We start from the raw sequence: 71,637 nt of genomic DNA on the forward strand, positions 1-71,637 counted from the left end.
AGAAATATGTTTAGTAATTCCAGCTCGAGCCATTTCTGTCAGATTTTTTAAAAGTGTATATATATATATGTTACATAGCATCCATATATATGTGTACATTTCTGCTGTTTCTACTTAAATCTCCCACTAAAAATAGTAGTACCAGAGGCCCCAGTTACCAGTCCACAGGGACAGCTGCATTCCAGGCTATAGGGACTTAGAAACTCCAATAATGTTGTTGCTGGTGACCCACAGAGCTCTTGGGGTCCTCTGATACTTGCTTGGAGTTAGATATACTGACCCCTCTCACCATCAAAGTCCTGGAGAATCTGTGATGTTCAAGCTTCTGATTTCAATGCCCTGCCCAGTGCCTCATTGCTGGGTTTCTTTTCAGTGATGCCAATGGATTTGGGTTTTTTCACCCTCTGAACTAGACTTTAAAAATACCGGGAATTGGGCCAGTATTGATAAATGGCAGTTCCTTCACTTGGAATATGAGGCATCTCCCCACCTCACTGAGTCGAGTTCCTTGCAGGAGGGGAAAAAGGGAAAACGTGGTTCTCCTTTTTTCTTCCCAGCCTGTTGTGGCTCGGTGCTGGTTTGTGTTAGATTTGAAATGCTCTATGGATCGATTGGTTTTAGACACTGCTCCACAGGATGTATTGGCAGGCTTTGCTCTGTCTTCTTTCCCAAAGCCCTCCATGGTGGTATCTGTCAGGGCATTCAGAACTGGTCCTGCACGGAACACGTCATCGCCGCCCTCCACATTTAGATGCTGGAACTAATGCAAAGAGGGAAACATATTGACGTCGTGGGATGCACTTGATTAATCAATTGGTCAAGGTGGTAGCGCGAAGGCTTTGTTGCCCTTTAAAAGGTTGTTCCTTCCCCTTCCTTGTGTCACAACAAAGACGTTGTTGTGTTTTGCTGAATCCTTCCTTCCTTGAGGCCAGTCATTTATCAAAGGAGATTTCCATCTTGGACTAATAATTCATCTCTTATTGCAGCCCTCACTGCTCCGAGGGCCCATTTGTTTCCTCTTATCACAGTCTAATTATTTGGTGAAGGAAAATTTCTGACTATCTTGGGGACGGTGGCTGAGAGTTCAAGAGAACCTGGTTCCCAGGTGGGGACGTGCTTGTGAGCGTGGGAGAGGGATGTCCGGGGGTCGGACCCCGTCTATGGGACAGCTCCTGCGGAAGGGAGGATGGTGCGGGAATCCGGTGGGTTCAACATGAAACGCCGAGTCTTTTTCTTTGACTTAACTTTCCTTTTGTGCCTTTTTCACAGCCAAATGCTCCCACATGCATCTCACCCACTCATCTCCCACCACCCACTCGCTCACTTTCTCACACACAGGCACACTCACACTCTCACATGCACTAATAAGAAAGCCTGTAAATGAAGACTTTTGGTCCTTTTCTTTTTTCTCCCCTGGAAAACTGGGAACAAAAAGGGAGCAAGAATTTGTATTCATACACGCTTGGCCAATGCTGGGATTATGGAAGGGAGGATGGGTGGATAGATGAACAGATAGTAATCACAGCAGCATAATTAATAATAATGACAGAACAGCACCCTGCTCCTATTAATAGTGCATGCACAGCTTTAATCAGCTCTATCCACCATCCGATGGGAGACTTTAACTGAATCAGTTGCTAGTTCCTATCAGAAAGATTGTTCTGAACAGATTGACAGAGGGATCCCCTTGGTTATTTATTTTGAAAAAGGAGAAATGATTGTTTTATTATTAATTTCTGCATCTTTTTCTGACCCAGGCTGATTTCTTTGTTTTATTCAGTGGCCCTGGTGCAGCTCTGCGGCTGTGGGATGTGTCAGGGGGTTCCCTAGTTCCCCCTCCCCTGGCTGAGCATCCTCTGCTCCTCAGTCTGCTGCCTCTTGCTCTGCAGTGGCCCTGGACCACCAAGTCAGGCAGAGAACTGTGAATAAGGGCAGCAGGGCTGTCTGTGGCCACCGCCACCTTCTTACCACCCTCATTGCTTTAGAAGCATTTTGGAATCACCTGGAGCATGGGAGATGCTCTGTAAAATCAAACCCCATCTCAGTTTGTCTAGCAGCCATTCCCCTACTCTGAAAGCAGCAATAAATTCAGTAACATCCAGTTGTACCACTTCAGAAATTGTCTTTAAACAGAACTTCTAAAATCTCATTGGTTTATTAAGCATATCATATGTATGAATTGTCAATTGATGTATCGCATGCAAAAGATACAGCAAATACAATAATAACCTTTACCAACGTTTCATTTTGAAGCCCCATTTACCTGAACCGAGCTGCTTCCAATAAATATTTCACAACATCTTTCTCCTCCACAAGTGCGCTTACAACTTATGAAGCAAACACGAATGTTTTACTTCTGACAAAATGAGCATCTTTCATGCACCAGCCTCTATTTAGCACATAGTTTTGTGGCTAAATGACTTTCTGATTATCATGTCCCAGGATATTACTTCAACTGAAGTGATATGAAATGTCATTAAAAAGTAATGTTCCTCTGCTTTGACAATCATATTAGTAAACATTGGAGGCTCTGCAGGTTATATGTCAGGCGGGCCGACACTAATGGGTTTATTAACATATACAGTAGCACTTTGTCAAACCTCCTTGTTAATCTAAATTTGCAGGTGACAAAAAGAGAGGGAGGGGGGAGCAGGAAGATGATATTTAAATACTGTTTATGTTGGGCTACAAGTGGAAGAAGCCAGAAAACCCTGAGCAAGGTTGATTCTCTCCCAGGTGGAGGGAGGTGTTCCCTGAAGTGGTGGGGAACAGAGACACCCATCCTGGAGAAGAACAAGAGCGATGGAGAGGAAAGGGCACAAGTGGATTTGTTTCAGAGTTGGGAGTAAAGAACTGCATCCCCATCCCAGCCAGGGTTTTCCCAGCAGCAAGGTGGGAGCGTTATGGACCCCACCAGGGGGCATTTGAGGTTTTAAGTTGTAGAAAACCCTCCTCTCTCTCTTCAAATATCCTGGATTGGAGAACCATAGCGGTTTAAGATCATCTCTTGAGGTAGTGGAGAAGAAGGGAAGTTGGATGCTGAAATGTGGGTGTGTGGCCAGACTTCAGGCCCCAGGGACACGTAGAGCCTGGAGGGACCTGCTGGCACCTCTTAGCCCCGCAACACATGCTGAGTCTTGGCAATTGGGATCCATCGTGTATTTTTTCCCTGCAGAGTGGGATGTATATGTGGCAGCATTGTCAGGCATGTTTGTAAGGATGCTCTGAAGCAGTAATTCCCCTTCCCCATCTGAAAAAATAACGGGGCTTGTTAAGGCTGCTCAAAGGGACTGTTGACCATGGTCCCAGAGCTGTGTTCATCTTTTGGTTCTGCTTTTGGAAGGGATAACAGCTGAATCAGATGTTTCCTCACACCAGCTCTGTGCTCACTACGGGGTAAGTGAAGTCAATGATTTGCCGTGGTTTTTATTTTGGGAGCTGGGAAGTGTAAGTACAGCGGGACCTATTCTTGTCCGAATGATGAAGCCTCTGCCAGCCCGGAGCTCTTCATCTTGGCAAACAGATGGTGCGTGGAGGAAAAGCAATGCTATTCACTGCGCTGAAAGGCCTTTTCTTTCTGGAGCAGCGCCTTAAAGCTACAATGGTTTGGTTTATCAGGCTGAGCATTGCTGTGCATTCAGGCGCCTTTCAGGGAGTGACACAAAGTGGGGCAGAGTTGCAACTGCAGCTGCAGACGGGTTGTGCATCGAGGGGCTGTGAGGGACCCGTCCTCACGTATCTAGAGTCATAGAATCATTTCGGTTGGAAGAGCCCGTCAAGATTACCCAGTCCAACCATTACCCCACCCCTAGCACTGCCCCATGTCCCTGAGAACCTCATCTCTGTCTGTTCAACCCCTCCAGGGATGGTGACTCCAGCACTGCCCTGGGCAGCCTGTTCCAACGCCCCACAGCCCTTTGGGGAAGAAATTGTTCCTAATATTCAATCTGTATATGCAGAGAGCTTGGCTGTGGGGTGGAGCAGCGAGGTTTCGGGATCCTTTGGAACGTGCTCAGGAACATAATTTCTTGTTCCAAGAGGGAGCCTCCATTCCTAGAGCCACTCGAAGCCCTGTGTGCCCTGGAGCTCTGCAAGATGCACATTCCTGGTGAGCAGATGCACCAGCCACAGTTGCTGTCTCTCACCAGCTCTCATCATTTTGTGGATGGAAGGCTGAGGTTGAATTGCCAAGCCGAGACCGCAGCACGAGCGCCCTTTGCAGACAGGCACAGGGCTGCTAATGTTCGTGCAGCCACATACAGCAATTCCCAGCCGGGCTGCCAGACCCCCCCCTTATTCCTTTCCCTGCCCTGCAGCAGCACTTCTGGCTCTGCAGCCACTGTCTTCACCCTTCGAGCCAGTTCAGCAGCAGCCTCTGCTGCTGGGGATAGCACAGAGAGATTTGGGAGTGGAGTTGGGAATATCACCCCAGAGAGCATCTCGTTCCCTGCTCCTCCTCCTCCAGCCTGCAAGCTCCCCCTGTGGTCATCTTTCCTCCTCTCAGGACTCCAAAAATAGGCTGGTTGTGCCACTGTGACACATGTACCTGCGAGCAAGGAACGAGCGTTATAAGCCCTAGGAGTAAATCCTGTCAATCTGGTGGTTTCTGCTTCGTTGGCAAATAATTACAGTGTGGAAAGAAAAAGTATTTGCTAAAAGCAGGCACTTAATGGGGTTTATAAAGGATGCTTTGTCCAAGCAGCCACTGGAGTTAATAAAACTCAGCTTGGGCTCCATAAAGGTCTGTAGAGCTTAAAGTCTGAGTTGTGCTGAGTGTTGCCAGGCTGGGGATTGGGGGCTGGCATTCGTCATTCCTGTCCGGTATTCCATGGAGAGCTAGGGGCGCAAAGGGTAACGAGGACTTGGGGTTGTGTGGGAACAACTGAGCATCCTGGTGCGTGTGAAAGTCGGAGCCGAACAGGCGCAACCCTTTTTGAGTGCCAGCCAAGGGGTTGGCTGCTCGCAAGCCACAGGATTTCACACCGATGGGATCCGTGTTTTGCGACAGTGCCGCAAACTGTTGTCTGGTTCAGAGGCTCGTTATAGTTAAGTGCTTGTTGCGTTTTTCTTCATTTGATTTCTTCTAGCTTTAGAGGTCAGCAGGACTCCGTAAAGGGCCTGGAGGTGACAGGTCAGAAAACAAATATCAGGAAAATGAGAAATGGAGTTATTTGAAAAGCAGAGTTATTTGCTTTCTTTTTTTTTTTCTTTTCTGATTTTTTTTAATGGATAAAAAAATCATTTTCTCAAAATATCCCCCCTTTTTTTTTGCTTAAAACTCTTTAAACAAACTTTTCGTGTCGCTTTGCTCAGGATAGAGTTTGCAATTTAATAACCTTGTTATGTTACAAATCCTGAGACTTCACGACTCCTGCACTAGTCCATCTGCCAAGCAGAGAGCATTTCTTGACCTTTTAAAGAAAGCTGGAGATAATGAACCATTTGGACTGTAGGATGCCCTAGCTGCTTGGAATAAAATCAGCGTGGCTGTGAATTTTGGAGAGGAACAAACGTGCAGCTCTGAGCCAGCAGCGCGGGCTGAGAGTTCACAGTGATCTTCTGACTGCAGCAACAGCCATAAACTCCTTTAAAACAGCTAATAAATCAGAGGACATGGCCAGAGTGAGATCTGGGCTTCACAGGGGCTTTAGAAAGTGTCTGAAAAGGTCTAGAGAAGGAGGATCCTTCAAAAATCTCATTGTCTCTTGAGAAATGCAAATACTGAAGAGGCTGATGCCTGTTGGGGCAGAAGCTGCTGTCCCTGTTATTGATGGCACTGGAAATGTGCAGTGCGTGCCACACATTTTGCATTAGACACATTGGAGGTCCAATGGTGAAAGGATGTTCCTTTCATTACTGTTTTCTGTGGTGAGTTTTAGTTCTTCTCTGAAAACAGAAATCTGAAATACAGGTGTTGTCCCAGGCCAGGTGTCCCGTCTCAGGTCAGAAATGTCCCCCGGGAAGCAGCACTGACCCTTGTCAGTGAAAGGGTCCTTATGCATCCCAGGTGATGTGGTTGGGGAGTGGAGATGGAGTACCCAAATTGCCCTTCCTGTGGGTCCACCACAGCGGTGCTTCAGATGGGCATCTCCTGACCCAGCCCTGAAACCGCTGGGTCCAGCTCCGCAGGCTCAGTGCTGAGCAGCAGGCGGGGCTCCTGTGGAGAACGAGAGGACCGTGGTGCTCTGGTCCTTTCTGGAGACCAGCAGATGTTCATGGGTGATCCTTTCTGCCTTTGGCCATCAGGTCTCTCTGCTGCCTGGGGGATTGCAGCAGGGCTGTGATTTTCCCTCCTCCTGCATGTGGTTGCATATGTCAATGCTCTCTGCTCAGACCAAGTGGTTTTGCTTTTCAGCCACTGGCTGAGTTACTCTGTCCCTTTTCCTTGCATTTTCCATGGTATTTCCATTTTTACAGCCAGCTTAGCACACGAGCACCAAGCTCCTGCCCGCTGCAGCTGAGTGGTGCTCCCAGGACCTGATTTGGCACACATGGACATGAACAGGGACACATGGGAGCACACACAGGTGTGCAAACATGGCACAGGACAGGGCTGGCATGGGCTTTGCTTCCACAACCTCCATTCCATTGCATGCAACTCCCTCCGTGGTTCCAGCAGAAAGGACGTAGAAAACTCTTTGGGTGGAGCAGGGCAAGGGATGGCTAGCACGCTCCAGCCCTCGCCTGGCTGGTGCCATGGAGAAATGGGTGATTAATTTGCTGAATACATCACTGAGGATATACGTGTTCTTCCTGTGCCATGAAAACAGGGCCAGAGCCTTGGTCTATAAGTCTTTTATGGAACGATTACATAATTGGTCACGATTAAACCATAAATATAATGTTGATTAAACAATGGTTAAATTATTCATGTATGTAGCTATTCATACAATACATAAGGAATTTATTGCAATGGGTTGCCATGCTTGATGTTAAAAACTTGCTGTTGTGCTGACTAGCAACTAGAATGGCAAAAATACATAAGATGGTAGGGGAAGAACTTTCTACATTACGACTATAGTATAAATGGAGCTGTCATTTAAACTGAAATAGCATTAGGTTTATGGTGATTTTTAGCCACAGGTCTCATGTCATAGCCTGCTTTCCTGCCAAGGGAACATGGGCAGGCTTGCTCTCCTCTAACAGGGGAACCCGAAACGTTGCAGAATGTGGCCACCGCCGTGGTGGTGGCGAAGAGCCAGGTAGTACAGTCGCTTAGTGCCATAATAAGCAATCGTTTAGCTAAGGGAAACCTCCAAAGTCAACACTCCTAAGGAAAATCCCAGGACTGTTTTGGTGTCTGGCAGAGCAGATGAAACACCAGGCTGAAGGGATTTCTCCAAGTGGTCTTCTTCTCTCCATACAGCATTTGCTTTTTGCCTTCAAAGCTGAAAAGCTTGGGGCATGGATAGTGCACCCCATGCTACAGGGGTTTATACTGGTTGCTGGAGGGTCTTTTTGCTGCCATCATCTCCAGAAATAAAACATGGATGTTAGAAATGGATGAGCGTGAGTCTGCCCTCATGCCCAGACTGGTTTCAGATGCAAGATCAAGGGTGGTTGGGTCAGAGCAACATCCTCGGTGCGGGTGACCTGCAGAGGAGCACATTGGTGAGGCTCTGCATTCACCTGCATCTCCCTCCTTTGCCCTGTAAAGCTGAGGGTGAGGAAGGAAGGAGCATGAACTCAGCTCCCGGGTGGATGTCCATAATAGGATCAGTGCCTGGGGAGGCATTTGGTCCTCATTAGCAGACGCTCGGTAGCTGTTTTGTCATTTTTCTTGTTTGTCATAAAAAATAAATACATTTTAATAGATGATCTTGCAGAGCAAGTTTTGGCAACAAAATAGACCGTGTCCCATTATAAACTTGGTGTGTATAATTTGAAGCAAGATGAAATATAAAACCATTTCAAGCTCAGATGAGAGAGAGGGAAACACAGATTTAGGTCTTGATTGCACTGAAATGAAAAACAGCACATTCTCAGATAGTGTATTAAATCAAGCATTCTGTTTTATGGAGTCCGAAGTGTAAGCAGCCTTTTTCAGAATAATTAATCACATTATTTATTTTTTCATTTGAAAAGTTTGGGGAGGGGATTTCTTTTAGAGATATTTGATGCAGAAGAGCAGCCCTAAACACTATAGAAGAGTATTTGGAGGCCAAGGAGGACTTGAAGGGAACGTTCCTGTCAAAATCCCATCTGTTAGCAGAGATGTGATGAATGCCGTGACGAACCCTTGGGAATGCCATGTCTGATGGGGAAACCTGGGCTCTGGAGCTGAGGTGAGAAGGTGAGCAGAAGAGGCGATGATACAGCTGGTGACGTGGTGGCCACCTCTGCTTTCCCAGACCAGTCTTGAGAACAGGTTAATGGGGCATGGGGGCTGGTGGGGTGTCCTTCAGCAGAGAATGCTCCTTGTCTGACCCCCAGGCCCGCGGTGTGCTCACCTTCCAGCCAGTTTGGAAAAAGCTGCCCCTTGCTCTTGCTAAATCATAGAATAGTTTAGGTTGGGAGGGACCTTTAAAAGTTAACTAGTCCAACCCCCCTTAACCTGGACAGTTAATTCTTACTGGTATTAGAAATGGAACAGGTCTCCACTCTCAGCACTGACTCCACCATCCTGCAGAGCCATAAGCAGAGGACCTGATCCCCCACCACCATAAACCAGCACAGCTCGACCAGGGCTGGAAGAGGGATGCGGATTTCTGCCAAGGAAAGAGATCTGAAGTGTTTTTCCTCCATCCTACCATTGCATGAAGCAAAACGGCTCCTCTGGTTTTGGAGCTGTGGGGCTGGTTTGCCCCAATCTGCTCTGGCTGTTCAATTCTGATTTCAGCAGAGCCAGTGTAAATCCAAACCAGCTTGAGGGAAGTCGGTCAAGTTCCTGGAGACTCGAGGCTAGAGGAGATAGGAAACTATTCACAGCTTGTATGTAGCTGTCAACATTATATATAAAAAGCTGGCTGAATACAGCAACAATGTGCTATAGGCAGGGCGCTAATCTCTCTTGTTATTAAGTTTCTTGACATTTCCCATTATCTGAACTTCTTTACAGTTCTTTACAGGACTGTAAAACTTTAATCTTGTAGGTTGAAATGCATCACCTATGTGCCATCCATGACACAGGCAGTGCCACCAGGTGAGATCCTGCTTTTTCTTGATTTTCTGAAGAGCTGGGAAGCTGCACAAACCTCAACTGTGTTAAAAACAGCAATTGATTAAGCTGCAAAGTCTTGCGCACTGGAGGAGTTCAAGCCAGCATTCCTCCTACCTGGTTGTTCAACCTGGAGAAGAGAAGCTCCAGAGAGACCTTGTTGTGGCCTTTCCGGACTTAAAAGGAGCTGATAAGAAAGATGGGGACAGACTTTTGAGCAGGGCCTGTTGTGATAGGACAAGGGGTGATGGTTTTAAACTAAAGGAGGGAGATTCAGGCTGGACATGAGGAGGAAATTGTTGGCCCTGAGGGTGGTGAGAGCCTGGCCCAGGTTGGCCAGAGAGGTGGTGGATGAACCATCCCTGGAGACATCCCAGGCCAGGCTGGACGGGGCTCTGAGCAACCTGAGCTGGTGCAGATGTCCCTGCTCATGGCAGGGGTGGCTCTGGGGGAGCTGAGAAGGTCCCTTCAACCCAAACCATTTTGTGATTCTATGATTCTAATGTGCACAAGAAGGTAAAACAACCTTTTTTTTTGAGCTGGAAAGTGGCATGTTTTACTGGAAAACCCAACCAGTTTGCTTTGGCTGTGCTGCCACCCCTCCTCATGGCAACCGTACTCCTGCTGCCGTTCCCTGGTTGGGGTACTTAATGCCAGAGGTGTTGTGGCAATATGTTGGAGCTGAAACATATCAGCTTTGTGCAAAAATAATTCAGTTATGGTTGTTTAGCTTTTTGGGTTTTTTTACGATGAAAAATCAAAATTTCCTCTGCAAGATGAGACGTGATTTCAGTGGGTGGGGGAGGATTGAGTGCTGGTGGTGCGGGAAAAGGAAATAACTTTCTTTAAAAAAGAAGAAACAACAAACCTAAAGATGACTTTTCCTTTGCAAAATAAATTTTATGACACATTTTTCTACCAGCCCTAATTTTAAACAGTATTAGCAATTTGGTGCCAGCTCGATGAGTGCTGGAGCGGCTCGTATTCCTGTAGGAAGTGGTATAAATCCCAGCACCAAATCTGGGGCTGGCACTGAGCCTTTCTTGCTGGGATCCTGCAGATCAAGGCACCCCCCAGGAGATCCCATCTCAGTGGGATCAGTGCACAAAGCCGTGGTACTCTCACAGCTGTATTAGAAATACAAACCCTGCAATGAACCATTCAAGCATAGAAATGTGTTTTGGCTATCAGATGGTTGATAAAATTGTTGTGTTGACTAGACAGCTGGGTTAGTGATGCAATTAGATATCAATCTCATTTGGAGCGAAATTGTTCCTAAAGGGTCTGCTTTGGGATTCCCACACGTTGCATTGCAAAGGCCCATGATGTTGTGTTGCATCTGCTCGGGACTGGCCACCTCCTGTCACCGAAGATGCACGTGGGGTTGCAGGGCAACGACTTATGGGGAAGGGTGAGCTGCATTTTGGAGTTTTTGATTTCACGTTCAGTTCCTGGCTCTACACTGCAGTTTCTCTTGCCCACGTGTTGGCCTCCTTGTGCCACCAGCAAGGCTTGGAGACACCGTGGTGTCCAGAGGTGTGAGCTCCCTGGACCCAGTTGTGTTTTATTAATAAGCCAAAAGAGCTGCAGGCTCTGGCTGACAGATGGGGTCAGGGTGCGTGTGTGTGTTCTGAGCCTCCGGGAGCTCTGGCTGTTTGTCATCCCCAAACCCAAAGAGGAAAAAACACAGTTTTCAGGACATAAAGAGCAGAAAGGGCTGCACTACTCGCTGGTTTGCTTGAAGCAAACGGATCAATAACACTTGATATAATACATAACGAAATAAAACCAAACCAGACCTCAGCTTGTTGGATCTCGAGGGATATATTTTGTGGCTGAAAAGGTGACTTTTCTCCTTGAAAATGACACCATGTTCCCTGTTTTGTGAGTATTAAGGTAAAGAAATGGGAACTTTTCTCTTATGTTCTTCTTTCTGGTTTGATTTGGCTTCTGTTGAATGACACCCTGAATGCTGCCCCTGTTTGCCAGGCTGGTGCCATTTCACTGTAGTTGCTTGTCCATTCTTGTCGGCTAAGAGAGGTCAACAGGGAGCTGAGCACTCCATGGTGATCATAGAGTCATAGAATAGTTTGGGTTGAAGGCACCGTCCCAGCTCCCCCAGTGCCACCCCTGCCATGAGCAGGGACATCTTCACCAGCTCAGGTTGCTCAGAGCCCCGTCCAGCCTGGCCTGGGATGTCTCCAGGGATGGTTCATCCACCACCTCTCTGGCCAACCTGGGCCAGTATTATTGTATTATTATGATGGAGACCTCATGTTTGTTTTCCCTTCTCACTGGCGAGCTGTGTGTCTCCTGGGGAGCAGCACAGGAGCAAACACCTGGTGGGAATGGAATGGTTGTGCTGAAGTAAGGACAATCCCTGGTGTAGGAGCTCTGAGGAATTCCTCTGTGATGTGCTCTGCCCCCAGAATGAGTAAATAAAAGCCTCCTCATTTATTTATGATGCAAATAGCAACTGTGCATTCAGCTCTAGGATTTGTTGATTATTTATTTAGAGCCTCTTGTCTCGGGGGTACTGGCTGTTTGCGTGCAGGAGGCATCTGTCTGGGTTTATTACCCACAAACAGAGATTTTGCTTCTTGGGCTGTGGCTGCTAATGTTTTTGAAAGCCTGTTGTGGAAACAGAAATCCTTCCAGGGAGCCACAGATTTCTCTGGTCCTTCCTCTTCAGAGCCAACAGCAGCAGCTCATGGTGCCCCCAGCCCCTCTGAAAATCCCTCCTGCTCCATGTCCTGCACCAATGGAGCAGCTGAACACTGAGCTGCTCTGAGCATGAAGGTTTCTGCTGTGATAGCACCAAGAAGTGATGGCTAAAATCCAGTTGCTCTAGGTCCTTAACCTCAAGAAACTAAAGGGAAGATAGGTAGGAGATGGATACAGGCAGATGTGAAAACAGTGGGACAGTATTTGGCATAATACACTAGTGATGGTTGCTTGGGACCCCTTCCTCTTCCCCCATGATGGGAGACAGCGTCGCTGTGTACCAGAAGTGTTGTATTTGTCTTGTTCCACAACCAGACACAAAAAGAAGCTTTGTTGTGTTCCCAGGGACCTGAGGAGTGAATTAGTGTTGCCTTGTGACTATTATAGCAAGATGCCTTTAAATACGTCTGGTTCTTCTCAGGTTGGTGGCTGATAAAGTTTTCGCACCTGGCTTTAGGAAGTTAATGACACTTACGTGACACATCCTTCTCAGGTTGTCCCCTTGGCTTTGGCAGCTGATGGAGCACAAGTCTTTCTGCAGAGAGACCCTCGTTAGTGATCCATGGCTTGGACCAGACCTCGTCTCCAAAACTTTGGTGAAAGGTTGTCCCAGCAGATGGATGAGCCCAAGAGGGTGAGATTATGACCTGCTGCCGCTATCTCATTATGCACCATGTTATCTTGGCTGAAATGTCTATAATTATCCAGTGCAGGAGTCTCTTCTTTATAAAATGATGTGACAGTCAGTTTTAGGGGCAATTGTGGATTTTTTGAGATTTCTTTTCAAAAAGCTGTATTTACCCTTTTACTTGAATGTCTGACTAACAGTCTTAGGGCCCATGGGTAGGAACTGTTTTCCTGGTACCCCCATGCTGTGTTTTTTTCAGGGTAAAATCATTTACGTTCATTAAGTCTCAGAACTGTGAGGTAGAAATAGAAGAATTAATTAATCCTCCATAGAACAGCTGGCCAACCTGCAACAGGGGGTGATTCAATTCAGACTTAGATGATCAAACTCAGACACCTAAAGGAGTGTCCAAAGGCTCTGGTCCAAGCTCAGATCACTGTAGATCTCGGATCTCTTCTTTTGCAGGCTGAGAAAAGTTTGCTGTTAAGCCAGATAGATTTTGCTTGGCTCCTTCACTCGTGGCAGGATTTCTACAGCTTTCCAGGACTTCAGCCGTTCTTATGGGTCTTCTCTGAATCATCCTCCAGCTTTTCAGCCAGCATCTCAAGATGTGGAGCTGCCTAGGACCTTACAGACAGGATCGAACCTGAATTCTGGATACCTTGTGCAGGAGGCCACCTCAGTGGTTAGTGGTGAAAACCACTGCTAGCTAGTGTCAGAAAGTCTTTTAGAGCTGGCAAAGATGAGAAAAAAAGGGGGATACCTGGGAGCCCCTGGGCTTTGGGAAGGCATTTAGGGTTTGAAGTGGTGCAGCGTTCTTGTACACATCAGTGTGTGTGCTGAAGGGACAAAAGGGGCCAGATATAGATAAAGAGCAGAGTGGTAAATGTTGTGCCTGCTCTGTGTGTGCATCCCCAGGAGTGAATCATAGAATCACAGAATAATTTCACTTGGAAGAGACCCTCAGGACCATCAAGTCCAACCATAACCTAACTTAACTCTGGCACTAACCCATGTCCCTGAGAACCTCATCTAAACGCCTTTTAAACCCCTCCAGGGATGGTGACTCCACCACTGCCCTGGGCAGCCTGTTCCAGTGCCTGACAACCCTTTCTGGGAAGATTTTTTTCCTAATATCCAATGTGAACCTCCCCTGGCGCAACTTGAGGCCGTTTCCTCTCGCCCTGTCACTTGTTCCTGGGGAGCAGAGCCCTACCCACCCTGGCTCCAAGCTCCTTTCAGGCAGTTCAGAGATCAGAAGGTCTCCCCTCAGCTCCTGTTCTCCAGCTGAACCCCCCAGGTCCCTCAGCCGCTTCCATCACACTTGTGCTCCAGCCCCTCGCCAGCTTCATTGCCTCCTCTGCACTCTCTCTAGTACCTCAGTGTCCTTCTTATGATGAGGGAACATTGAAGTGAACACACCTGGAGTCATTTTGGGAGATACTCAAATACCGGAGAAACCTACAGAGATGCACAAATGGGGCCTTGGTGAGTATTGGTGTCTCGGCTGAAGGGAAGAAGAGCTGGGGCTGGCTCTGCCGCGGGGCAGGACACAGCCTGTGGCTGTTTTTGTGGGGTGGCTGTGATGTGCAGCCAGAACCCCCCATCCTGGTACAGCACCGGCACTGTGGCTGGCTGGGCTCTGCAGCCACATTGGGCTTGGACTCAAGCCAGAGCAAATCTCGGTGAGGGGCTGTGATGAGAAGGGGGGTAATGAACTGTTTAGAGGGCTGTGAATAGCAGCTTTCAACAGCTGTCATTTCCCATTACAACTGGCTCAATATGGAAAAGCAGCGCAGGGCCCTGGGAGGAGACGTTCCCCCTGCCTCTTAGTCCCAGCGGCTCCATCCACAGTCTCCTTGGGCTCTCTGGAGACTGACCCTTTCAGTTTGAACCTGTTCCAGGGACTGCTAAAGGGCGGGCTGGACCCACCAGCTGCAGGACACCAGTTCTTCCCTCACTTCTCCCGAGCAACAAGTGATAGGATGAGAGGAAATGGCCTCAAGTTGCACCAGGGGAAGTTGAGGTTGGATATTGAAAAAATTACTTCCCAGAAAGGGCTGTTAGTCATTGGAACAGGCTGCCCAGGGCAGTGCTGGAATCACCATCCCTGGAGGGGTTGAACAGATGTGGAGATGAGGTTCTCAGGGACATGGGGTAGTGCAGGGTTGGGTTAACAGTTGGTCTTGATCTTGAGGGTCTCTTCCAACCAAAATCATTCCATGATTTTATGATGGTGAGAGGATCAGAAGTGCCCAGGACCTTGCTGTTCTTGATATGAGCTGATGCGGATGATGCACAAATACAAACCCTTGCAGATCTAGAGGAATTCTGCAGCACCTAACCTGAGTGCAAGGATGCCGAGCTTCAAACAAGATGTTATGTAGAGAAAGCTTTCTGCCAAAAGGTAGCAGAGAATTTGATGTAAAACCAGAAATATGATTCAGTTGCCTTGGAATACAATATCCTCCTGAGCTGGCTTGCATATCACTTCACAAAGATCAGCTGTCCACCAAAATACCAATACCTCCCAAACTTGGCTGCATTTCGGTGCTTGTGGGATGTAGTATAAAAAGGAAAGGAGAGTGATTGAGCGTCTCTGTTTCCAATTGACCATGGTGCAAAGTGCCTAAATCAAAGCCTGAGGATGGAGCTACACCCTGTGTATGGGTGGTTGTAGGCATTCTTGGTGTAATTTCTGTTTGGAGATGGGTGTGGTGGTGCTGGAAAGGAAGGAGAGCTTGGAAAAGGGGTTTCCAACAAGGAGTAGCCAAAGGAAACTGATTTATGTCAATGAATTGGAACTGGGAGTACAAAGGCAGAGAGTAATTCTTATGCTCTGAAGCTCATTCATTTGCTTAATTCTGGGTTTGGGAAGATGGTACAGGAAAGGAGAGTGGCCAAGCATTGAGCACAGAAATCCCCATAGCCCATATCTGACAGAATTATTCACTTTTCTTTACTGAGCGGTGAGTGCGGTCAGCTCTGAGCAAGCACCACACTGAGATGCTCTGGTGTGCATGGGGGAAAAAGGGCTGGGAGGAAGGAGGAGAAGGAAAAGCCACGTTGCTCCAAGGCCAAGCTGGGGATGGAGCAGAGAGGGGATGTGAAGCAGAAATAACACTTCTGCAAGAGCGAGCCGTACAGAAACAGCTGCTGCACTCCAGTCACTCAGTGTCTCCCCACCTGCAGCTCCCTTGAACCTTCCCTTTCATCCCTTCAGTCTTTATTTCATTTGATTAATAGAAAAAAACCTTCTTTCCTTCTCTCAGCAGAGATACTGGAGCGCAGCCCACGGGCTGGGAGCGGAGGGAGGGAATAGCTGCAGCTTGGCTTCTCCTCTCTGACCAGCAGCCAGCTCCCTATCTCGGGATGGATCCAACAGGAGCACGGGAACTCGCATCCAAGCAGCCCCGGTGCTCTGCCAGGGCCACACAGGTAGCAAAGAGCCTGACACAAAGTCAAGTGCAACATCTGGGAGTCTTTCTATTTTATTTTATTTTTCAGTTGCCTCCCCTGTATTTCAGAGCGGGAACACTCTGATGTGCGCGGAGGACTCGCCAAAACTCCAAACGCTCCAGTCTCCCACATGGACACCCCTGCGTGTGCACAAACGCACGCCTGTGTCTGTATGAAATCTGGATCAGGGGATAACAACTATATGCTGGAGTAATATGTTGTTTGTGGTACACTGAGGTCCTTTGTAAGAGAACAAATAGTAGGCTGTTCTGTTTGGCTCTTTATTCAGCCTCGGTGTTGCTGCCTTGGGGCAAAATGGGCTGGGGACTACCAATTTGGGTAACTTGTCCTTCTCCAACTTCTTCTGCATCGTTGCTCAAAGCCTCATCCAGCCTGGCCTTGGAACACTCCCAGGGATGGGGTGTCCACAGCTTCTCCAAGCAGCCTGTTCCGGGGCATCACTGCCCTCATAGTGCAGAATTTCTTCCTTATATCTCATCTAAATCTCCCCTCTTTCAGTTTAAAGCCATTACCCCTCGTCTTATCGCTACATAAAGTCCCTCCCCAGCTTTTTTGTAGGTACTGGGAGGCTGGAAATAAACACTGGTTCAAGAAATGAGCACATGCCTCAGATCTGATGCATTTCAGGAGGGGCAGTTAAGCATTTAAAATGCACCCACTAAAGCTTGATAGTAACTATTTTCAACTTCTTTCTTTCTGAGAGATGTGTTCTCCAGCCTGGGAATGGGAGGACTGCCACCTGACTTGACTGAGTAATCAACGATACCAACACATAGCTTAAACAGGTAATTTCCTGACATCAGGACTGGCAAATGTGAGCCATCCAGCTGAGAGACAGTGACAGAAGTGGAAAAAAATATATATATTTCAAGAATTAATTGTGGGCAGAGAAGGAGGCCAGTGTCAGTGGTACAGGAAAGACACAAGAAAAGAAACCTCTCCAGGTTAATAGAATTTAAACATTTACAGAAGACATGCAAATGCAGACGTTTGCTCAACGAGGGGCCTCTGGATTTTTCGTAATGAGCTCTAATGCGAAGAGGAAATTAAAGAACTCTGTTTTCCACTCTGCGCGGTTGCAAAGCGTCTGCGTGGGAGCGGGGCCGGTGCCACGGAGGGCTGGTGGCTGCTGACGGGGAGGACTGGGCCAAGGAGGGACGTTTCTGCTCTTGGATTGACAAATGGTGTTTGTCAGGAATATTGTCTTTTAGACAGAGTATTCTTGTTTGTTAAGCAAAGGAAACAACTAATTCAACAGAACCGAAACTCTACGTAGGAGAAGATCAGCCTGGATAAACTTCTTGACCAAGCGTTTTTGTTCTCTTTTTCTGTGAAGGCTCTTCCAAGATGGTCCAGTGTCTGAGACCATTTCTTTTTTGAAATAGAAACATCCGGTTCTCTAGTCCATAATACTTTTCATTTTGAATTGTAAGCTAAGTATAGCATGAATGGGGCTTCTTTGTTGAAGGTTGGGGAGAATTGAAACCAAATGTTTAAAAATTATCTATCCAAAATGCTTGGCTTGACTGAACTCAAACGACTGTTGTTTTTTACAAGCTATAAACAATATTGAAATTCTGACTGTTTATCCCCGTATGACTTGAGATTTGTTTACAATTTTTAGACATTCTTCAGGAACTAAAAACCTGTTCCTCGTGTATATTTATGCTGGCAGCTGCTATCTAAAGGACAGCTCAGCTCCTCGAAAAGTAGAAACATATGACGTTTTTCTCTTCAGTAAAGCTGGTAAAATACAGGCTGTCAAACCAGGATGACAGTTTGGCTGATGGGGTGATGGTTGTGACCAGGCAGTGGTTGTGACAGGACTGGGGTAATTGTGGACCAGAGAAAGCTCATCTGGCACCTCTAGTTCACCAATACACATGGGGGCAATATCCAGCTTATATGGGCCAAGCTGGCCGTGTCCTGAGCCCCAGCCCTGCCAGCAGCTCGCATGGGTAGCCATACAAATAACTTCTTCATTTGACCTTGAATCTTCTCATTGTGCGAAACGGAGAAGTTTGGTCTCAGGCCAACACTGGGTTTGAGTTACAGGGAAACACAGTGAGGTTTGTTTGGTTTTTTAATCATGGTATAGTGATGCCATTGGTTGTATCTTTACGATTCCCATGGCAGGTGGCTAGAGATGTGTCTGTGGGATAAGGTGCGCCCCTGAATTGGTGTCCTTGGTCTGTGGCTTCACTTTGGACAACAGACGTGCTCTGGGCTGAGCAGACATGATCTTTTAGTTGGAAGACCTGCTTAAAAAAATAACAAAACCAACCAAACAAGAAACAACCAACAAACAAAACTGACCCAAAACAAACCAGTAGGAAATGGCTCCTGACAATCCAGCAAATCCCGTGATGCTGCTGAACTGATAATGTGCTCGGAGGGCTGGATGCTCTCCTCTTCCTCCACCAGCCCCGCACCTCGCTGGAGCCTTCCCTGGTTGTGTGGGGAGCCTGTTGTCACAGCACAAACCTCCTGCACCCCCCAAACACACGGGTCCCATTGCGGGGCTGTTGTGCACCGGCAGAGCCCTGGGGAGCTGCAGATGAGGTGTCGAGCGGCTGCAGGCGTGTGGACAGGCAGGTCATTAGATTCCTGACTGCGTTTGCCCTGTCGATATGATGCATTCAGCCCATTCAGCCGCTTTCCTCTGTGCTCTTAAACTTGTCCTTCTTGGGAGAATTTTTTCACTCCATTGCCATCTCTGCCCAGCCGTGGGGGGTCTCCAGCAGTAAGAAATATAGAAAATATATTGATTTTGTTCCATAAGGTCTGTACAAGGGAAGTTAAGTGCTCCCCAGCCAATACCCCTCGGTCATTTCCTTTAGATGTTGCTCACATGCCCTAAATCACAGCTGTTGATGAAAGAACAAAAGAAATGAGCTGGAGAAACCATGGCCAAGCAGGTCTAATCCTGTCTACAGCATCACTATTGCCCTGGCGTTAATGGAGGAACTCTCAGAGGCCAGATGCTGGTGTGTCAGTGAAGAAGGACCCTCCGCTCCCAGGACTGTTCCGAATTGCAGGAGAGCAAATAGCCAAGAGGTTTGGGAGGGGAGCAGGTACCTGTGGCTGATAAACTGTGTTTTAAGTCCATTTGCTGCGCTGAGGACCTTGGGTAACGCTCCCACCAGTGAATTTGGCTTCCATAAATTACAGTTAAGAACTGTGAGATGATTATTACCCTTATTATTCCTATTTAACGATGCTGAAACGCAGGTGCTGAGTCTTTCTTGAAGACCTCTGCTTGGCTCCCAGCAGCTTCCACCATGAGCTGGGCTGTCCTTAGGGCATTGCTGGGTCATCAGATTTGGAAGATCCCAGGCCAGGCGTTGTGCCGGAGGCTCAGCACAGTGTTGGCTGTCGCCAGCAACTTCACACCGGGACAGACGATGCATCCAAAGCCGCGTTCACATGGTGCAGTGTGAGCCCGAGGGCAGCGTTGGACCTGGATTAATGAGAATTGTCCCCACGGAGCAATGAGCCTGCGGGATGGAGCGAGCTCGAGCAGCCATGTGGACAGCACTAAGATGAAGGAGGTATAATTTTTTTGTCAAAAGCCATAGCTGGCCAACGTCTTAGGTAATAAATGCTATGAATTGAGGAATGCAGCCTCGTTATTGCCTGGCGGAGGGGAATTCAATCTGCACATTGGCTTCTCCGGAGTTTTCCACCCCAGGCGTTGCTGATTTCTTACCACCACATAGATATTTCTGTATTTCAGCAAAATTCCCCACTTCTAATCTGGATAGTCCTCGCTGGGTGGAGTGCAAAACCCACATTGTTAACTCCGGATAACGGTAATTAAAAGAAAATAAAATCAAAGGTGCTCAGAAAAGAAATGGAACATTTTTCTGTGGAAGCCAAAAGATTATATTAAACTTCAGCGGTTTAATAAAATATTATGAAGTTTGGGAGCGTATTTTCCCTGGGACTTAATCTGTTTATACATCTAAAAAAGTAAATAGAATATCACTTTACTTGACCACACAGAAAACCTGATCTACGGGGCCTGCTCCGCTGTATATATTTCTTGGGGCATTGCTTCCACCTCGGGTTTCATGCAGTGCACCGGGATTTGGGTCCATTCCTCTCCCACCAGGTTGGGGAAAAGCAGGAATTCAGCAAATTTGGTGCCGAAACACTGTGGACGTGGCAGGGCCAGCGATGGCTATGGGTTGAATGGTGGGGTGAGCCAGAAGACCTGATTTTTCAAGGATTTTTGCAATTAAAAGAATATGACATTAAGTTCGCTGGAGAAATGTAAAGTGGAAGGTCCGAGGTCATGGAAATGATGCCACCAAGGCCGTGGCTGGGGAGTCACAGCAGACAGATCCCCCTGGCAGCCATGGGGTGCGTGACGTTTGGGAGATTAAAATCACCCACAAGTGGGTAATTCTGTGTTTTCCTCCTTTTTTTTGTCATAAACCTGCCTACTCTTTCCAGGTTGCTGCTGCCAGCAAAAAGAGAGCACAGCTTCTCAGTACCCGTAAACTTTATTAAACGTGTGCTTTTTTCATTCTTAAATTAAATGAAAATCAGTCTGTTTCATACTGAAATAGCACCGCAGGGAGAAGGATGACAGTATCACCAAGCAAGGGGTAGGGAGGAGAGAAAACCCAGAAGCCATTATATAAGAACAAGAATTTTTTTAATGGTTAAGAGAATGGGCAATTTTTGTTTTCTTTTCCTAATCCATTGTGTGTGCCAACGTGTATATGGGATAGTTGAGGAGGCTGAGGATCCAAATCGCTCGGTGCAGGGTAGACATGGCCAAATAACAGCTGGAAATTTAACTTCTTAGTGCTGCGCCCCAGAGATCACCCTGAGTACCAGGTAGAGGAGTCCATATACTGATTTTCATGGCATGTTTATATTCCTTTTAACTGTGTAAATTATTGGGTGGCAGCATTTTCTTAAGAGTTGATTCAACTCCCCATGGCACAAAATCAGCACCAAGTACAAGGTGGATGCAGCAGCCGGGTCTTCGCCCTTCCAGAAATCACAGTGACGCGAATCGCCACAGCAGAGGGTCTGGGTTTAGTCTTGCCAAGCTGCACTGGTAAAGAAAAACCTATTTCTCGGAAATTTCCCAGCTGTGGCCAGTTGAAGCGTGATGCGAAGAGCCTTCCTGCACTTGGGGTTTGGCTGCAGTGGGCTAAAGGGAGGTCTCACCTCCAGCTGTATGTCTGAATTGGGCTCTAGGAGCCTGTGCCAAAACACGTCACCATCAGTGGAAAAAAAACCCAAACCAACAGATTTTTGAAGAATAAGTGCAATACTTGTGCTCAGCCCCCTGTACCAAAGCTTATGGTGGTTTCTGTGCCCCGTTTGTGGGGCTCAGCGGTGTGAGTTGCTTTGCAAAGCCTCCAAGAGCCACTGCTGTGCAAAGCGGGGTGGCGAAGATGTGAAAAATTAATTCAACAGCTGACATTGACAGGATGCTTTATAAAAGTGTCTTCTGTTTTGTTTTTCCTTTACATGTTCTAAAAATCTAAATGTTGCATGGCATATAAGCCAGAGCTTCATCAGTGCCTAATGGCACATTTGTTTATTGAAACCAGAAGAATTTGAATACACCTAATTAGTTTCTCATAGTTAATGTATTGACTTTTCTGCTTTTTCTTTTTAATTGAACTTTATACATCACTTTAACTTTTATTTATAGCTGCTTTTGCTTTCTCCTCCTAGTACACATGCGCATTATTGTAGGCCTAAGAGGGGAGCAGTTTTCAATAGTTTACTTCCAATTCTTATTAGGTTACAATAATCTAAGCTTCATGGCTGGATTTTAAAATAAACCTAAAGAGTTTAGAGGCTTAAATGTTTAATTAGAGTTCAAAGCATTTGATTGTGGGACCTCTTTTTAAAAGCCATTGTTCATACGTGGAGAGATTTTCAAAAATACTTACGGCCCAGGTTGAAAAAATCAATTACAGTCTCAGATCCCCCAATAGTTTTCCGAGGTGTGCACCGAGGGGTTCAAACCCTCAGAAAACAGTGGGTGTAAAACATTCAAGCATTTTGGGGAACGTATGGCTATGTAGCAGAGATCAGTGTGCTGGGAAGAGTTGTGTAAAGGCAGGTACGATAGCTGGGCTTGTGTACACACCAAAGCTGTATACTGATTTAATGACGGTGATTTGATGGCAGTTCTAGAAATTCATTTGTGTGAAGGTGCTGGCTAGTGCTATAGCCGGTTCAATATGGGAAGAACAATCTGTAGTACTATAAAGCTGCTTTTTATCAGTCTAAATGTGACCGTTTGAGAGACAATAGCAATATAATTATATTGATTTTTTAAAAATCATACTCTTAAGTGATATTTATGCTTGTCAAAGGGATGTACAGATCAGCCCAACCTTACATCTCCTTGAAATACCAAAGAAATGGCATGCTTAAATCATTTCAGCCTGGAAAACCTGAGATTCAGTGCCACAGTGGTGCTGCACGGTTCAGTCGTGCCTGTGAGTGGTGCCTTGTCCTCGCCACCAGCTTGGCTTTGGACTGGGATGGAAGAGCAGAGCATGGGAGGGATGGTGGCCATGGCCCTGTCCTGCCCCAACAAGCCTTGCTGTTAGAAAGGTTTTACCATGAATTAACTCCCACCCTTTTGGTTACACCTTAAGCCCATTCCCCCTTGATCTGGCCGGCACAGGCGGAGTGCAGATTGCTGCCCTCAGCTCCAGTGGTACATAAGGGAGACCATTACCAAGAGCCCAACACTCTTCCAACTTCAACTGAAACACAAGAGGCTCCATGTGAACATGAGCAGAAACTTGTTTGCTGGGAGGTGCCAGAGCCTGGCCCAGGCTGCCCAGAGCGGGTGTGGAGTCTCCTTCTCTGAGACATTCAAACCCCCTGGACCCACCTGTGTGATCTGCTCTGTGACCCTGCATGAGCAGGGGTTGGGCTGGGGGATCTGCAGAGGTCCCTTCAGCCTCAACCAGGCTGGGACTCTGTGACTCTGATTTGGGAGCTCTGAGCTCCAGCAATGAGCTGCAGAGATGCTGGGAGGGACCACGACGCCGTGAAGCCAAAGCGGCTCATCCGTCTCTGATTTTTTCACATCATCTCTTGCATGAACTTTGAGGGGCTGAAGGAAGGCAGGTAAGAGAAAGGGCTGTTGGGTATCTGTGTGACCCCCCCATCTGCATTTCCGCTGTAAGGCGTTTGCAGAAGGCAGTTATGTAAAATGTTTACCCAGATGTGGCACAGGACATTGCCAAAAAGGGGCTTAAAATGGGACACACTGGAACAAGAAGGTGGGAAAAGCCTGAAGGTATTAGTGAGGGTGGCACTGAGCTGTGCTGTGCCAGGACAGACCCCTGAGCTCAACTTGGCTTTGGTGCCACCAGCCCATCACCAGCTGGGGCATGGACACCTGAGCTCAGGTGGGGTTTTGGGGCAGCAAGGGTGGGACAAAGTCCTGGGGCCTCACAACACTAATGAAGTTGTTTTAATTACCTTGGGAAATGGGCTTTGCATGTAAAACCGGTGTGTCTTCAGGGGACAGGAAGGTCCCGGGACTTTGTGTCGTTGGGACTCCTCTGCTGTGATTTTATTAACATCTTGCCTGGTGTACAGGTACATGGTGAGCTTGGTACCCACATTACCAGATGATCCCCCACTTTGTCTTACCGCATCCAGGCCTTTCCAAAGTTAGACTTGGGAGAGGGAGCTGTGTTTATACAGCACCAAGTGATAATTAGATGCTCCTACAGTCCAGAAAATGCTGAAGATAAAGAGCCAGCAGATAAATGAGCCCACGGTAATAACAAGATCCTGCTTCACTAATAGGTTTCTGTTGCTGAGACACTTCTACCAGCCAAAAAAGGTGATAAGGATCAAAGCGAAGAATTTAAAGCTCCTGGTTATTGCAAACAGGAGATTCGTTTTGCCTGATGATTTTTAAAGCCCCGCACAACCCATGTTCCTGTTCCTGTTTCTCCCTCAGTTCTCCTTTAGGAAAGGACAAGAAACCTTCCAGCATCTCCTCATTCTCTCCCCTTTCTGGACATGACTTTTGTTAATTTTTTCCCAAAAAACCCTTTTTCTGCTGTATTAAGACTGGCCCAACTTAAAATATTCTTCAGTATGGCTTAAATATTATCCACCAGACACTGTGAACTTGTTCCCTGCATATGAGTGGTGGGACGGTGGGTTCCCCATCACCTTTAAGATGGGTATCACAAGCATCATCTCAGTGTGGACCTTTCTTGCCCATCACCCAAATCCCTGCAGATGGGTCCCCCCCCGGGGAAACGCACTTTGCTGTCAGCATAGCAAAGGGGTGCATGGTGCTGGCAATGGGGAACCCTGGTTTAGAGCCAACCCCCGTGAATGAGCCTTTTGACTACCTGGCAGTTTTCATCATTGAGTCAAAAGAATCATTTGTTTTCTTTCACTTTTGGCTACCAAAATTGTTTTGTCTCAAAACACAACAAAGGATTATTGGTTTTGGCTTCTTAAGATGAAAAATAAGTTTGGTTGGTGAAAAGAGCTTGATTTAGGGAGGGCAGAAGTCAAACAAAAAATTGGATAAATGAAAATAATTTCACCAAAGGTTTCATGTAATAAAGAAAAAAATCCCCTAAGGTAAGGTTTTGAAAGCCAAGTTAGTTATTAAGCCTCTTGTGTTTAATTGTCAAAAGTGATGAGGTTTGGTCTAAAACGGCATTTGCAAGCCAAAACCTGGCTGACCTTCCAGGAAGGCTCTGAGCTCCCCCACACACCCCTCTCACTTCTGGGGGTGGACCTGAGGACACAGGGAAACTTTGCACCTTTTTTACTTTTGGTTTTTTTTGCAGAAACAGCGCTAAACCTTGGGCCCATTGAAGGAGGCAGCTAAGCTGCAGGCCATGTCAATAGGACCGGGTTGTTCACAGCCTCCTTTTCTGGACAGACACATCACCTCTGCGAGAAGAAAGAAAACGACAAAAACCAAAAAAAAAATCAGAACCAATCATGTTTCAGCACAACTATTTTTTTTTTCTGTATTTTCCCCTTCTCTACTAATATGTAAAAAAAATATATATTATATTATATTTTTCTTTTCTTAAATTATTTCTTTCAGCCTCAGTCCCAGCCGAAGTCCTGCCCCGTCATCTGGTAGAACTTCATGTTGAAGGGCCGGTAGAAGTCCCGCAGTCTCTGCACCACCTCCTGGTCTATGTCGGGGTGGGTCCTGCCTTTCGTCTTCCCCAGGCAGTGGGGTTTGCTGCTGCCTTCTGCCTTCTTGAGGCAGGGGAAGCCCTTGGTTTTGTTGAAGTAGAAGTGTTTGTCGGTGATGATCCTCTTGAGGCCCAGAAAGTCCTGGACCCGGCCCAGCTCCCCCGCGGGGTCACTGATCAGCCTCTCCCCGCTGACGAAGAGGATCTGCCCGATGGGGAAGTAGAGGAGCCAGTTCTCCAGGTGCTTGGCGTAGATGCCGATCTGGATGGCGCTCCACGAGGTGTCGATCAGGCCCGTAGTCCTGTTTTTGAAGGTCAGGCTCTCAAAGGTGGGGATATCGGGCTTCTTGGAGAGCGTCTGGGTATAGTCCGAGATGGCTCTGGTGACGGGGTCCCGCACCACCACGATGAGCTTTGTGCCCTTGGACATGGAGGAGATGCGGGCTGGGGCCTCCTTGGTGACAAAGTAGCTGGGGGTCTTCTCCATGGTGATCTGCCCCTCCAGGGTCCTGGGCATGAGGTCTCTGAGAGAGGGGAAGAGAGGGACACGTTAGTGCCGAATGCCCCAGGGATGCCCTGGGTACCAAGGATGCTCCTGAGCCTCACGCCTCCAGCCCAGCTTTATTTCTTTCCTGCATGGATCGCGAGGACGACCATAATGTTCTGATTCAGCAAAGCAGCCAAACACACTCCTCATTTCCTCTTACTTTGGCTGCCCGTTAATCTAGAATTAGACCTAAACTTATTTTGCCTATTCAAGAGTATCTTGGGGGCTTCTTCAGGGGGATCCCACCTCCCTTCTTGAATGGCACTGTAAGAACACAGCCCATCTCTACAATCCTGATGTCCTATCCCTTTAAATTCCTCCCTGCCTGCACTGAGGTTTCCTGCACATTGGCTTAAATTCCCTGGAATAACAGAGAATTTCTGGAGTAACAACACTCCCTTCCTGCAAGGCACAAGGGATTTTCAAGGGCCAGGATGTAAGCCTCTATCTTTTGGTATTTTCAAGGTGGCAGCAAGCTGATGTCACATAAAAATGTGCAATATCAGCCCTCTGACCTCAGCAATTTCCTCCTTCCACCCAGAGAAATCCTACACGCAGCACTTTGGGAAGCTCTCCCAGCCGGGAGCGAGAAGGGGCTCGGGGCCGCGTCCATCCTGCTTCATGGTCCCCTTGGGAGTTCAGAGCCCTCCTGGGCCAGGCACTGCGTGTGATTTGCTAAAGCGTCGCAGGATTTGGCCACAGGATAACCTCAGCTCCCCTCTGTTAAACAAGGCAAGGCAGGAAGGTGGAGGAGCTACATGAGCAGCCATTTGTCTGCTCATCCTGGGCGCTCCCTGCTCCTTTCCTTGCTCCTCACCTGCCACACCACATCCCATCCCCTCACACAGAATCATAGAACCGCTTTGGTTGGAAGAAACACACAATATCATTGAGTCCATCTGTTAACACTGGCACTAAACCATGTCCCTAAGAATCTCATCTTTGTGTCTGTCCAACCCCTCCAGGGATGGTGACTCCAGCACTGCCCTGGGCAGCCTGTTCCAATGCCCCACAGCCCTTTGGGGAAGAAATTGTTTCCAAGATCCAACCTCAACCTCCCCTGGCACAAACTGAGGCTATTTCCTCTCGTCCTGTTGCTTGTTCCTGGGGAGCAGAGCCCGACCCCCCTGGCTCCAAGCTCCTTTCAGGCAGTTCAGAGATCAGAAGGTCTCCCCTCAGCTCCTGTTCTCCAGCTGAACCCCCAGGTCCCTCAGCTGCTCCTCTTAAGACTTGTTCTCTAGACCTTTCACCAGCTTTATCACGTCACCCTGTATATCACCCCTGGGCAGGAGCCAGAACCTGCAAAACACCAGTGATTCACGCCATCATCATGTGGTCACACAAACCCGTCCCTGCATCCAGGCTCTCAGCAGAGCTCTCGGCAGCTTAGTCTCCTTCCACCAGTCCGGTCCTTCCCAGGGGAATGGCAGATGGATGGGAGGTGGCTGCAGCACCAGTGAGGGTCGCCCTGTGCCACCAGCAGTTCTCATGGCAATTGCAGCCCCGGGTCCCGAGGAGCAGGGACCCACATCCCCCCAGTGCTCTGACCCCTCATCTTTGACCCCGCGGCGGTTGCGACACCCATGTGCCGTGATGAACTGCTCCCTGCCCGTGATATTGTGACCCTCTCGCAGCAGCAACATCTGGTTTGCAAACCTGTGCAATATGCCAGCAAAATTAAACTCATCTATCAAAAAAGCAACAGCGAAAAGCCAACAACAGCTAAAAACACCAATAACAACCAAACCCCAGGCTGAGTTGTTATGTTACAAATGAGGCTGTGAGGATTGACCCTTCCTAGGGCAATTCTTTCTATTTGCAGCCACATTGCATAAAGGCTGAGCAAAAACATGGTCCTAGAGAAGCCAAATATTTGCTGGTTTTTGCTGAGGGTTTCTGTTTGGGGGAAACTCCATGAATTTGGGACATTCAGGCTGAAGAAAAAAAAACAAAAACCAAAACGAAAAAATCCTGAAGGGCATGAAGACATAAAGGCAATTGCTGGTCACACTAAAGATGCAGATGGGTTCAAAACCAGCATGAGGATGGCCTTTGCTGAGCAGACACAGAATTCTACAGTGGGATGATGCTGCAAAGGCCAAAAGTGTAAATGGTTCAGAAACAGCCTGGCCAAATTCATGCTGGACGAAATGAACGGGTGGCCATGAAATGTGAGGGTCCCAAAGCCACTTCAGCCATGGGGGGCCCCAACCTCGATTGCCCTCAGCTGGGAGGAGACAAGAGGAGAAGAAGTCCTACAGACCACCAGCTTTGGTACACTTGTCAGTAGATACCTGATGCCAGCTGCCCTCTGGAAGAAGGCACTGGGCTGGATGGCTCTTTGCTCTGGCCATTCATACATGGGGTAGGGGTGGACTTGGTAGTGTGAGGTTTATGGTTGGACTCAATGATCTTGAGGGTCTTTTCCAACCAGAATACTAATGTGTAATGTAATGTGATATGTTTTTTTGCTCAGGGCAGTCTTGTTTTTTTCACCCATGTGCACCAAGCCCATGTTTCCCAGATTCTTTGGACCCCCTGCAATGACTGAGTGAACTGGAAGTGCCTGAACCCCCGAAAGGGTGAAAGGAACCAGGTTATACCCTGTTTCCCCACTGCTCCCCGGCTGGTCCTTGTCCCCGTCCCGCAGCGCCTGCAACTGTGAGTTGCTGTCAAGCAAGAGCAGGAGCTGCGGAACCGGCAGCAGGAAGGCAGGATGGCTTCTGTTTGTGTTCGGATAAGTGTTGAAATCTCTGCTGCGTCTTCCCAAGGAGGAGATTAACCCCTTCCATGGTGAGGCTGCAACACAAAAGCTTTCTTCAGCGCCCAGGAATGAGCCGGCACCTCCGCTGCCAGGCCGGCGGGCAGGGACACGCCAGGAGCCACGGGGAATGTGCTGCCACAGCTTTTGGGAGATTAATTAATTACAAAGGGCATCTTTCATGGACGTAAACAGTTGCCTGGAGGCCTCCCTGGACTAATGGCATCTGGGTTTTATTGCAAAAGAGCCACTTGAAAAGACAAGAACCACAAAAATGTTTTTGGCAAGAGCAGCCACGAGTGGGCCCTGCCAGAATAAATGGATTCTGTTATTTTAATTTTAGTAGAGCTTGGGGCTTTATTTAATTACTTAATAGAGGAGGAAGACTTTCCTCAAAGGGAGCATTTCAGCTAGGCATGCATATTCATATCTGGCCTTTTCCAGGTCCATACGTTCTTCCCAGCAGTGTTATCCGAGATGGCCATTCCCAGCCAAACCCCCAAAGGTACCTCATGGGGCTGCTGCTCGGGGGGGTTGTGGCCCCTTTCTCACCCCAATGGGTTTTGCAGGACTTCACTTTGGTAATGCAAAGGTTTGGATTTGTCCTCCCTTGGAGGTGCTGCAGCAAATACTCCAGGACCAGGCCAGGGTGGGAGACGTGAAGCTGCCTCGGAGTGCTGGGCTGTGGACGATGCTGTGCAAGGGCTGGGGATGCTGCTGTGCAAGGGCTGTGGACGATGCTGTGCAAGGGCTGGGAACGATGCTGTGCAAGGGCTGAGCACCAGGTAGTTGCAGGACCCAGCAATGCACGTAGTGCTGCTCAGGGATTTATTGATGCAGCCCAGTGTGCCAGTCCTGGACGCTTGACTTTAGTGCTGGGATCACATCAAAACATCCCAGTAACAGTTGCCCAACCCTCAGACACTCCTGGTGTGGGAACTGAGCTTTGGTGTCATGTTTATTATGGCTTTTGTATCTCTTTATGGACTGTACAATGATGCCTTTAAAAATCTTGACTTTAGTTTCCCAGGGCAAGGAGGGTGTTGGCTCAGCCCTGAAGATCAGAGTCCACAGAGACACCAACCACTTTATCTCAAGTCCCTGTTCTTACCAAAAGCACAGTTCTGGGGAAGAAGGCATCACTTTACGTCAAGAAACCAGAATAATGTATCAGGCTCCATCCTTACAAGACTAAGCACCCAAGGGTTGTGCTTCTGGAAATACAGCTTGGAGGAATGGATGCAATGATACGTGGTGGTGGTGGTTGCCACCAGCCCATGCTGGGTACCCGCCTTGACTCCATCAGGGGCTGGGAAATGTGTTAAAACAGCTGGTCTGTCACAGCTGACCTGTGCTGCTGTCCCACCAGCTCGAAGCAGCAAGAAAAGCTGGAGATTAGCAAGAAAACAAGCATTGGTTGTTCCAGAATGAGATTTTTTTAGGAAGGCACAGCCTGTTTCATGTAGGAGGAGCAGCCCTGTGCTGCTGTTTCCCACTGAGGTGGGAGCAGCTTTTGGTCACTGGATCTGGAAAACTCGAGGCGAGTTTGCTGTTTGAAGTCCATCTGCCACTTTGCTCCCAGCTGGACCAAGCCATGTCCTGCTCAGGACACCCTGGGCTCCTGGGCAGCACAGAAGGCATTAAAAGCAGCTGGGGATGGACTTGCTGCAAACCTTTCCCACATAAATCTAGTCCAGATCCCTCTTGAAGGGAGGCTGACGTTAGCAGATAAGGGCAGCTCTTCACCAAGCCATTGCAACCCAGAGCAATAAATAAAGCTGCTGTGATTAAAGCCATCATCCCCATGTGCTCCTTGGCCTCTAGTAACACCTGCCCCAGTCAGGTGCTAAGGGCAGGACTCATCTCTTACCTCCAGAAAGTGAGGTACTTCTCCCTGGTATGACTTCTTAAAAATAAGCAGCCTGTCAGAGCCCGGGTATCCAGGCTGGATGGACTGAAATGATCTTTCAGAATAAGGTATGTCAGCCTGAAGCCATGCAGAAGAATGATGGTGTCACCCCTGTGCTGCTGGGGTCAGCACTGCCCTGTGCATGGCCAGGTCTACCTGGAGCTCACCTGCAGCATGAAAGTGAGTTTGTGCACTGCCTGAAATGGCAATTGCAATATAACTGAGGAGGAGGAGGATGCAGAGCAGGGTTTTGGACCAGCCCTGCGGTTTGCAGCTTGCAGCAACACAGCTCCTCGGTGCCAGAGCAGGGAACAACCCAGCGTGACTGAGCAGCAAAGGAAGATCAGTCCCTGCTCAGCAAATGCTGATGCCTGGTCCCAGCACCAGCAGACTGGGACCTGGCCACAGCCCTCAGCTGTCCTCTGGAAAAGGGATGAAAATGAAGCAGAGACGTGAAGCTGGAGTTCCACACAGCTTGTTCACACAGGGCTGGGCTTTCCCAGAGGTGCTGCTGACTTTGGCCATCAGCATCTTCCCGTTACACAGCCTGCAAGCTGCAGCGGGGTTATGAGGCGCAGCAGAAGGGCATTGCGTACCCCTCCCCTGCACCCCAATGCACCTTTCCTGAACAGCCCAGCCTGGGGGGCACCTTTCTCCAGCCTCCAGGTGCCTTTTCCATCTTTCCTGCCAACCTGAGCTACTGATCCAAGCAGTGGGATACATGCAGCAACAGTGGGGAAGGAAAACCCCCAGGCAGATATTAGAACATCCATGGAGCCTCCCTGTTTCCATGGCTCAAAATGAGTTGCCAGTGAACTGCTAATTAACACCTCACAGTAAGCTTTGCAGAAGAAACCTGCCCTCTGTTACTTTTTGCCCTGCCCAGCTGAAACCGGCAGCAGTTTGGTTTTGCTCCAGGTTCAATGGCCAGGGTTTGGCCGGGCTCTGAAGCAGCCCAGCCCGCAACAGCGCTGGGAAAGGAAATCACTTGTGGTGGCTGAGGCTGTTTTAAGGAAGTGTAACCGACCAGGTCATCGCAGGAAAAAACTGTATCACAGAAATGCTGCTCTTTCCAAAAGAGCTCAAGAGCTCTGCAATCCCTGGAATGCCATGGAAGAGCCTTTCTGGCAAGGAAGGGCCATATCTGGTCCTGGAAACATAACACAGGGCCACAAGGAGGATCGGACACTCTCCCAGCAAACCGGTCCTGCCTTTGCACCATGAAGTGATAGCATGGTTAAAAATGAAATCAGGTTGTTAGTGCAAAATTATTTGGTCTTTGTGTATGGGAGGAAGAAGAGGAGGAGAAAAAACACATCCCTTTAATCTCTGGGAGCCAGCAGCTTTCAAAGCTTGAGTGGAGCCCTCCTCCATCAACCACCCGAAAAACCCAGTAGCACTGAGATGGGCACTGGTGCCCTCCTGCCCTTTTGTCCCATTTGACAGCATTTCTCTGCCTCTCTCTTGGGTGCTGCTTTCTGTATGTCAGGTGTTCAGTGACTGCTACGATGGTGGATGCTGTGCCAAGGGGAAGGAGAGCAGAGTAAAAGGAAGATTAACTATCTGATGGTGGCTTATTTCACCTCGAATTTCTCTACCAAAATGCTATCAGAATGTCTGTCTCCAGGATGGGGCATGAGTGTGGATGTCACACAGCTCACAGTGCCGAGGGAAACACGGATCCTTCTTCAGCATGAAGCTATGGGACAAAGATGGGGAAACTGAGGCACAGCAATGCCTGGGGCTTGATGCAGCCTGACGCCCCCAAAGCAGTGTGCATTCCTCCCTGTGCTACTGCAGCCACCAGTGAGTTGTCTTCTCCCCCCCAACCATTTCTCTTTTTCTTCCAGACCATTTTAAGCAGTGTCTCTGCAGCAAAAATTTATAAAAAATCAAAGCCTGCTATCACAAGCAGTTGCCTTTCCCCGCCCTCGAGCCCGCACTCCCAGAAGTACCATTACAGCCTGTACAGGAGATGATTGAAAAGAAAGATGCTCTGGCAAGAGTGATAGCTTGATGTAACCAGCAGCGTGCATGTATATATAAATTAAAAAATGATGCCTCAAGAGATGAATGTGTCCCTCCTCTGAGGCTGGTGTCCCAGCCCAGGGGCTGTGCTGCCCTGGCAGCTCTAGCACGGTTTTAAATTTGCTTTGATGAGCTGTGAGGGTACGTTGGAATTAGCTGCGCCTCCTTCTTTGCCTTCCTTCAGATGTCAGGTGAAATCAATACATGGAAAGATGCATTTCAGGAATCTAATAAAAATTAAAAAGAAAACAACAGCACCAAAAACATCTCCAAGAAAAGCTGTGGGACTGAGGAAGCTGAAAGGAGAGGGAGAAAAGATCAGAGAGGTCTGAAAGGAAAAAAGAAAATCACTTATTGTGTTGCTGGATGTAAAGCAAGTCCAATCAACATGAATATCAAAGGGAGACTCTTGCTATTGGTTTAAACAGAGGACGGATTGGGCGCAGGGGATAAAGCCGGCACACCGGTAATATGTCACCTTCTCGAATAAAATGCTGTGGCAGAGGCAGGGCCTCTCCTCCCTCCCCAAATCTCTCTGCGCTTGCTGCTGGCGGGAGCTCCTGAGCTCGTCCTTACAGCGGATGCCCGTGTTTATTTGAGCAAGTCTTGGTATTTATGTATTTCATTACATCTGCAGCCAGTAGCATCTGTTTTCACACTGTATCTGTCAAGGAAAATCTTATCAGCGGAGCTGCCTTCCTCTCCCTCCAGTTAAGCTCCCTCTGAAGTTTAGGAGGTGGCTGACAGCCCGGCACGGATAGAGGCAGCACCCATGGTGCAAATCTCCGCAGCCCACAGGGACCCCTGGACACCTGCCCTGTCCCCATCCAAACCCCAGCAGTTGTCCTAGCCTCAAACGCAGCCCAGGCGGCAGACAGGGTCTGTCAGGGCAGGGTGACACAGAAAGACGAGGCACGTGGCCATACCCATCACACGGGCATCCTGGCAAAGGCATCTGTGAGTGCACCCAAGGGCTGTGCCAGGATCCTGGGGGTCTCTCAGTAGATTCCCCCCTGCCCAGTTGCACCCCTGCTGCATGCCAAGCGCTGCGGGCAGCTCCGCTCCCAGCCACCAGCGAGTTTAACCACCTCAGCATTTAAGAAACACCTCCACGCTCTGACTGCCTCCAAAATGGAGACACTAAGCTGTCACGTAGCATCCGTGGGGGTAGCAACCTGTGTCACCCCATCCCAAGGTCACAGCCAAGAAGCCTTCTCCTTCCTGAGAAGCTGAGAAACCCACCAAAGAAACACGGCAGAGAAAGCGATGTGTTTGCAGGGGCTGTTGCTGATACCCGCAGGTGCAACATAGACTCATAGAATCATTTTGATTGGAAGAGATCCTCAAGATCATCGAGTCCAACCACTAACCCACCCCTGGCACTACCCCATGTCCCTGAGAACCTCATCTCCATGTCTGTTCAACCCCTGGTGACTCCACCACTGCCCTGGGCAGACTGTTCCAGTGCCCGACAGCCCTTTCCAGGAAGAAATTTTTCCTGATATCCAATGAAACCTTCCCTGGTGCAACTTGAGGCCATTTCCTCTCGTCCTATCACTTGTTACTTGGGAGAAGAGACCAACACCTTCCATGCTCCAACCCCCTTTCAGGCGATTGTAGCTCATTATGCATCTCATCACAGACCTGATGCTCTCTTTGTGGCTCTTGGGGCCATCAACTTGCTCAGCATGAGCTGGAACACTCCTGGGCCAGGGAGAGGGCGACTGCTGCTCCATGGACCTGGGGCCGAGGTGGCCGGTCAGGAAGTGGCAGTGTCCCCAAGACAATGGGCTCATTCTGTCCCCAAAAGTCCCCTATACGAGCAGGCGCACGTATAACTTCGCATCAGTTTTCCTGGCCCTTGGGCGATGGGGCTGTGGGCTGTTTCAAAGGGTCAGGGGAGCATTTGCACAAAAAATGCAGCTGCACATGGGTCTTTGCTCAACAGCCCTGTCCCCCCCGCTGTGCTTTCAGTGCTGCCTCACTGTCCCCTCCCACTCTGGGAAGGGAGGTTGCACTGATCAGAGCTAATTACAATGTGCAAGCCCTCTGCCTAATTGCTCTGATTAATTATTGATGGACAGAGCTGCTGCTGTGAGGGCAGCAGGTGAGCGGGGAGCCCTGTGCTCAGGCAGGTAGGTGCCTGGTGACCTCCCAGGTCCCAGTGACGATGATGCCGGTGGCGAGAGGCAGTGCTGCTGTCCTGGCATCCCATGAGTGGTCTGGCAGAAGGAACCGTGCAGAGAGGCTCCTGAATATGTTCTGTGCTGGGAAACACATCTGGGCATCTCCCGGAGACATCCAGTGCCTGAGTGCTATCGACAAGCAGAAACTCCCTGGTGCCATTAGCTGTGCAAGCCATTGATTTTCTGTGCTGGAACAAGAAACTCCTCGGAGCTGAGGCAATCACGTGTGGCACCGCTGCCTCCTCCAGGCTGACCATCTGGGGTTTGGAAAAGGGGCGTTTTGTAGTTGTTTTCTTTCCAATGGCTAAAAAGTCAAGTCATCGTCATGCATTTCTGCATCCATCTGGGAGGATGCTGAGTCCTGCCCAGTGGTGCTGCTGGTAAATCCCAGTGATCCACCTACCAGAAGCAGACGAAGAGCTCCAGAGTCCTTGGCCATGGGCCTCTTTACCATGTCTCCATCCTTTGTATGGGATTGGAGACACCACCAGGCACCACCTAAGGAGGTTTCTCTGCTGGGCTTGGGGTTGACTTCCTGCCAAGGAATCCTGTTGTGGTTCCCCCTTTGCTTGGCCACAAACCTGCTCTGTAATCCAGTCTTAGAGCTCCTCTCAAGGCACTCCAGCAGCTCTAGCAAGGGTGCAGGTATGGGGTACGCCATGCACAGGGGACCACAAGCCCTGGCCTCCCCAAAAGCCCTGGACCCAGTGCTCATCACCCCTGGCAGTGGCCACGTACATTTTTTGATCTCCTGTGTCTTTACATCTCGGTGGTCTCTCCAGCACCACGTACCTTCCTCAGCAAGAGCTTAACTCCAGCAGTGGTTGGGGCTCCACATGTGGAGCATGAGCCTTTTGCCCAATCCCTGCAGCATCAGCTGATTCTTACAAAGGGGTAAATCAGGCCCACAGTGATTTTAGCCTATTTCCAACATAGCTCCCAAATCAAAAGTGATTCCTCATTTCCCAGATGGATTTGCTTGGGTAAATTCAGGCTTCTCATGGCTGGTTCTGTTGGCTTTTTGGTGCTGTTTTTTATTGTAACTGTGGTGCCTCTTTATGAAAATGGACATGAGTTCTCTCCTTTACAGATGCCTCTATTATTCTGCAACCTGCTGATTCCCCTTTATGCCATATGATGCCAAAGGAGGATTTTCCAGCTGAGATGATGGGCACGATCCTTTTCCAGCCTTGCACCTTGCCCTTCTCCCTTGCAAGTGCCCAAAGTGCAAATCAAGAGTTCCCCGTCCCATTCCCACCACTGGAGGTGGGCAGCAAGGGACCATCCATGGCTGGAAATGAATCCTGTGACCCCAGAACTCACCAAAAGCAGCGGGTTTGCTGAAAAACATGTGCCCGTTCGCCCACTGCACAGTTGTGCCATAGGGAGGGAGCTCACAACCTCCTCCCATCACACAGAGGGATGCAGGAGAGTCACATCCTTCATAGGGACCAGCATGACCTGCAGCCTGGACCTCAGTCTCCTCAATTCTGAGGTTAAAATACCCAGTTTGGGGACCTGCATCGCCATTCTGGATGTGCACTGCAGATTTTTGTTCGTATTAAAGATGTGCCTATATAGGCTGATCTTTATCCCCGGTTTGTAGATGAAGAGGGCAGGAGATGGCATGTGCTCTGCAAAGCTTATGGAGTAAAGACTGAGAGAGGAATAAAAAGAAAAAGAACATCTGCTATAATTAAGCCTGTCTCTAAGGGCACTCCTGAAGTGTTAGACATGTGCATCTCCCCAAAAGTCCTCCCGGGTCCTGCTGGTGGCCTCAGGAGAACCAGATCTCACCCCAGGTGAACCCTCTTGATGGGCTCAGCCTTGAGGTGCCAGGGCAGAGGGGTTTGTACTGGAAAGAACATGGAAGAACCTCAACCCTCAAACCAGTAACCATCTCATGTCTCTCTCACTTGAGGATCTTCAAGACCACACACTTCAGCCCTGACTAAGCAAATCACCTAAAGAGGAAGGTTAAAGAACTGTTTATTGTTGGAAATGTCTCCCTCTCTAGGACTCATTTTTTGATAAATTAGCTTCAGCTTCATTACTTCATGATATATTTCCCTTGACATTTAATTATACTTACCCCAAACACATTAAGCCAATCAGTCTGAACAGCTTCTTATTAATATGTAAATTTCTCCTTTGAAAAGCCATGAATCTGTGAAAAATCTCTTCAGACTTCAATTAGGCCCATTTGGGAAGTTGGGAACCCCCTGAAATGGTCCAGAGCCAGAGGGGAGTGATGAGGCTATGGGGCCCAGACCCACAGACACACCTCGGAGCCTGGTTTTAGGATGGGAGAAGGGGATGCTGCCATTCTCTAAAGCACCTGCACAGGCCTAGAGCCATGAAGAGGGATAAATTGTTGCCTCTAAGGATGCTGAGAGCCTGGCCCAGGTTGCCCAGAGAGGTGGTGGATGAACCATCCCTGGAGACATCCCAGGCCAGGCTGGACGGGGCTCTGAGCAACCTGAGCTGGTGAAGGTGTCCCTGCTCATAGCAGGGGTGGCACTGGGGGACCTGCGAAGGTCTCTCCAACCCAAAGCATCCTGTGATTCTAAGACGGGAGATTCAATACTGCAAAGCAACACAGTGATGGTGACTTATCCCCATCCCAGCCCTTCTCTGCAGGAGATGATGTTTCTCCACCAGCCCTGAAGACAGGGTGACCCTCTGCTGAGGACCACGAAGGCTTCTCCCTGCAGGGGAGCTTCACGTGGGAGCTGCAGAAGATGCAGTGAAATCTCAGCCCAGATTCTAGCAAAACAAACAGGAAACCGGTTCCCCTGGCTCCATGGGCAAACACGACATGATTTGCATTAGGCAAATAAATTGAACCACACAATTAACCATCTGCCCTGGAACAGATTTAGATTTTGCTTTAAAGCATCACTTCCAGCCTCCCTCTGCTCTCACGCCCATCTGAACGCCACAGGATTCTCTAGTCGGAAACCAACGGGGATTAAATTCATTGAATCATTCCTGTAAGTAATTGGAGAGGAACATCAACGTAGGTACTACAGCCCTGGTGGCCTTTGGTCTTCCTGACTTGTTTCCTGTGGATTACGCTAATGGACAAACCACAGAACTGCTTCAAACCCTTCCAGAGTCTCCAGTTCCCACCAAAAGCCTTTACTCGCTAAAACAAGATCATTTCTTGGGAGCTGCTGAGTGCCACAACATCTTCTTGAGAAGTTACCCATTTCATCTTATTTCAAAAAAGGTTGCAGATTTTTAAGAAATATGACTCAGTTGTTTTTTTTTTTATTCCCTACAGTTAGACATTAAGATCGGAAATACATTGCAATCAGCGCACTATATAAATAGTCCAATTTCGGAAAACAGCTCTCATGAGCAATAAAGAAACCCAATTTACTACGCACTATAATAAAAATATCTCTTTTAGCATATAAATCAAACCAAAGTGAACAGATAGAAAAAAATAAACTCAACCCCCCTGGTTTTTGCCCAAGAGCGGAGGCAGCTGGCCCTGGGGAAGGGCTCGCCTGCCCTAGATAAATATATGCAAGAGCAAATCTGTTAAAAATTGTAGCCACCACTTTGTTTTCTAAAGGTCCCAGTTTATCCTTCAGCAGAAGAAGGAGGGCTGGGGAGAGGTCGGTGAGAAACACAATCCTTTCCTGTGTAAACAGTATAGCCCGTGCTGATTTTAAGTGCATCATATGGCGTATATTTTATGTGTGTGTATATAGAGAGAGAAAGAGAGATTTTTCAAGCCAGCCAGAGACATAAAGTGATCTTATATCATCTAAAACCAACAATCGGACTCGGACTTCTGGCAGTTTTCCTTACAGTCGTCCCTGCCACCCCCAGCCCCTTCCCCCACGGTGCGTGCTGCCGTCTGCCCCCATTATTTTTCACAAAGGCATATAAATCACTGTGGAAACTCTTATTATCTTATTTTCCCTCTGCTTCCCTCTTGTCTGTTTTGAGAAAAATTAATGCATTTGTCTCCAGAAAAATGTGCAGTCTCTATAATTCAGTTTTAAAACAAGCACAACTAGCAAATGGATAGACCTCGGTTAGGAGACTCATTTTTCATGCGAGTAATTGAACCCTTCCCTTCGATTTTTCCTTTGGGTGTTAAAGACAACTGATGCCTTCCTGGAATTTGCTGAGGTCTAAGAAAGGTGGAAAGACAGACAGACAGCAAAAGATAGAAAGAAAAAGACAGAAAGGAAAAGAAAGAATAAAAAGATGAAGGGAAGGGAAGGGAAGGGAAGGGAAGGGAAGGGAAGGGAAGGGAAGGGAAGGGAAGGGAAGGGAAGGGAAGGGAAGGGAAGGGAAGGGAAGGGAAGGGAAGGGAAGGGAAGGGAAGGGAAGGGAAGGGAAGGGAAGGGAAGGGAAGGGAAGGGAAGGGAGAAGAGAGGAGAGGAGAAGCTACCAGTACACCCACCCCTAAATGGGAACTCAAATCAATACAGTTCTTCAGATAAAGTCCCTCAGACAGCGGTGTGTTTTCCCAAACCACAAAAATCACAGCCAGCTTTAAAATAATCCCCATCCCTTGTGTTGTGGGGCTCCTGGGCACAGCAAGAGTTTCCTCCTAAGAGCAATACATACAACAGGCTCCTGTACAAAACCATCTGTGTCCCCAGCACAGTCCCTGGACCGCATCCTCGTGTCTGATCAGCTCCGAGGCCTGATTCACCACTCACACGGAAGAGCTCAAAAATAATTCCAGAAAAGCCACAATCAAGTGAGTGCTCAGGCCAGCAAAGTCTATTGTCCTTTGTCTCTCACCATATTATCTCTGTCCCCTGGGAGCTACATTATTGCCTGCAATATATAATGTGATTTGCTTGTTTTCCATGTGTGCCTCATTTTTCTTAGGCGCAGACACATAGGTACCCTTGGCTGTGCAGACTCACAGCAATGCGTTTGTTCTGCCCATGGAAGAGGAGAAGGATGGGAGAGGAGCGAGGATGGGAACTGGAGCAGGACAAAGGGGAGGTGGGTGGCATGAAATGTTGCCTGTAAAATGGAAGGACACAGAAAACCATTGAATGGATGTGATTTGGGAAAAAAAAAAGGCGTTCCTTCATCCTCTTTGCTCCTGGAGGAGAAGAAATTCTCAGAGACCAAAAATCAGGACATAGTGACTGCAAGAACTAAAGTATAGTTAAATTAAAGCAGCTAAAGCCAGAGGTAAGGAAATACTATCAGGAACGGGCAGTGGATGCAAGAGGCTGAGACCCACCTGGGCCACTCTTGGGAGTTTTGGACACCCCTGTGTCCTTGTAGGTTAAGGGACTGACTGTGGTGTTTGTCAGAAGTGAGGAGAAGGGCTTTCTCCCTTCTCTGCAGAGATAAAAGGATCCGTCCTCCAAGGTATTGTTGTGAAATCCTGAACAATTCAACAGAGATTATTAAACTTGGAAAATACTGTGACATGCCCCATTCTGCTGGAGATGCTACATGTGTATGTGTGTGTGTGTGTGCACATCAATGGAAAGATTTATGAAAGAGCTGGACACCTCAAAGCACCCTCCCTGCTTTTTGAGAACAGAGGTTGTTTCTTAAATTATGCTGAGAAGTGACTTCTTTATATATCACCACACATTTCCTCCTGCCGCAATGCCAAAAAATCCTCTATCTGTATTATAAAAAAGAGAGAGCCTGACCTCAGGCTGTGACAAGTTTACCCTCGGAGTTATTCTTCATCCTTCCTGTGCCAATGCTTTGTCCTTTTGCAAAATGAAACTTTAATGGCTGGAAAAGGGCTCCCGACTTTCATTCCTGGAGCAAAGCAGTCAAGTGCAAAGAGGGCAAAAGCCTCCAGAAAATAGAAAGCTTAAAAAGATTCCTCCTAGCTTAATTTGCAAGTTGTGGGCAAGGCGGGGGTTAGTGCTGAAGAAACTGTGCCGAGCAATCGCACCCTGGCCCCTCCAGCCCCTTGGTCTATTAGGGGATTTGAGCCCCAGCTCACAAGGTCGCGCATTAAGAGCTCGTTTTTATTCCACCTCCTCCCAGGGAATGCATCAGTGTCTGACCCGGTATCAAACAGAGTCATCTGACATATTTCAGCAAGTTCTAGCTGATAGCATATCTAAATTTCATGAGTAAATTGCACAGTGTCTAGCTTGGGTCCGGCTGGTCTGTAGTTTTGTACCACACCCGCTTTCCTGTCGCGGCATGGAGGGGACATGGCAGCTGCTGCTTGGGCATTGGTGTGACACTAAGGGTTCCGAGAGTGAACCCAGCTCATTACAGTAAAACAGAAAAACAAAACAAAACAAAACAAGAGAAGAAGATAAGAGAAGAGAAAGAGAAATGCTCTCCAGAATATGAATGGATGAAAAGAAAACCAATTAGTGACCTCAGCTTCATGAGTCAACCTGAGTTGTTTGGCCCTAGGCCAATAAACCCTCATCTTCCTCACTCAGCACCAAACTAACATGGGCTGGAGGTTTCAGATTGGCTCCTGGGGATGATCCCCAGACTCTCCTTTCCCAGGGCTGCCCTGCTGAGAGCTCTTCCATGCAGAAACCCCTTGGCAAGGCCAACCCTCCTTCCCCTTCATTTCTCAGCATCCACAAAGAGCAGAAAACCCAGGCTGACCATGCTCTCTCTCATTGCACTCCCCTGGGAAAATGTAAGAAAATGCAGGAAAAACTGGCCAAGCCCACACTGGTGATCTCAAAGGTCTTTTCCAACCTAAGTGATTCCATGATTCTATGACATTCTTAACAGCAGCAGGGATTTCAAATCCATGCTGACCCATGGCCGTCAGGCATCTCCCGGTGGTTGGGGCATGGGGTGTCACCTTGCAGGGCAATGGCACCTTTGGGACCTTTGGCGTGCTATGATCTTCCCATCCCAAAGTGGAGAGTCATGGGGGGAGCTTTGAAAAGTGATTCTGTGTCTTGGGAGCCCAGGTCTCCCCAAGAGGCAGCAAGACTGCTCTTAAGCCACTTTGGAAAGCCCAGCCAGGACCACTGGAGATGAAGATTTTGAAGTGTGATCAAAGAGACTCACAGAGATAGCAAGGAGGATTAATGCTTTTGCAAAAACACAGGGAAAGCTTCTTAGTTATTCCAGTGGGGCTTTTTTCAAAGTGGCCTAAGGGAGTTAGGCACTTAAATCGCACTCAGATCCTTCATTTAGTTTGCAAATCCTGCACTGGAGTGGTGCAGAAGTGTGACCCCTGAAGCATTACTTTCCGAGCGTGTCTGTTTGAGTGAAAAGCTGAATTGATTCTGGCTGTGTTGGTGGCCCCCTGCAGCTGCTCCTGCTCCGTATCAGCGGGAGCCAGCTCACTGGTGGGAACAGTTGAGAGTACAGCGTGTTTAAAGAAATAAATACAGGACCAACTACACAGGGAAACCTTGAGGGTTCTGTGTTGAAGGGAAATCACTGAGAGCAGCTCCATGTCTGGGGTTAACGCTGGACGCAACATGCTGGAGGATGCTGCTCATGGCAGATCCAGGCTGTGAGACCGACCTCCAGCCGGGCAAGCAGCATCACTAGTCCTGCCCGATGGATTTCACCAAGATCTCTAAGCAAGCTGCAGGAATCACTTATTTAATGAGTTTGCTTACTCTTCACTGTTCATGTCCCCCTGTATTTTTTTCCCTCCACAGGCAGCCTTTTACAGTAAAAAAATGTAGAAAGAAGACTGAGGGGTTCCCCAGAGAGCTGCATGTTCACGGTGTCTTTCAGCATTTCCACCACCACTGCTAATGCTATCGTGGAGGGTTACAGCTGTGGGAAAGCAATATGGGGAAGCTGGAAAAAAAGGCACAAACAATAAACAAAGAACTTGTTCTCATGCAAATGTTCCTCGCAAAAACATAATTATAAAAAAATAAGACAGACAAGAAACACACACCATGGTCCGGCCACGGTGAACTTGCCAAGCCTTTCTGTCAGGCCCAGGGACTTTCATTTCACCTTCTCCATCACCACAAACTGTACAGGGGAGCCCCATCCAATGAGCCCCCAGCACAATGCAAATGGGTTTGGTATTGTTGGGAAACATGGCACACATGTGATGTGCTATTGTCCCTAATTTGATTAATGAAGCGATCACGCTAACGGGGCATTCCGCACCCCCCCAGCACCTTGTTACTAACCCATGCCAGGAACTCCCCATCACAGCATTAATTCCCCCGTACTCTGCTTTCCCAACCTTGTCAGGTAATTGTTTATGAAAAGATGAATGTATACAATAATACTGGGTGAAGGGAGCTGATGTATGTGGTGTTAATGAATGAAATAATCAGTTTGGTAATAACTGGCATGTGTATTTGTCAAAAGGGAACCAGCAGGACATTAGCATTCTGTAGCCACCGAACCTTTATCTCCTGGGCTTGTGTTTGACAACCGCCCCCAGATAGTCCATGAATAAAATCCAGAGTAGTACCCAGACATAATTAAACTGCCAATGTGGATGTACCTAAATGAACTTGATATCTTAATGACACTAGATAGCACGCGAATAATGAAGGCGGCATGAAAGGGATGTGCATAATGAACACAGACATCCCGGCTGTCGCTGAGGAGCCGCCCGTGGGGACCGTCCTCGCCAACGGTGGCCCCTGGACCTCCTCGTTAGCACAGGGGACATCGCCTTCGCTCCCATGCCAAGGGGACCTGTGCCGTGGGGCTTGGATGTACCAGTGCTGGGGACAGTGCTGCCCCTGTGGGGACAAGGGCTGGTGTCCTGCACTGCTGGCCGGGTTGTGGCCATGTAGGACAGGGTGACACGCAGGCACTGGGCTCTCAGACCTGCCTGCTGGCACATCTCACTCCTTCCTCCAGAAATCCCTCCTTTGCCCCATCCTCTGCACCAAATCCTCACCGGTCCTGCTGCATCTACTCCTCCAGAGACTTCTGGCGTGGTCTTGTGCTGCACAGACATGGTTTTTAGGAGCATTTAATAGCATTAAATTACCAGACATGCTCCTTTTTATTTTTTTAGCATGGAGATTGTTTTCCAGGAGAGAAGCCACTCCTTGGGGACAGGCTGCTCTATATCCCAAGATAACTCAGCACCACGTGTGGAGCCACAACCCCTCCTCATCCCCATCATCCATGGACGTCAAACCAGACGCACCGTCTCCCAGCACCCCTGGGTACAATCCTTGCTCTGGAGGATGCTGGGCGCTCCTGAGAGCCCTCCCACCCATCCCTACAAAGCCACCCCAGTGTTACGCTCCCATTTGCTGGCGTTTGCTCCCGAAAAGGCAAATTTCAGCCTCCTCCTGCAGGGAGGCACTGCACTGAGCTCACACGCCACACGGCTCAGAAGGTAATTGCCACTTATTGCTCTAATGGCTCCAATTTTAGCAGCAAATGAGTGATGTACAGTAAGCATCAGTCTTATTAAAGAAATAATAATGGGAAATTAGAGCAGGCGCAATGGGGAAGGAGCACTCCCCTAGTTATGAGGGATACAGCTGTGCTGGCATTTGACAGCACAGAGTCCCTGCCTGCTGCTGATCTAACTCCAAGATATTTGAATACAATAAGTTCAGCACGTAGGAAAGCAACCGGCACAACACGGCTCCGCTTGGTCCGTAATGACTGATCCACTGGTGGCTCAGCAACTGCTGCAAAACCAGCATGGGAAATGTGAACTGGAACAGGTCCCATCTCCCTCTAAAAAGGAGATAAGGAAAAAACACTTAATGAAAGTGAAAAAGTACAGCAGGCTTGGGGGAAAACAGCTTAAAAACCAGCAGACAACGTAGCCTGGACCACTACAGGGAGAGCCAACACAGCAGCCTGCTGGGTAGCACAGCATGTTGTGATGCAGGATGGAGTATTGAGATGAGTTAAAAAACATAACCCTTGCTTGCGCCAGAAAAGGGGAAAGAAAGGTGGCACTGATGTGGCCCAGGGAGGTGACAGGAGAGACCTGGGCATGCACCATTAACGTCTTGAGAAAAGACAGTCACCCTTAGAAAGACTTCAGAGAGACGCAGCCAAAGAGCTCCATGCTCCTACCAGGTGACACCTTCAACTTACTGCACTCTGCCCCTTTACCCCTGCTGAAGGTTTGGCCCTGCCTGCCAATTATTTAACCATTGCTTTCCTTCCCAGTAAAGACATCCCCGTGGTGCACCCTCATTAGACAGTAATGGTGATTTCATTAGATTAAATAACTCCGATGTCCCCCAGAGACCAACAGCACTTTAAACATAGAGCCTCAGAGTTAGAATTACTGTTATTTAACATTGATTAGATTACAAGGCAAATCCAATTTTTCCCCTAAACATATGATAGCTATGATTTGCCTAGCGGGAGACGTTAAGGACAGCATTCCTGGAAATCCATGCTGAGGGGGAGAACCGTCCTGAGTCAGCAATGTCGGGGTGACCCGTGGGCTCGTGTCTGACAGCCCTTTTGCAGAGTGTGAATGAGGCTCGGGGGTGTCCCCATCATCCCTGCCCTCACTGTGCTCCAAAGCCAGAGGGTCAGACTGACCCGTATCTCCTGCGTCAGCTTATTGCCCCCTCCAGCAGGAATATCACCAGGAAATAATTGGACCTTTTTGACCCATGGCCCTGCCATTAATCACTCCCTAAAGCTCTCTCCTGGCCCTTTTTTCCCCCAAGAGCCCCACGGCTCCCAGCAAGGGATGTGTCTCTGGAACCCATGTCTTCATTCACACCAAAACACCCAGCGGGCTCCAGTCTGGGTCTGGACTCCTCCATCCTAGTCACCCTTGGATGTCCCCAGGGCAGTGACAGCCAGGAAAGTGCCTGGGAGCAGCCAGGGCTGAGTGCAGCTCTGCAGGTCACCCAGGCTTGGGCTCCTTCATCTCAGTGTGGGCTTACACCAGCTTTTACAATGCTGCTGGATTTGGCCAATGAAACCAAGCGCTGCTGCACAGGCTTTAGTAATATCCAGAGTCACTCATAATTTTAAGCCATATTTACTCCAGAGCAAACACACCCAAATTCCTTCCTCGCCTCTGCAATCACCACCTTGATGCTTTTCCCATCTACCTTCCCAGGGTTGTAATGCAACCAAGCCTGGGCAGTTCCCTGTGAGAATGGCGCTGGGGACAGAGCTCTAGGGTGAGAGCCGAAAAAGCAGCAGAAGCATGTGCTAGGGAGATGCTTATATTGTACAAAAATAAATAATTAAAAAACCCAGTGCTGCAATAGAATGTTTTCTGACATACCAAAGAATCCAGAGGTACACTAGGAAACCAGAGGTTTCACATCTGGCCTGGGAAGGCTGGCGGGTCCCGATGGATAAATCAAGCCCATGGCTTCTCTCAGCTGTTCCTGGTGTTTGTGGCTGGGGAGATGAGCTGCTACCCTGCTGCATCCCCTGGCATCAGCAGGCAGTGATGGGGAAGCACCAGTTTCTTCCTCTCACCTCTATTTTGGGTCAGGCTGGAAGGGCGGGCAGTGAAGGCTGGATTTTACTGTTGTAAAGCCCCTCGAATAGCCAGGCTGCAGGGATGGGTGCGTGAGAAACGCAGACACATCCAGGCATCAGCTGTGAGCCAGCAGTTTGCTGTCACTTGGCCAAACAACTCAATTACAATTAGGAAGCAATGAGCAGACTAAGTCTGTAAAACTCCGAGGTGCAGCCTCCTTTAACCCCACAGCTCACAGCTTGGCTCACCCACCCTGCCACATCGTGCCATGGAGGCAGCATGTCCCCACGCTGTGACAGGGGGCTGTGACCCCCCCATGCAGGCAGGGCAGAGCTCAACCTGTGCAAGTGCTGAACTAAGTGGCTCCAGTGCCTCAACGGGCTTCGCCACCGGGGCTGACTGGTCAAACTCAATTACATGCTGTGCGCAGCATCTGGGTCAGGCTGCAAAGTCCTTCCCCCCATCTTGGCCCCTTCAGAGGCTCCCGGGCTAACCACTTGTGCGTCCTACTAGATTTTTTCTTTCTGAGGCTTTTCCAGAGGATTTACTGCTGCTGGAAGTGAGAGGGGCAGAGCAGCATCGAGACTTGTTGCAAACACAGCTCCGAGAGCTGAGCTCTGCTGCCCTGAGCCCAGCTGGGCTGAGCAGGGATCACACCCCATGCACGTGGAAACAACACTTAAAACTGATGAGACGCTGTTTCCAACCCTCTGTGCATCCTCTGCATCTGCCTGTGGTTGGAGCAAACACAATCTGGAGTGGGAGATGCTGGAGGGAGGGATCCAGGTGCTCACCAACTGCAGGAAAGCCAAGTCCCACCTGCACTAGAAGCATCTTTAGCAACGACCTTAGTATTTTCTTATGAGCTCAGCAGTGTAAACTCATTTCAGATATGGAGAAACTGAGGCACGGGACAGAACAGACCCTTGCTCACCACCACCCGGCCAGGCTGAGTGTGTCCCAGAGCATCTTCGCTGCCCTGGACATGACACAAAAGACACACCGCACAACAAAAATCCCATCTCCTGCCCTAAGGAGGGTCTAGCCCGAGCAAGACCCTGCTACAGCAGTGACCAGTGAGATGGGAACCAGCCACCCTGGCTCAAACAAGGAGCAGTAGCAGCCAGACAAGAAACTCTTGGCTGTTTGATGGGCTTTCCTACCTTCACTTCTTTGCTATGAAATGGAGAGGTTGGTGCTGCTGGTCTCCTTGGAGAGACAAGTGTTGGTAGAAAGTTTTCCTTCCAGCAGCCTCAGCTCACAACTCTGTGCTCCTCCCTCCTCTCCAACCTGCCCTGTGATGACATTTTTTCCTTGGCTCCATGACCTCCTTCCACAGGACACGGGACGGGCGATGCCACCATCCCTGCCACATCTCTCCTGGGGGATGTATCGCCCTCCAGCCACCCAAACACACAGATAGGCTGGGGTTTTAATGCTTGCTCAGACACCTCCAGCAGCCCTTTAGACCCAGCCAGGTTTGCACGGGGTTCACACCCCCGTTCAGGCAGCAAAACCCTCCAGCAGATGGGCAGAAGTGAAGAACTGGGGCACTACCCATGCTCTGCTCATTGCGTGCAGTAAAATGTGGCTTTTGGGGTTTTTTTCCTTCTTTAGACATGATGAATGAGCTAACAACCATTGTCACACAGGTATGAGATTGATAAATACCAGGCAAATATTTATAGACAAATATTAATATTCACCTAGCGCGGTTCAACAGTGCAGGAGGGTGGGAAGATTGCACAACGTTAGCTTTATCCCTTGCAGCGACACGCAGCTTTTGCACAGAGAAAAACCCAAACCATCTTGCAGACCAGAGGAAAGATCATTTCCCAGCCATCAAAAGCCAACTGCCCCGAGCCCCGTAGGGCTCTGCCAGCAGCATGGTGCCCAGCAGGTCCGCGGATGGCAAACAAAGACGACTGGAGCCAGTTAAAACCGCACAGTTAATTTTTAGGGGCAGAGACTAGAATTACCTGTGCTGGAAGTTAGCCCGGACACGGGGATTAGCACCCTCAGCCCTTGTAAGAGGAGTCAGGAGAACTTTCCATGACCTTCTGCACAAGGAGCATGTTGAGAAGCGGGGCAGCACCGGGGGGATGTGGCTGATGCTGAGGGAAGCTCAGCCCATGCTGAACCCCCATTGCTGATGCTGGTACCAGCCTCCCTACCAGCATTACAGGAGACCAACAGCAGCACCAAGCTAGATACCAAAGGTCCTGTATGCTAAAAGATGCTGGTATGTGGTACTAGATGTTAGGATACAACACCATGAAAGCAGAAATCAAATGCTAATGACAAAATGGAACACTTGAGAGCCTGAAGATGCACATGTGAGTGTTCATGCACATAAACCACCAGACAAACACAGAAGTCAGAACAATTTGATTTGATATTTTCCCATTAAAAAAGAGACCCCGCTAGAGAGAGAAATTAATAGATAGCCAGCTTCCTATTACGATGTCACTCTTGAACATCTCTCACCAGGGGCAGGGGTGGGAAGGGCAGTTGTGGTCAGATCTGACACAACTGTTCACATCCCAAATTCCAGCCCTCGGTTGTGCTCAGGAAGTGAAGCTGAACAGCACAGCCGGGCCAAGGGAGGATGCTCCATCCCCTGTTCCCAGCCGGGAGACAGGCAGGATCCCACTGAAGCTGCTGTGCTGGCATCCATGGTCTGCACAGCTTCGTGCAAGGAAGGCAGCTGGATGCCTGGAGTTGCCCAGCTGGGGTTTTCTTATGTGACACTTGGGCACGGCTGCTCAACAGAGAAGGAAACGACCACACAAGGTTTCCAAAGCTCCCTCAATGGGAAGTTTCTCCTCTGTTTCCCACCAGAGATGTACTCGGCAGCAGCCTGGAGCCTGGGGGAATTTGAGCAGGGATCTTTGTATCTCTGCAACAGATGGTGTCGCAACAGCAAGAGCATGTTCTGAGTCGCCTCCCTTCCAGGAAGCAAGAAGGATGGTCTTGCCACGCATGAAGGGAACCAGTGATTTCTTTTGCTGAAAGATTTCCTCCTGCAGAATCGCATCATTCAATGATAGAAATGCTAAGAATAATTCACTTCCTAGCGTAACTCTATTTATATTCTCACTATGGCCATGATCCTACTCATGTACCCCCCGGGGAGCCACGAGGGCTCAGGAGGGCACAGTTTGGAGGTTAACATGTTTAACCACAAACCATGAAAAACTGAATTACCCAGGAGGTGGGTTATACAGGAGACAGGCAGAGACACCGGCCACTGTCACGGTCCCCAGGATGGCCCCGGTCATACAGACCTTGCACAAACAGCCCCACTGACCCGCACACGCCTTTGTAAGGGGGTAAGACCCCAGCAATGCAACTTTAGCTGCAACTTAATCCACTTCCCTTCCATAATACCTGCACATAATGAGAATTTGCAAAGATTTATGGCCATAACAACCACCCCTGCTCCCCCTCACTAGCCGCTGCTGTTTCCCTACAAAAGCAGTTTGGGTTACGTCGATATTCTCCAGGGGAAAAGCATAATTAGCAGCTCAGGACTTTTAATGCCTACGTCAGGAAGGGGGCACACGGGGGGGTTTATTCTCAGGTTTTCTGCTCACTTGTTGTTCACTCTGAACTTTTTGGAAAGGCACCAGCTCCCTTCCCCCTCCCCAGACCTAACTGCTCTTATTAGAGACTTCAAAAGCTCGGGGTGAAATCCTAGCTCGGCCGTACTGAACAGATACACCGGTGGTGATGGTGCAGCCAGACCATGGCCCCAGACCCCAGACTCAATGTAGTTATTCCCAGGAGTCCCCTCAAAGGCAGCAGAAGGACAGACTATGTGCCTAGGTGGGGATTTGCAAGATCTGACCTTAAAGGAGGACTAGTGGTTTAAGCAGGGTGAATCTGCTGCTCGTCTAAAGCATATCGCAATTTTTGCCATAAATGGGCTCTCGCCCCAGCCAGCTGGATCTTTGTGCTGCTCTTCACGAGACCCGGCTCTATGAATTTAACTGACAAAATCTTGGACAGTCGAGGCCATATTTTCAGGATTGCTCAGCACCAGCAGGCAGGGCCAGGGGAGCCCCGTTTTCCAAGCACCCCAGGCCCAGGCAGAGCTATGGGGGGACAAGAAAGGTGCTGATCCCCTCCAACCCCCCATGCCCCAGAGCATGAAGTCATATTGGAGAGAAGGATGGGGTCTGTTGACTTCTGAACCTCCCCAGTACACCCCCATGCACACCACAGGATCTGGCAGGAGCAGAATCCAATAAAATCCAAAGCACTTAGTTTCATAGAATCGCAGAATGTCCTGAGTTGGAAGGGACCCAAAAGATCATCGAGTCCAACTCCCTGGATAAGACAACCCCAAAATTCACACCATGTGTCTGAGGGCATAATCTTGATGCTTTCTAAGGAGAATAGGGTTAATGTCTCCTCACATACCAACTCATGAGCTCACCCCATCATCAGGAATGGACATGAGTCCTGGGTATGAACTTCTCCGCTAACAGAAAACAGAAGTGATATATATAGATGCAAAATGCTTAAAAGAACCACCAAAAATAATAACCCTTTGGGGTTTATTTAAGGAGTAAGAAGGGAAAGAGCCCAGTCCCAGCTCTTTGCAGACAGATCTTGCTCGGGGTGTGTGTCTGGACGGCACCATCCATCAGGTGGGCACACTAGCTGCCAATCCACCTAGCTGTGAGAGGACAGTGAGCCGAAGCTGCGCCAAGGCTACAGGACCTCTGCCAGCAGCTCTGGTGGGGTACAGCTGCTTTGGCTGTTACTTAACCCACAGCACAGCCCAACAAGCCCAGACTCCATATAGCACCTCATCTCTGTGCTGGAGAGAGGTGGTGCAGAGTCACCACGCTGCTGTCCCACCCTGCAGCACAGAGCAGTGACGTTCCTCACGCTTTACAGATGGCCAGACTGAGGCACACCAGGACATCTCCCCAGCAGCGAGGTGCCAGCCTTCAAACTATTTCAAATCTTTACCAAAATGCCTCGGAGTATCTGAGTCCAGGTGACACACAAAGGCAGCAGCAAAGCATGTGAGCCACAGAGCCACTTAATATCTTTTTATAATGGACTCAATGACCCCAGCCCTGATATCATCATCATTTCCAGTAAGTTCCTTCTTCCTGTTGCTGTTCCCCAGCAAGGTTCCCTCAACCACCTCAACTCCCACCCCATCTCCAATGACTCCTTGACCAGGAGACGCAGGCTGTCCAAACAACAATCACTCATTTTTGCGCCTGTCTCAGCCCACCTCCACCTGTTGTTTACAGCGAATTACCTGCACTTTGGGGCCCAGACCATCTTTTGTTCCCTTTTTATATAGCACCTGGCACAATGAGCTCGGTACGGGGAGGTATCTGATTACACACCTAATAAATAAACAAGGACCTTGATCCTCTTCAGCATGTGGTTGTCCAAGGCTGCAATTTCCAGAGAAACTGCTGCAGGCTGCGCTTGATGCAATTAGTGTTTGGGAGACGAGATGTTCCCAGGACAAGGAGCCAGCGCTGCTAAACCAGACCTTCCTACAAGCACAGCAGAGAGTGTAAAATCCAAACTGGCTCAAACTCGATGTCCAACGGCACAACCCTTGTTCTGGGCTGGACACACCCTGAACACAATCAAAGACCTGGTGTTTCTTGCAGGGGCTGCAAGGATGGCTGAAAAAGGTGGGGGAGAAAATCACTATAGAGCAACTACAGCTACAGCGTCTCCCTCCCGCAGAGGTTTTACAACAAGACCTTTCTCCTGATGGCCACCTGGTCCTGCTCCAGCTTTCATGAACTGTACTCGCTCCCCTAAGTCTCCCCTGGCATCATCCACACACTCCTGCTCCCCACACCTAAGCTCCCATCCTCACTTCCACAGCTACAAAGCACTCACAGGCTGTACTGTTGAATTACAGTGACCACAAAACCCCACAGACCTCCTGGCCATCCATTGATACAGGAACGACCCAACTCTTCCAACCCCAGGGCCCTGATTTCACCAGGATTTGGGACGCAGAGGACGGGAAATGGCACGAGGAGGGATGCAGCTGCTCATAGCTACTGTATGCACATTCCCCCTAAAGAAACCTCCTTTTCCGCCATCCCAGATCTCTTAAGCACCTGAGATGTTCTCTGTTCCCTTTGACTCAAAAAAAATTCAGGTGTTGCCTAGAATAGAAAGAAACAAAACAAAACAAAATTGGAGAAAAATCCCAAGAGAACACTAATTAGGAGACAGAACTCCCCAGCTCTGGAAGCATCGGGGAGGAGTGATACTTAAATTCCCAACCTGACGGAGTAACTTTGAATTATCTTTCATCTTCCCCTGGATCGGGTGTAATCTAATGACATTAGCTTGGCTTCGCTCGAGTGAAATTGGCATCGGTGCTACAGAGGCAGAGAGATTAAAACATATGAAATAAATGTTCCTGGGGTGACTGACAGTATAATGACATTCCAACAGGCAGCTCAATCAGCGCAAGACTAACAAAGGATCAGAGGGAACCAGCCAGACTCGCAATATCACCCGCAAATACAGATTTTTGTTTTAATCCAGACTTTTTTTTCTGTACTTAAATGACTTAGCTCCTATTCTTGGAGTTTTCCCCAGGCAGTATACAGCTGTATTCGAGGTGGGGGATGGCAGCTGAACTCTATTAAAACCCATGGTCACCTGCTATTGAACTCTGTTGGCTCAATAGCCTTGTTCAGGGCTAGAGGGGAGGTTTCTGCGCTGGGAAGTCAATGCGAGCATTGTGGGCTGCCCCCTCCTGCCTTTTGTCCCTGTACGAAGAGAGGACTCGCAAACCCAATACGGAGAAAGCTGCTTTCGGCACACAGCATCCCTTGATATTCAACCCACACACGGGCGCACACGGAGGTGTCACACTTTCCAAATTCAATCACTCGGATTGTTTTTTATGAAGTCAGCCACTCGGTAGGACAGCTGCCTTCTTACGCAGGCACGGCTCAGGCTGTAAGAGCTGAGTGATTATTCCACTTGATTTAACGGATAGTGTTTTCCTGCGTTCTGTGGCACCCCAGAGGGTGACAAGACTTTCACGCTGCCCTACAGGTACCAACCATCCAATTGGCCACTTTGGGAGCATCATCCTCCTGCTGCAGCCACAGCTCAGCCCCTGTTCATCCACCCTCATGTCATATAACAAGCATCTATTACTGGAGCTGCTTTTGTTTCCCAGAGGCACCAGGGTCCCCTCAATGCCACGGTCCTGGTGTGGCACCCTAGTGACAGCCCACCTCTGCGCTCCGGTGACAATGGCACTATCACGCACAAAGGCTGGCTGGCCCTTCTCCGTTTGCAAGCCTGTGTTGCTGCAAACACCCAAGAGCTTTTTGTTCCCTTGGCCAGGGCGCTCGCTGCCCGCGTCGGCTTCCTGCGGGCGCTGAAAGCGAACCCAACTGTTTATACCTCGTAATGATGCTGTTTAGTCTGACTGCTGGGAAACAGAAATGCACGTGAAACCTAAGCTGCCGATGCCAAAGATAAGGAATCAGGACCCCTGGCAAACATCTGGCCATTTCCCCGGCACTGAACCCTCATCAAAGATTACAACAAACCCGTGGAGAGAGACAGATATGTTTTTAAATGAGTATTTATAACAGGCTGGTAACTGGTTACCAGCGAGCTGACACTGCAGCTCTGCCATCACGCCGGGACTCTGTGTGTTAGTAAAGATTACTCCTACGAGCAAAGCCAGCAAGATTAGGTCTCAAAGGAATAATCTCATACAAAGAATTCACTGTACCTCAGCCTCCACAGGGCTAATAAAAAAAAAAAAAAGAGATGAAATTCAGTACATCAAATACCAGAACAAACAAACGGCAGCAATTAATGGGAGAGCTCATGTACCAAATGGTAAAACATAATGATCACACAAACAGCCTGCAGGGCAGCACCTCGAATGAGTAAGAGCTGCAAAATCAAGACCAAAACCTCTGGAAAATTAAATCCCCTACACTGAGGGCTGCATTATGCCCTAAATGCTGGTGGCTCCTCCTCTGTCTAGGTCTGCACTCCTCACCCAGGCACCGCTTCCAGAAGCGGGTCTATCCCACTGCCATCTGCTCCTCAAGGCTTCCAGAGCATCTTTGATAAATGAGCTTTTCTGCATAGCCACCATAAATTTCAGTAGATGCCATCCCAAAGCCACGTGTTTATTTTTCAAAGTCAAGACTTGATTAAAGTTCTTGAGGTTTTTCAGATTCGTTTTTAATGTTTCCTTTCTGATACAGGGTCAGCATGGGGAAATTGGATAAGCACAGACTAAAAATATAATTCTGTAGACAGCTTCAGCCCACACAAAAGGAAATCTTTCTTCTCGGAGAAGCCACACTCTGCTGCCTGCAAAAACCCAGCGTGTTTCTGACACTGGCAGATACACAAGGAAGCTCATCACTTCCACGTGTTAAGACTTTTACATAAACACTCGGACCGTCAGTACTATCCTACTCCACATTTCAATACTGTCACGGCAAGCTGAGCCAAAATCATCCTCTCCTCTCTGCTAATAGCTGGGCTTAACATGAAAGTAAAACAAGCTCCGGGGGTACCCAAAATCCTCTCCTTTTCGCTTGTTCATTCAAAAAAGCCACAAACACAGACACGCTCTGGGAAAGAGCAGTTTCGCCCCCACCCTAACCAGTCCTTCCCATAGGAATCTGCCAGAAGACGCTGCTCTATTAACTCTAAAACACACACGGAAAACATTTAATGAGAATCCTGCCCCTTGGCTTTAACGTTTACTGTCTTGTTTTAAAGGGAATACCTTTTATTTGGTTTAATGAAACACTAATTAATTCAAGGAAGAACCCCATCTACTTTTCTGCTCATTTTTTTAAACAAGGTGAGTGCATGGGTTGCACTCCTGGAACTGACATTTTTGGTTACTCACTAGCAGGCTGCTGAAACATTTGCATGGGAAATCTGGTTTTTATTCCACACTGGACACAGGAAAGCTGCTTTTAACGGCTGCATCTCTGGGCTGGGAGTTGCGGGACTTGATGACACGATGCTTTGCAAGGGAAGGCAGCTGGGGCTCGGCTGGGAGTTAGGATGAGCCACAGGTTTTGCAAAGCCCCTGTGTCCGAGAAAAGCCAGGGAGCAGCAAGATGTTGGGGGACCTGTGCTCCTCGGGGGCGGTTGAGGGGGGTGCTGAGCTCTGACACAGCATCCCTGTGTAGTCGCCTGGGATATGGGGCACCCACTGCTCTTCCCGTTGCCCCCCCTGCTACAGGGAGGCACCCACGGGGGGACCCGGCACCGGGGCTGGGTGTCAGCGGGAGAGGAGGGGTGGGGGATCAGGAGATGGGTGGCAGGGAGCAGAGAGGAGGATCTGGGGGAAGAGCGGGGCTGGGAATTTGGGAGCAGGGATGGGAGAAGGGGTGGAGAGAGGGAGGATGGAGGGGAGAGCGTCTGGGGAATCGGGAAATGGAGACGGGGGCTGGGGGACCTGGGGAGTGACAAAAGCGTTGGCGAGTGAGTCTGGGGAGCGCGGCAGCGGGGCTGGAGGTCGGGGAGACGCGGCTCCGGGAACGCGGTGGGCGGCGGAGGGGCTGGGCGGCCAGCGGGGGGCACTGCCGGCCCGGCCATGTCCCCGTCCCCGCCGCGGTGCCACCGCCCGCCCCAGCCCGTCCCGTACCTGTACCAGGCGAGTCCCCGCTCGTAGTTGCGGTCGAAGAAATGGGGTTCGGCGCCGACGGCGCGGACGTCAGGGTGCACCCGCAGGAACTCCAGCAGCGCCCGCGTCCCCCCTTTCTTCACGCCGATGATGATGGCCTGAGGCAGCCGCTTGCTACCCTCGCCCAGCAGCAGCGTCAGGGTGCCGGGCGTGCCCGCCGTGCTGCCCCCGCCGCCGCCCGAGCCGCCGGCCCGGCTCCCGCCGCCCCCGGCCGGCACCTCCTCGCCCGGCGCCGCCTCCTGCCGCCGCCGCCGCTGCTTGAGCCGCTGCAGCAGCCGCTTCCGCCGCGCCGCCGCCGCCTGCCAGGGGGGCAACTCGGCCGAGCCCCCCAGGTACCCGCCGCCACCGCCCTCCTCCTCCTCCGAGGCGGCGCCGGCGGCGATGATGGGTCCGGGCAGGGTCTGGCAGCGGTCGGCCAGGCAATAGAAGACGTAGAGGGACATGAGGAGGGAGCAGAGCATCACCAGGAACTTCTTGAAGATGCTGCGGGGCAGGGGCTCGGCGGCGGGGGCGGCCGCCGCGCTCACGGCCATGCTACCCCGAGGCGGCGGCCGGGCGCCTTGGCCATGCTCCGCGGCCGCCCCCCGGCGCGGCCCTTCCGCGCAGCGCTCAGCGGTGCCGGGGGGCTGCGCGCTGCCGCATCCCCAGCGCGGGGGCCACGGCGCGGCGGCGCTTCAGGGGGGCATCCCCCAGCTGAGGGGGGCCGGGAGCCGCCGCCACCGCCCCCGCTGCTGCTCCGGGGCCGGGCGGGGACGCGGGGCCGGCAGCCGCCGGCGCTGGGGGCTCGGTGCGGGGCTCCCACGTGCGGTGCTTGCCGCGGCAAACTTCGGCGGAGACATCGCCGGGCGCGGGGCGGAGCGGGGCGGGCGAGGCGGGGCAACGGCGCGGCGGGGGCGGGGGGCAGGGCCGCCCCCTGCCCGGCCCCGGTACAGCCGCGGGGAAGCAGCCTCCGAGCCCCTTCGGGGAGAGCGGGGTGCGGGGGTGACCCGGGAGCCTGTCCCGGGGGATACAGGGATGCCCCAGAGGCTCTCCCGGCGGGTGCAGGGATGCTCCGGAGCCTGTCCCGGGAGTAGAGGGTTCCCCAGGAAGCTGACCCGGGGGGTACGGGGATGCCAAGGAGGCTGTCCCGGGAGCAGAAGGGTCGCGGGGAAGCTGACCCAGGGGATGCGGGGATGTCCCGCAAGTCAGAGGAGATCTCAGCTCTCTCCATCTTTTCCCTAGGTGCTGACTTTTTCCAGCTGCCCGCTGGAGCTGCAGTGGGCTCATTTGTGAGCCGAACTCCACAGGACTTTTCCTTAAAGTGTGTGTAATGTGAGGAGACCATGATGTCCATCTGACCGCACTCTGTCCACCTTTCTGTCTGTCCACTCAGATTTGTGAACTACCTGCTCTCCATCCCTCTGGTACCTGAGCACAAATTCCTGATTTGCCTGCCGATATTATCCACCCTTACATACACAAATACCTTGAGCGGAAGAATAGTCCCTCTTCAAATTGGTCAAACTGCTGATCTGGGTGTAAAATATATTTGCAGGCTTACAGCCAACAGTTAGACTAAGCACTGTACTGAATACAGCACGGAAAAAACCCTGAAATCAGACTTTTCCCCACTCGCTTGAGCAAGTTACCTCTAGGCTGGCTGCAGAATCTGGCTCGGAGTTGGTAAGAAATATCTACAAACACAACATGATATTGCTCTCAGAATTTGCTCTTCTCCTTTGAGAGTACATAAAATGTGGAAATAGCTATCAGCTTCATGCCTCGGCTGCCTGATTCTAAGGACTTCATTATTTCATTGCCTGTGGGAATGTCCTTTTAATTTGAAATGTTTGTCATAGATTATAGAATTTTTAAACAAACTTGCACATGAAACACTTGACTTAGATCTTTTTTTTCCCCCCTCTGTTTGGTGTGGACCTAGCTGAGGAATTAAACTTCAACTACTTGGAAATAAAGCTGGTGTATCCACAAATTATTCAATGAAAAGGGGGGGGAAATTGCAATGAATAATAATGAGCCATCTGCAGAGCTGGCTGGCAAGTAAAAATGTGTTTCCAAATAGTAAACAGGCCAAAATTAATAACAAATGTTATTTGCAAGGAATTATTTTATTAGATCTTCTCCCAACTTTATTACATTTTTCCTCTTTAAGCAAAGAAACTTATCTTGAATATATGGATTTCCATATCTATACCCAGCCCAGCCACAACGCAGCCAGATCACTTTATCTAAAATTAGTGCGTGTAATTCCAACTCGATATGTTTGGTGACTTCAAGAAACTGTAGCGTTTCAGGTATTTCAATGCTTCAACATGTAAGTAGATGCCTGGTGTGATTTACAAAAGGCTATAAGCAGGTTAGGCCCCCAGCACCTCTAGGCAACTACTTACATCATTAGGAACCTAAATGCCTTTATAAATCTGCGCTGTGATCCGCAGCTCATTGAAGCCAATGAAAAGACTTTGCTGACATCAATGGGCTTTGGAGTGGGCCCTGCAGAAGGAGCACGATCAATGCAAAGTGGTTTGACTTCTTTATGCTGGTTATTATGATACTTTTTTTTTCCTAGACACTTAGAACAATGCTACATTTTCTATTTGAATAAATGGTCATTTCAAGCAGGGAAAACAAGAAAAGAGAAGTAAAATCATTGTGAAACAGTGCAGAGGGATGATGTGTGTGTATCTGCTGTGATGGTATCACAGGACTCACATTTGCTGCTTTTTTTCCTGGAAGTATTGGTGAGAATCTCAGCTTCCCATTAAAAAGTCACCAGTTGCCTAGGGAAAATACGACCAGAGTCTATTTTAAAAGTTTCGGTGTCTAGAAAGCAATAAGCCAAATATATCTGTATTTAAAACAGCCTTACTATATTTAAGGCAATCTTGTGATTTTTTTCAGAACCTGACTCACTGTTCCTGCCTGCTGGGGCTGAAGGCACTGGGGGCTCCGGCAGCAGAAACAGCTCTCTGAGAAAAGAGGTGTCTGACCTGGTAGAACGGGCAAGACAGGGAAATCAAATAGCAAATAGCTTCACCCCTCTGTACCTCATATTGCTGCGGACTCTGCTAGTACAGCTGCAAATATGAGATTCCACTGAGGTTTATTGGCAGGCTGGTTTTGTCCTTATTTTTAGATGAGTTTCGCTTGGTACGAAGACCGTTTGGTGAACGCTGTGCTATAAAGCTAGAAAAATTGAGCGGCTGATGTCATGACATCCAGTTCTGAGAATTTACACCTCTTATCTCTTTTAGCCCTAATGCCAAAATAACCCTTCTCAGGGCTAACGTGTTTTTTTTTAAATGACTTAGATGCTTGGAGCAAAAGGTGATTTCCATTTTACTCAGCCTCTTACATAACTGACTTAACATTTTCAGTGCAGCTTCTTTCTTTTCCCCTTAAATTTATTCCATGCTGATCAGTCTCCCTATTTCAAAGCATTTCGTTACGCCCCATCCCAGACCTCAGCATCCCTTTCCCGCAGCCTGGAGCAAAGGAGTGCCCCGGGGTGCTGGGATCCCAGGGGGCCCGGGGGAGCTTTGGTGTTGCGGTGGGTGCTGTGGTGGGTGCAGGGATGCGCGGTCACCCTCCCTGGTGGGCTGCAGGCGGGGGCAAGCGCGGCTGTCCGGGCTCGCAGGGCTGCACGTCGTGACTCACGGCTCCCTGGCAGCGGCCCCGCTGCTGGCGCAGGCTCAGCCTGGGGATGGTCCTGGCAGCTTCTCCTCTGTGGTCCTGTTTGCACTTGTTCCTGACTTTGCTCGGTTGTTCCTTTCTCCTTTTATCTATTTCTGATTTAATTGCTTGTCCTCCTCCTGCTCTCCCCAAGGAATGCTGTGCCGCACAAGGCATTTCTGGTGCTACTTCTGAGAGCAAGTGGGTCTCTTCACCCAGCATGGCTGGTGCCGCAATCCTCCTCCACCACCATAACCCTCACCCATTAGTAAGGTTTCCTATTCAAAATGGGCTGTTTTCAGATGCCCTTCTTTTGGGGTCCCTTCATGAGGCACCACAGAAACACACCTGCTTACCAGGAGAGCCCTTTGGCAAGCAAGTCTGCAAAAGTTTAAACTCAGCAACTGAAATCCTCTGACACTTTGGCAAACAAGAGCTGAAGGTTTTGCTTCCGCCATCTGATACTTCCAGGTGCTCCCGCACAATCAGGCAAATGGAAAGCACCCAGCTCGGATGCCTCGTGTGTGCACAGCCCGCGCCAGCCCCATGGGGACAGCTGTATTTTTTCCCCTTTCCTGCTGACCCGTAGCATAGATGGGATCAGGGGTTAAACTGGGAGTATGGTGGAAAAGGGACCGGGGGAGCCCGAGGCGAGCGCAGCTTAACAAGTGATTATAAGGTCTGAAGGCAAAGGGAATCACTGCCTGTCAGGAAGCTGTTGCTGAAGAAAACATCCCATTGTAGTGGGGAGGTGGAGTATGGGACAGAGGAGAGAGAACCAGATTGATAACCGAGGGGCGATGTGACCCCGCATGGGCTCCTACAACAAAAGCCCCTTCATCTAAAATGAATCGGAACAATAGCTGATGGGGACATGCCAGCAGTGCCGAGGATCTGAGAGCTCAAGGAGAGGGAGCAGTCAATGGTGGGTCCTGTTTTACCCAAATCCTCTATTGATCTCGGTAATCTCCTGGGCCTTCCCCCGCCTTGAAATCACACAGAAAGTTCAAGGACTTTTTGCCTTTGGATTGTAGGGACATGCATTGTCCTCAAGAGCCAGCAGGACCGGCAGCCAGCGAGGTGCGGTGGGGGAAGGCTGGTGGGAAATGCCCTGGAGCGGGACCAGGGTGCCAGGGATGAGCTGCTACCATCAGCAGGGCAGCCCTGGGGTGTCTCCAGCCTCAGACTGGCAGAGGTGGCAGAAGGACCATGGCTGGTGTCCTCATCCCAGTGCTCTCTGGCTCCTGGGTGCGTTTTGGCTCCACCAAACTTTTTCACAGAAACACAGACTGGTTGGGGTTGGAAGGGATCTCTGGAGATCACCCAGTCCAACCCACCTACTAAAGCAGGGTGACCAGAGCAGATCACACAGGATCATGTCCAGGTGGGTTTCGAATGTCTCCAGAGCAGGAGTGTGGGTGGATGTACAGAGCCTGGCACAGCGAGGTTCCAGATGAAGCCTCCTGTTTTATTAAAAAAGGAACTGTGGCCTTTCTCTTAAGGGATCTGCAGAGCCCTCGTTAGGCACAGCATGTGCTCAGGGTGTACAGGGCAGCAGCACAGCCAAGCGAGCACTGGGACTGGGAGCTGCATCCCCATGGAGCATCACCACAAGTAGGGGCAGGTGCTGGAAATGTGTGGGAAAGCTGAGTAGAGTCTCCAGTGCTGGGCATTTTGTTGAAAAGGTGTCCTGAAACACTGAGCCATAGACACTAAAAATGTAGGGATGGGCTTTTTTTTTCCTTTTTTTTTTTTTTTTTTTTGAAAGGCAAGAGTATCCACAGGAAATATAATATAGACCAAAAAGAAAAAAGGTTTTGAGGGAGTATTTTCATCCTGCACTCACTTAACCTGACAAAATGGTTTATCCTGTTGCAGAATATGCAATGCCTGCACCCAGAAAGCAAACAGATCCGTGAGTAGAAAGCAGAGGAAATCTTAGTCCTGGTTTGGCTGAGGCAGGAGGAAACGTATCTCTGTACCTGACGTCTGAACGTGGCACGCTGTCCACCTTGTACCTGATACCTCCTGCCCAGCGGGATGGAGAACAAGCCAACTTCATTAGGGAGCTGGCACAAGATGTGAGGACATCTGGGAGGCCTTGGATCGGGAGCATGAATTAATAAGAACCAGTAAGAGGAGGAGACTGACTGGGATTCAGAGCCCCGACGGGAGCTCGGGCTGCCCGGCTGCTGTGGGGGGGTTGGGATTTCTGGACCTGCCCTTCCCAGCGTGGCCACCACGCTCAGGGTGATGCATCTGCCACAAAGGTGGGGAGAGCATGGCCTGGAGCAGGGCGCTTCATCGTGTGCAATATACTCTGGGGAGCAAAAGGGCTGATGTTTAAATGATCCCTGTTTGTCCTTCCCTGAGATATATGGGCTGATGATTTATATGGAGGGCGTCTGCAGCTTGTTAACAGCTCAACCTCCCATGAAAGCAGCTGCATCGGTGTTTACCAAAGACTGGCATGGGCTACAGACCCTCCAGGGCCAGCAGGACTGATCACACCTCTCCCTGGTTTATTGAATTCACAGCTCCCAGTTGTGGTTTTGGTGGCCTCAGCTAGTGACACCTACTTCACCCAGCAACCTAACAGAACTGGCCCTGCACCTAGAATAGAATCATAGAATCGTTTTGGTTGAAAGGAACCCTCAAAATGATCCAGTCCATCCATTAACCCACCCCTGGCACCACCCCATGTCCCTGAGAACCTCATCTCTGCGCCTGTTCAACCCCTCCAGGGATGGTGACTCCAGCACTGCCCTGGGCAGCCTGTTCCAATGCCCGACAACCCTTTGGGGAAGAAATTGTTCCCAAGATCCAATCTGGACCTCCTCTGGTGCAACTTTGGACCATTTCCTCTTGTCCTATTGCTTGTTACTTGGAGAATGGACCAACATCCCCCATGGCTCCAACCTCCTTTCATGCAGTTGTAGAGAGCAAGAAGGTCTTCCCTGAGCCTCCTTTTACTCCAGGCTGAACCCCCCAGTACATGATATAATAATAACAATGGTGTGATAACCGAGGGTCGTGCCCCCCACCCGCGGCGCAGGGTGAGCTGTACGGCACCCTGAGTAGCGGGTCCATTAGCTGGGCTGGCAAACCGAGATGATGAACATCTCCCCGGAGTTCCCAAGGGTCCTCAGCCACTGCAGGCAAATATTTACAAGAGCTCTCCAAGGGAAACCCATAAACTGCTCCCTGATACAGCTCTGAGGCTCACTCCAGACAGCTATATTAGCTGGAACATGAAGTAGTTACACTCCTGCTGCTCTTCCAGTGCTTTTGAAACAGATACTTGTCTCTTTTATTACCTTTGTTTGTGTCTCGTTTTATTTGTGCGCTGCGGGCTTCATTGTGCTGGGTTTGATACAGTTGTGACTGGTTACAGGTTGGAACAACAATAAATACTTTCCAGGACTTTTGTGCTTTTTAATATTATTCTCTACTTTTTTAAAAAAAATGCCAAACCAGACAATGAAAACAATACAGGGAAAATTAAACCCTAAATCTGCATTTATGGTTCTACATTAAAGGTGCGGGGAAGCCTGATTTCCAACTGTTGCTTTGGGGAAGGCTTGACTTTCATGAAGATGTGCTCAGTAAGGTTTTCCTGGTTCAGGATGGACAGGTCAGCCACAGAAAATGTCCCCAGGGACCAGGCTGGGGACAAGGTGCCCCATTTGTGGAGACAAGATGCTCACGCACACGTGCTGCTTCACTTTGTTCCTCATGCGAGCCTGTACAAAGCCCTGTCTCTCCAAAAGTGTAACCAAAGGGCTCTGAAGTTAAAGGTGGTCTTTTCATTGACTTCATTGGATGTCCAGCAATGCTTAGAGAGTGTTGAGTGCTGAATCAGGCTCCCGAAGGGTTGGGACAGGGCAGCTATGCTGGACAGAAGAGCCAGAGACCAAGGACTGGTTGTAAAGTCCATCAGCTCCTCCCTTCACAGCAGATTTTAAGAAAGAACTTGTCCTTGGTACAGCAATGGTATCTGTGGGGCTCCAAAGGTGTTGATTCGTACCCCATGGCTTGCGCTTTCCATGCAATCCCTTTGAAATATCCCACCCCCTCAGGAGGGCTGAAACCACACCTGGAAACAGCTGGTTCAACACCAGGACCTGAGCTCCATGGTGCTCCCGGGACATTTGTAACACCGAGCAAACACCGAGCCCTGTGGTGTCGCCAGCAGCAGAGAGGGGCAATGATGTACCCTCGGCAAAACAGCATCAGAGCCCGCAAACCCCCGGGGGTGCCGTGGGAAGGGCAGGGGCTTTGCCCTCATCCCCAGGACACCCTGCGCTGCTGCTCTTGCTCCATCCTGGCTGAGCAGAGCTGGTGACAGCTCCAGTTATTGGCTTTGCTGGGCTGAAGAGAGCACTTTAAAAGGAAGCAAAGCAGTAACATAGCATTAGTTTCTGCTGGAAGGGGGAACGAGAGCCGCACATTCCTGCCTTGTATGGGAAATCTGGCCTGCTTGCATCACCCCAGGAGTTTGGGCTGAATACTATATTCTCAGCATCCCATCCTCAGGCAGCCCGCACTCCTGCTAGGCGATGCTAAAACCCACTGCCAGCTCGGAGGCAGCTGTGCTTCAGCAGCGGGTGAAGTCAGGGCTGGACAACTCACTGAGGCTTTGAGATAGGGCTGGGTGATGGCCGAGAATCAGCAACAGCTGCACCAACCCACCAGAAAAATCCCAGGGGGATAACCTGCCCTGTTGTGCTTCTGGCATTGTGTTTGCACCCACCTGCTGGTCTGTGCCGGGGTGTTTGTGGAGATTCACGTGCATGCACTAGCTCACAGATAAGCCCATCCCAGATAAGCTGGGATGAGGTCTGGATATGGCCAGAGCGGGGTGTGACACGACCCCAAGAGCCATCCCGCCCAGGGACTGCCTGGCTGGTGAGCACGTCCCAGCACTGGCAGGTTTTGGAAGCAATCCCAGGGCTGAGCTTTGACAACTTGGGAGCACAACATCCCGGTGTCATTTTAGGACTAATTTGCATATACAGCACAGTGCCGAGTGTGTAATTACTGAGCTGTGCAGGCAGTCAGCAGCTCAGCTGTTTCAAAACATGATCTTTAGTGCTTCAGGAAACATAAGCAGACACCTTTCCCTCGACGCAGTCACGTGTGAAGTTCAGGTAAGAGAAGCTGTGGAGTGGGTGGAGGTCGGACAGGCCCAGCCAGCAAGCATCGATTGGACGTGGTCGCCTCCTCTACACAGGGCAGAGGGCTGAGACAAAGTCAGGTTTGTCTGAACATGTTGATGGCCAGCAATCTTCTTGGCCTCCATATCTGCCACACGCTGGCCCAATCTACATTTCTCAGCCCCCAGATTCCACCTTCCTATCTCTCTATTCCCTTCCTGGCCACCATGTTCACCTGTGAGCCCTTCCATCCCTCCTGGGAGCTGTCAGAGGCATCTGCAGTGATATGCTGGGAGGGCTCAGTCACTAATGAGGCAGGAAAAGCTCAGCCTCGAGGTTCCCCTTCATTTTGTGAGCTTGTATCCCAAATCAGAGGTATCCAGATAGATAAAGAAGGGAAAAGTCAAGCTCAGGACCCAGTGTGTATGTGTGTGCCAAGGGATGTTCTTGTTTGTCCATAAGCATTTGTGTTGCATGCACATACAGGAGAGCAGATGGAGGTATGAACATGCATATTGTTGTGAGGATATCTGCATGTTTGCGTGTGCAAGCTCTATGCATCTGCATGTCATGCATATTTTGCATTGAGGGTTTTGTGTCTTCATAAGTTTTTCTGCGTGGATGTTCACAGAAAAAGGGCTTCAAACGTTTTTAAAGACACCTCTATGTCTGGACAGGTGTCCCATGCCAACAGACTGCAGAAACAGTAGTTCCAGAGCCATGATGAAAAACGTCAGGGAAGACTGAGCATCGTCATGTGTCTGTGTCACCACCAGATTAGTTCCCCCACCAGCCCCATTTCCCCACTGCTGTGTTGAACCAGGGTACGGGGAGGGAGGTGACGGACACCCCGTGCTCCCTCCAGCCTGGGGTCAGCTGGAGCATGGCTTATGTTTTCTGCTTGCCTGTTTCTTTGCAGTGGTAGATGATTTTTTTCTCTCCCTCTGCTAATATCAACAAAACCTGCCAGGGCACCTCATCACCGGAGCTCCCCGAGAGCAAACGCGACATACTTGGAGCATGCAGTCAGCTTTTCCAGCCAGTCCGCACGGCCGGCGTAAACTGTCTAAGTACCATCAGAAACCACTTTATAAACTCAGGATGGGGAGGAGATGATTGATAGCTCCACACTGGACATGACACAGCTTCTACACTTCTCTGTATTTATAATATTTGTGTATTGCCCCTACCTCAAAGCTTGACAGGGCTAGTCCCATTCACTTAGAGATATGAATTTGGCACAGCCTGACATAAACTCCATCGGTTCGGGCCACCAAGGGAGAACCATTGTTATAAACTTTCTCCCCCCGCACCCTGCTTGGCCCCTTTTTTTCCCCCCTTCCAGTCGCATTATTTCTTTACAAGCCAACAAGAACAGAACCAAATGTTTCACATCTGTTCTTGCCGTCCGGCCATTTGCATGAGAATCGCGGTCAGTGTTTCAATGAGCACAGCTCGCTGGCCAGCAATGGGATGGAGCGGCTACCACCGGCCCCTTGTGCTTCTGCCAGATGTCCGGGCTCTGCACAAAAGAGATGGACCTGCGGCATTAACAAATCACCTTCTTTTGGGATCTAATTGCTCTAGAGATATGTCAGGTGATTTTTCTTTCTGTATGGTGTCCTGGAGCTGATCCTCACCCTTGGGTCAGCCCTTTTGAACCTCCTGTTGAAGGGGTTTGGTGAGGGTGGTCTTGTTTTCCAACATCACCTCCATCAAGTGGAGACGGTGCCTTTGGCTAAGCTTAAGGCAGGGGTGTTTTTTGTTTAATCAGTAAGTAATGGTAATTTTAATGGTAGCTCATCTCCAGTGATACGACACCATGGGGAAAGGTCCTTGAAAAATATGGCCTCATTTCACAGGTAAAAAAAAAATCTCCACTAATCATCTCTTTTTCTGTTTGCCAAAAGCATCTTCCTCCCCGCTTGCCCCCCCTGCGCCCCCTGCCCTTTCTCCAGGCCTGTTCGGCTCCTACTCTGAGCACTAGTGCCAGTGGTGAGACATGGGGCTGTGATTTTTGGAAGCTGCTTGTTCTCTTTCCAGCCGGGCTGGGTGTTATGAGCTGCTGGTTGACTGACACAGCGATGGATGAAAGAGCATGTCAACATCAGTTGGCAAAAATGCCTTGGAAATTGTAGCAGGCAAGTGCAGTTGAAGCCCCTCCATGTCATCTGCATAAACTGCTCTGAGTCTCCTTTCCCATTTAGCTGACGCTTTTATTAACTCTCCAAGCTATGAGGTTCTACCAGAAAAAATAATGTGTAAGGAGAAGTTTTTAAGGCATCACAGTCTGCAGGGCCTCTTGGGTTAAGGGCTTTGATTCTGACTTCCAAGAAGCTCTGTACAGGCCTGGCAAGGGCAGCTCAGCCTTGGCATGGGGGAGGTTGGGTGACTTTGGTGATTTCAGCACACTTGTGCATCTAAAAGGCTTCAAGGTGGGAGTCACGTCCCAAAATGAAGATTATCCCAGGTGGTAGTTCCTGGGTCTATGCACAAGGCTGTCCTGCCTCAGGATGGAAAGCCGGTATCCATGTGCTGGTATGCGAGCCCTGCCTGTGTGTTTCACAGTTGTTCCCAAGCTGGGAATCACCCCATGGGGATATTTGGGAAAGTCGGGGTGGCCCCACACGAGCAGGCATCTGCTGGGGTCATGATCCCCAGCTGTGACATCCTCCTTTGGGCCTGTCCAAGCATTTCACTGTGTTTTGGAGGATTCCCCACCACAAAGGCAACACAGATTGTGTATCGATCCATCTCCCTTCAGTCAATAGCCACAAACCACCCACAGGCACGGAAAAGTCCTTGCAAGCAGACAGGGTTTTCTGTCCCAACCGGCATGCAAAGGGGAATGAAAAGAGAATATGTCAAGACAGCAGAGGCGTTTTGGTGGGGGATGCTGGAGTGTGGCAGCTGTGGACAGTGGCAGGACCATCCTGGGGTGTCCCTCAGCTGTGCCCTTCACTCCCGACTGGGCCACCGCTGTGATTCACGCTGACCTTCAGGGAATGAGTATTTTTTCAGGCTGCTGCCTCATGGGCCAAGGGGCTGGAATGCGCCAGGGGAATCCCTTTGAAGTTGACATTTCCCAGTGAGCCACGTTTTCTGCCTTTCATTTGAGAAGTGCAGAAAGGCTCATCTGCGCCACCAGTGCCTGGGACTGTCCTCAGCCCAGGTGCGAAACGTTGCCAGCTCCCAAGGCTGATGTGCACAGTCAGCTGGGCACAAATGATAGCATCGAGCTCATGGGACAGTCTCTGTCTGGTCTGGTTTGCATCTTTGTGCTTACAGCAATACCACAGGACTGAAGCTTCTCAGCGTAGCTGCCCTGGGGTGGTGCTTGAAAGGCTATGGGCAGGTAAATGGCAGCACAAAAGCAAGTCCCTGAGACATCTAGAAGACCAATACGAAGAAGACAGAAACGTGCATTTCCACCCATGTCTTCCAGCTTAAGTCAAGAGCTTTCGCTGTTTGGGCCCTGTGGTCCCACCTGGCAACTCAGAATCTGTTTTGTCACATTGCAGCTTGGGTGTTTGGAGAGAGGAGGCTGTGGGTGATGAGTCTGCAGCTGTCATGGGGTCTTTACCTCCCTCTGCACGACTGCTGGAAGGACCCTGGGCACTGAATCTGCCTTGCCGATAAAACAGCTCCATCCCTCCACCTGCCCCAGTCCTTTCTCTTTCAGATGGTCTGAATTTTGGAAGTCCACCTTGTCTTAAAATAAAAGTAGTAGGAGCAGCTACAAGACTCATCTGCTCCATTTCCATGGTGATGCCTTAGACGGCCTCCTGGTACCTAAACTCCCCCCTCCTGAGCATCCAGTGAGAGTAGGTAAGTTGATGAATATCATGATAAGGTTTGTATTTCTGTTTAAAGAAAAGAAATAAGGAAGGTTCATTGTAACTGATGCTGTCTGGAAGCAGGAAAGAGGATGTGCAGTATATACTTGTGAGCACAAGAGGGAGAGCAAGGAAGGAAGAGAGAGGAGGGACAGGAACGAAGGAAGTGGACTTGATACCTGTTTGTAAACTAGGTCAAGATTAATAATGATTTGGATAGTCCTGGATCTGGTCCCAGTTTTACAGGTTTTGCAAAGGCATGTAAAGAAAAGACAATTCCTGCCTGGAAGGAGGAGCAGTCGATGGCTCCGCTCCGGTGGTGATTTACACAGTCCTCACTTTACACATGCCAGGAGCCCACTTTCCACCCGCATAAACCTCACCACATGAGTGAGGATTTGTAGGCTACGGGCCCAGCAGGTTAAGTCAAGGCTCCAGTTTAATCCTACTTATGACAGTCAAGGCAAGGCTTACCCAAGGGAAAAAAAGAACCCTGTCTTGAGAACTGACTATTTTTATTTCAATACTTTATATATTATCTGCTTTACTCTGCCATTCCCTCTCATTGCTGTATCCAAGCAGACATGAAAATGATTGCTCCAATGGTTTAACTGATTTAACAGCAGTAATACAAAAGAGAAATAAAAATTGAATGCCAGGGTTGGTATTTTGCAAGATCAACTCAGCGTTTGCACCCTGGACACAAGATGCTTTAAGGTAACTGAGCAGAAGTTCTTGTAAAAATCCTCTAGGAAAGAGGGAGTGATGGTGCAAACATGATTGGTGTCTGCCAGTGATATGGGGCTGGTGTGGGGCAGGACTCCCCAGCAGAAACAGTCCCACAGCAGCATTCCACGGGCAGCAAAGTGCTGGAGAGCCTGAAGAGAGGGTTTGAGAGCTATTTAGCAACACTGAACTGGGACTTGAAGCAGAATTAATTGAGCTCAAATTGCATCCTCCCAGCAATCCGCTAATCTGCTCCAGCAGGAGGATAATGACAGCTCAAGAAACCAGCTTCAAAAATCGAAACTTGCCGAGTTTTAATAAACGAGCTGCTTAAAAAGAGGATTAATACTTGCATATAAAATATCGCCATACCAGGACTTATGTTCATATGGGAGTCTTTTTGCCTTCAAATGGAAGTGGGATCTCAGGAGAATTTGTGAACTACATGCACTCGCACACACACACACATGATTATGCGCCCAAAAGCACACAGAACCAAGCTGCCGTCATGTCCCCAAATTACTTTTCTTAAACCGTGTTTATTAGTCCTAGGCAGTTCTTAGCATGCAGGAACTTTAATAAAAGCTCCTTTCAAGCAAAGACCTCAAAATTCTCTGCAAACAGCAACAAATCAAGTGTCATCCCTGGTGACATGGGGACAGCACTGCAGCCTCTGGGAAATAAGAGCTGTGTGGCACATACACGACAGAGCCGGGAACAGAGGCCAAAAACCTTTTTGATTCCTGCACCCTCTCCTGCTTCATTTCATTTCTCCCAATTTCTTAGATCTCTCTCACTGGGAACCAGCTGAGAAAATGGGATTTTTGCTCTGATTGCAGTAGCAGCCCTTTGGGAAAATGTCCTGTTCACAGTGTCCATGTGCGACACGATGGGGTTTCAGGATTGCTGTTCAATCCAATAGGAAATGGGTTGGATTTCTGTAAAATATTCCCCTACCCTCCTCACTCCATGGCTCCTGTTTGGGTGAAAACACCAATGACCTTAATTCCAAGTGACTCCCTTTGCGCTTCTCCTGTACCTCAGAGCAGCGCCCATCTCCACAGATGTCACCTTGCTCCCTAACATCTCCCTCTTTGCTCACATTTCTGTATTAATCTAATAAGACAGAGAAGAAGCTCTCCACAAAGTCTTATCCATCATCCTAAATTTACATTTTATTAGTGTAGGTACTCACAGCAAAACAAATAAACCATAGCGGGTTGTTCTCTCTGTTGCTGTCAATAATATTGTCATTGTCACCAGCCCAATTAGAAGCATTTGTTGGTGTTCAGTAATAAGCTCGGAGCCGGCGCTGAGGTCTCTGTATTTCACCAGGTGGCTCATAGGCTGCTATGAAATATTTATGAATGATCTTGGGTGACATCTGTTTGCTATTTTGTTGGTGATGTTCCCAGCGAGCGGCCAGCCTGGGGAGCACATGCCGGTCCTGGCAGCGTGGGCATCAGGTGAGCCCTTGCCGGTGGATCAACTGGAAAATAAACATCCCAGAGCAAGTCCCAGTTGCTGCATTGGATCACAGCCTCAGGCTGGTCCAGGCATGTGTGGCTGGAGAAACAGCACCTGGGATGTTGTGTCTGAGGCTCAGGAGGCAGCTCTGGGGATGCTCCAGCCCAGCCAAAGGACGGTTTTCTTCACAGCAATGTGCTTTTGACTGGTTCTGCTTCTGGTTGTATGTGAGATGTGTCTCTTCCCTGTACAGTTTTCGAGGAGGGAAAACTTTGTCTAAGAAGAAAATATTTGAAAGATGAACTATTTCAGATTTGGCCAATATGCTGAAATACTGTGACTGAGCACTAAAACATTTGGGCCAGCAATGAAAGTTACGCTGCCAGCACAAATTTTTTCCTGTTGTATTTATATTGTATCAGGAGTCTCATTGCAGCTCATTTCCCAGAGCTCTTGGTTCCACCAGCACTTTCTCCTGAGACCCCGTCCACACCTCCTGAGACTCCAGCCCACCCCTAAACAGCCTCTGAGGTCACATTGGAGCTGTCAGTAGCAATACTCATTAGCAGGGGAGTTAACAACAGAGGTCTGTGTTCCCAGTCTGACATACTGGTAACACTTTGAGGGAGGTGTTAGCTTGTCATCGGATAACCTAGTCACCACCATGTCTTGCGAGAGATGTTTTCCTGCAGGACAAGCCCTGGCAAACCCCACATTGCTGCAAGGGTATGAGGTAGAGGTGATGCTCAGGTATCAATGGGGGCACCAAGGTACGGCAGGGACATGCCAAGGGCCATGGGCTGAGCTGGTGTCAGAGCCAGGACTGGGCCCAGTCCTGGCGACCTCAGAGAGGGGACAGTCTGAGGGGGCACGTGGAACGATGCAGGGCAGTATCCTCTGGCCATATAAAGCCCAGGGTCTTCTTTGTGTTTATCTCAACCATCATTTGCATCTCAAGTGTGGAAGGAGCAAATGGTCAATGCTGGATCTAGGATCAAGTGAAATGACCTACAAAGAGGTACCCATCTGACTATTTCTTGGACTGAGTCTCCCCTGGGAGCCAGAAAAACTCTCAGTTAAAGACCTCCTTGAAGCACCTCTCCATGGTCA

At 49.4% G+C, this 71,637-nt stretch overlaps 1 protein-coding gene across 1 annotated transcript; it reads right to left on the reverse strand.

The window, feature by feature from the left end:
• Nucleotides 1-25,079: 25,079 nt before the first annotated feature.
• Nucleotides 25,080-56,212, reverse strand: LOC308047847 (heparan sulfate glucosamine 3-O-sulfotransferase 3A1-like; the record flags this gene model as incomplete). The annotated part of the gene is made up of 2 exons (XM_080356622.1): nucleotides 55,632-56,212; nucleotides 25,080-25,698 (listed from the first exon to the last, which is right to left on the reverse strand). Exons 1-2 carry the CDS (start codon nucleotides 56,201-56,203, stop codon nucleotides 25,080-25,082), a joined length of 1,191 nt encoding a protein of 396 aa, XP_080212748.1. The 5' UTR covers nucleotides 56,204-56,212.
• Nucleotides 56,213-71,637: the final 15,425 nt, after the last annotated feature.

The sequence above is a fragment of the Nesoenas mayeri genome (genome assembly GCF_963082525.1).
Source record: "Nesoenas mayeri genome assembly, chromosome: 19".
In the NCBI taxonomy this organism is placed as follows: Eukaryota; Metazoa; Chordata; class Aves; order Columbiformes; family Columbidae; genus Nesoenas; species Nesoenas mayeri.